We start from the raw sequence: 72,089 nt of genomic DNA on the forward strand, positions 1-72,089 counted from the left end.
GGGAACTTAAAGCTGAGCCTGAGTACATTCAACTTGGTTTTCTGTCTGTGATTTTGATTAATAGTGTTTGTTAAAATATGTGTTGTTTTACTTAGGCCATTACTCCTGATGGCACAGTATTGAAGTCTCTTAGGTCACTGCAATTTATTATACTGTTTCTTAAAGTCTAGTGGGTCCTCTAACTTCACGAGGAACTGGACTCCACAAACAAGAACACAAAGAAAAAAAGGTGAATTGTTTAGCAAGCCACTGCCACTTTACATCTGATTATGAGTCTATGTTAACCATTTAGCCAAATTCAAGGTGACATGATTTTTTTTAAATCAATTTCCACACCACTTGATGAAGTAAAATTTGCCTGATGCAAATCTATCTGTTATAAAATTTGAGTAGACATTCCCCAAAACCAAAGAATAGAATGCTGCTTTTCAAAGTTCTGAATCCTTGTTCCCATCATTGCTTTGGCATTTCATTATTCCCCAGGCTACATATGTTTCCTTGTTTTTTATCTCCTTGTACCTTTTCAGTCTCTTTTGTCCTGCTTTGGCTGAAACACAAATTTTTGTGAAACCATCATCAGGAAACTCATACACCGACAATTGTCTTGAAAGACCAGAGACACATGTGCTTATACTTGCTAAGGGTACTGCTGTAGTTTCAGCAATCTGATTCCAGAAAAAAAGATTAATAGTTCTGACAACTGTCATAGATGAAAGGCCATATTTTCTCTCAATCCATAATAGCACTTTTTTGTTGTTGTTTCAACCCCACATATTGTTTATGCTGATCCATCCCTTTATGCAGAAACCCAATGTCTATACTTCATCTTTGCTGAAATCACCTCATATCATTCTAAAGTTGAGGAAGACATTTTGACACTGCTATCCATCACTGACACTGGAAAATTATGAGATATTATGAGAATGTCTCAAGAAAGAAAAATGTTTATATTTGACTTGACCCTCTGAGGTTATTTGCTTCATATTTTCAACTTTTATCCACATCCCAGACAGCTAGCAAGTCATTCTATTTAATGGAAGTTTAGATTCTCATGATCTTCCCTTATTCCAGCAGCTAGGGCACAGGAAAAAAAAAACAAAACCAAAGAACAAATATCACAAGAATTCATGATAAAATTGAAAAACTTGGCAACACTTTCACCTCCTGATGATTAAGTCTTTGCTCCATGAGTAATCTGATACAGACCGATGGAGTAAGTCACCAGTAGATAGTATTTACTGTGAATAAAGCTGGCAGAAATATGTCCTGTTTGAACCAAAACATGCCTAAGCTCCTAACCTGATAGTCTGTATACATTGTATGAAATGTATGCAGATTTATACACACATATATATCTACACTGTTAAAAATACTGCACTTGGTTCCAAACTAAATAGAGCTACTTGGGTTATGGTTCCAATATGGACAAACCTTGTTAAATAAAATGCCAAGTAATTATTTCTCTGTTAATCTTCTATCAAGTGACCCGTATCTGTGTGGAAAGAAAGGAATTTGTTTATGGCTTGCCTCTGAAGTGCCAGGCTGCCACAGAACAAACATAAGTGTGCGATCATAAGATGAAACATGAATTGACACAGGTATACCAAGTTGGCTAGAGAAAGCATTGCTTGCATCTTACAATTAAAAAACCCTGTTTATTTGGACCATTTAGGTTTCTTGGTTGTATGTGACATATGCAAATACATGTGTTAGCCTCCCCTCTAGAGAGGACATTTGAAAAAAATCTTTCTCTCTCTTCTACTTGATCACTAATTTTGACACTACTGGTAAGAGCTTAATTGCCTTTTAAAGTTCATCTGCCTGTGTTGCATTTACTTTAAGTTAGCTAGTGTTGTAAAAAAAGATTATTGTGGGGACACACAGTGTGACTGCAAAATAATGAAAAAAAAGGCACTTATTCAGCTAATAGGAGTAATTCTGGCTTTTTTCTGTGTTCTATCACATATCCCCATGAGAAGCACTAGCTGGCATTTGTAAATGGCAGCTGCTGCCTATGAGTTACTGCAATCAATCTTCATGCTACTGCAGCTATCCACACAAGAATGATCGGTGACTGTGAGCCAATGCACTGAAGAATGTACCATTTATCCCTGTCCACTTGAAAGTACAAAAATAACAGCTCAACAAGGCAAGAAAGGCGGCAGTAGCTTCTTATTTTCACGTCATATCTAATACGAATACAGTAGTTTAATACAAGGCATTTACAAAGTCTTACCTTGCACCTTCACTTCACTGTGTTGGTTTGATATGTTGACAAATGAAACAAACCCAATAGACAATATTACATTAATATCTTAGTCTTTTCTGAAATTCTGAAATTCGATATCAACTGCACTCTGGAAAAGCTGTGACTTGTAAGCTGCTATTTGGTTCCAAATATATGTGGGATGGGGATCTTATTAACATTTACAAATATCTAAATGGTGGGTGTCAGGAGGTTGGGACATTCCTTTTTTCTATGGTATCTAGCAACTGGACAAAGTGTAATGGGATGAAGCTGGAATACAAAAAGTTCCATTTAAACATAAAAAAAACCTATTTTACTGTGAGGGTGAGGGAGCCCTGGCACAGGCTGCCCAGGGAAGGTGTGGAGTCTCCTCCTCTGGAGGTTTTCAAGATCCTCCTGGACATGTTCCTCTGCCACCTGATCTAGGTAGACCTGCTTCTGCAGGGGGGTTGGACTAGATGATCTCTAAAAGTCCCTTCCAACCCTACCATTCTATGATATGTCTTAATCGGTAAAGACCAGAATATGATTTCCCTAGAGCATTTCTACTACTGAGTACAGCACAAAGTTCTGCTAAAGGATAATATGGAATTGAGATCACTGGTAACGTATTAAGGATAGGATTTTTACACGTATATAGATTTAGGGAAGATACCTTACTGTTGGGACTTAAAAAAAAAATTAAAAAGGAAAATATATAGAAGGCAGAATCCTTACCAATCACAAGCTGGGTAGCTGAGGAACCCAGAACTGGACACAAGACTCCAGATGAGACCTCACCAGGGCAAAGGAGACAGTGAGGAGAACCTCCCTTGACCTGCTGGACACATTCTTCTTGATGCATCCCAGGGCCACAAGGACGCATTGCTGGCTCATGTTCAGTTTATAATCAACCAGGACTCCCAGGTCTCTCTCTGCAGAGCTGCTCTCCAGCAGGTCAATCCCCAGCCTGTACTGGTGCATGATGTTGTTCCTCTCCAAGTGCAGGACTCTGCACTTGTCCTTGTTGAACCTCATGAGGTTTCTCTCTGCCCAACTCTGAAGCCGGTCGAGATCCCGCTGAATGGCAGCACAGCCTTCTGGGGAACCAGCCAGTCCTCCCAGTTTGGTGTCATCAGCGAACTTGCTCAGGGTACCCTCTGTCCCCTCATCCAGGTCGTTAATGATGAAGATGTTGAACAAGACTGGCCCCAGAACTGATTCCTGTAGAACTCCACTGGCCACAGGCCTCCAACTCGATTCTGTGCCATTGATCAGCACCCTCTGGGCTCTGTCATTCAGCCAGCTCTCCATCCACCGCACTGTCTGTTCGTCCAATCCACAGTCTGAGCTTTTCAATGAAGATGTTATGAGAGATAGCGTCAACAGCCTTGTTGAAATGAAGGTAGATCGCATCCACTGCTCTCTCCCCATCTAGCCAGCCAGCTGTGCCATCATAGAAGGCTATCTCATTGACATTTATTATTTTGTGCTTGAAATCACTTTTTAGTCTGCCTTAAGCCAGTTGTTTTGAGCTCATGATCTGTGGATTGTAAAAAAGTCTGTAGAAAGTAACTGCAAAAACAATGTCTGTGGCTCACACAAAAATGGATTCCCATCTCTCATGCTGAAAAGGACTGACCATACATCTGGCAAGCATCTGCTTATTTTAAGCACATAAGAGACCCACAAATTTGAATGTGAGCACTCCAAAGCTTAAATTTATAAAAGCATTTTTTGCCTGATATTTTTTTAACCTTGTCTTTTAAATGTCAAATGCTCATAGTCAAAGTAATCTTTCATATGAATCTTTATAACTTTGGTTTTGTTACTCCTCTGCTGACACTTTCTGTGCACAGCATGGCAATTTATACTGAGGCATACAACAGTGAACTATGGTGCAACTGGAAATGTCTGTGTCATGGTTTTGTATTAAATCATTATTACAGTAAGATATTACTTCTGTAAAGTATTTCTCTAATCCTTCTCTTTGTTAGTTTATTTTGGAAAGGCATATTCATTAAGCTGTAATGCAATGATTCATATCTTTCCTCAGGGAAGCATGTTAGATCAAAGTCCATTACAATAATGAGGTTTATTATATTTTCTAACACATACTTTTCATTAGAGATGCCAGAATGCTGATAGATGGGTGGAAGAATGAATGCTTTGGATGAATACAGTTATTTCTAGGAGCGTCTAATGGTCCTCTTTAGTTGTTACTGATCCAGAGTCATTTGTTAACACACTACCCGCAAATCCTTTTTTCAAAATAACCCAGATACTCAGAAGCAGCCCAATGTGTTTTGTCATTGCTGTTTTAATTTAAAATTGGCTATTTACTGTGAATTCCAAGCATCCTACGTGTTGGCAATATGACTTGCCATTTATTTTACTTCAAAACCTCTCATAAAGGATCTTGTCAGAAGCCTTTTGAAATTCTGTGTAAATTATGTTCAAAAGGTGCATTTCATCTCTTACTTTCCACACTTTCTCAAGGAATTCTTGAAAGATAGAGCAGCACAATTTGCCCTTACAGAAGCTGTGTCCTTAACATGTTATGTTTATCTTAATGTGTAATCTCGTCTTGAAGCAGATTCCATTTGAGGTCTTATCTCTCCCAGCTAGAGCAGATTAAAGAGGAAAGTCTTTGTTCATTGAAGGGCTGTGACTTACTTGCTCTCAAATCCTTGGAATTCAGAGAGAGAGTCCTGAAAGAAGACTGTCTAGGAAAAGGTTTTATGCACTTGCTTAACCCTGAGCGCAATCTTGCTGTAGCCAGAGGCCCTCTCTCTTGCTCAAAATTACATATGAGATCAAATACTGTTGAAGTTGTCCTAAAGAAGTAAAAAACTTTGGGTAAAGTAAAACAGCAGAATACAACTATCTCAGGCAATTAGGACTTCTTTGCCTCTTTCAATATAGTTTTCATTAAATCATATACAAATCATTCAGAAGCTTTCTCTTTTAAATATCCTATTTCATTAGTTCCAACTTCCTCAAACACAGTTTCTATCATACCTAAGGAATTGTCAAATGTTTCCAAAAGAAGCATATGATGAGAACATTTCTTGGTGAGAAAAATGAAAAGAAAACATGTGCCTGACTTTTCCAAAGTCTATTTCTAGTTCTGTCTAAATTTCTGTTTTCCTCACACGTACAGCTTTGAAAGGAACCCCACGCCAAACACCAGATTGACAGAATCAGCCTTTTCCACATTTTTCCAGTGATTAGTGGAAAATATGTCCCTTCTACTTCACCTTCTCTGTCTTTTACTGTGAGTTTGTTTAGTTTCACCGTGTTAACATCCAATGCAAGTCATTTTTGTTGCGTGTAACTGGGTCTTTTAACTGTTGTAAACCTTTTGAAGTTTCCTCTTTCTGCAAAGAGGTCAACGCGGTCTTTCTTTTGCCCTTTCAAAAGGACCTTTCATTCATTCATTCATTCATTCATTCATCCATTCATTCATTCATTCATTTATTCCTGTGTTTGGTCAAGTTGCTGTGGGTTCTGCTCTGGCCTGGCACCATGAGTCCCCCCCCTACACAAGCAATTGCTGCTTTCGTTGCTACTGCTGTTTGTTCTCCTTATTGCTTCTTTCATTTGTCTTTGCTGACACACCAAAGGAAAGAGGGGGCTGAAAGGGGAGAATTTGGCTGTAAGCTAAATTGATTGCATGTTATATTTCATGGAAGTCTGGCAGGAAGAGTTGAGTGATCTCAAGAGTTTCAAGAATATTTTCATTCCTATTGTGCAAATCAATCAAAGTGCAGCTCAGCCCAGGCTGCCCACCCCCTGGCAGCCTATAGCAAAGCTTGCTTCATTGTCAACAAAGGCTTGAATAGAACAAAAGTCTCCCAAGTGGACACTGCATTCACTTGATGGGTTGACATATTACCCAACATTTAATAAAACTCACATGAATTTGAAAAGGGTTCCTAGATAGATCAATGTCTGGAAAAGCGGTAAATTTATCTGGCATATGGGATGCCCTAAAATCAAGGTGATGCTGGTACATGTGGCTGTTCCTCTTCTGTTTAAATATTAAATACCCTGAGTGTCTTTAGACTACAAAAATGAAGTCTTGCCAAATAAACATTTCTACCACTTTCCTGTGATATTTCCACCCACCTTGGATCTGTCATGGGGTAATTTGTTTAGAGTGAGCTGTTTTATTCCCAAGCCTTCAGCTTCAACACTGTCCGGCCAAGCTGGTTTGGATGGTCCACAGCTACATATTTCTCTGTGGCACAAGCATAAACCCAGGAGAGCTACCGGCTTCGGAAATGGTGAGGTTCAAGCAACACCTGAACAATTCCCCACACTGAGTGCGTGGACAGAGATGTCTCCAGCAGATCAAGCTCCCTCCCTTGGTGTCAGAGAACTGTCTTAACCTTTTCTCGAAAACAGAACAAACACTGCCCTGCTCCTCTCATCCTGCCTTTTCCTTTTAAGCCCAGCTGATCCCCAGGCTCCCCTGAAAGTTATAGCTGCTGCACTAAGATAGTCTTCCACTAGGCCCTCATAGAAACATGATTTTGGTAATTCTGTTACTGAAGTAACAAACTCTTAAATTCTGGACTTTAATCTGAGAGTTTAATTTCATTCCTGAAAACAGAATGAGAAATAATGACTCTGCATTCTTTCTTAGCAAATGCATGGCCTCAGGCTGTGTAAAGATGTGTCACTGTTCAAAAATTCAAAAGGCATCCAAAAGAGTACTTTGCGCCTGTTTCTCTCACCTTATCTGGTTCACCACTAGCTTTGGCAATTACTGTCACAAGTGAGAGCTGAGGGAACGCTGAGTCTGGAGTCATCACTCAGCCAACAAGTTAGTGCTTCTGCAAGATACACGGCAAGTTGCTGACTGCCAGCACCTTATTTTGGACACAAGTCAGACGAGAAAGAGAGAATGGATGCAAGAGCTGGCAAAACCCCATGGCTCTGGCCAGGCCTCCATTCTGCAAAAGCACCCAGTTTGGGTTTTAAAGGCCAAAACTTGCAATCCTGTTTGCATTTATTTGGGAGGTGTAGTAATCATTCCTCTTTGCAACATGCCACAAAAGATACTATTTGTTTGGAGGGTTTTCTTTTTAGTAGCTCATTTTCTCAGTACAAATATATGTCCAATTATCATATTTATGAACACAGGAAGATGCAGTTCTGAGTTTAAATCAATAGAAATATGGAATATGAGGAACATCAGAAGAAAATTCCTGAAAATATATTTATTTTGAATGTAAGAATTTAATTTATATATGGTCTAGAATGAGACATAATATTTTAAAATAATTAATATAAAATACTATAAAACACACTGGATATCATTCTTGTCTTTATTATATACAATATATATTTTATTTTCACAGTGTTTTTTTTTTTCTTTAAAGAGCAACGATTTCTTTTTAGTAAAATAGTCAGGATCAAGTTTTCCATCTGGCTGAACAAATTCTTTCCACCAATACCAATGTTTCTGCAGCCAGAAGAGCAACAGTGAACAAAATGAGCATAGGCTCACTCTTTACCCCTTGTAATGCAGTTACTCAGTAATTTCATCTGGGCAGTTCAGAAAGTCAAATTTCTACTTTATTGGAAAGGATGAGATTTTCAGAAGAGCTTAGGGATTGACTTCCACTAAATACAGGTGACAGTTACTGTCTGGCTGCAATAATCACTTCAGAAACCTCAGCCAGAAAAGCCCATGTGAGAGCCATCCGTTCAAAGATGTGGCAGAGAAACTGTTATCATTTGCCAGGACTTTGCAGAGGCACCCAGAAACCTACAGTTAAGAAACATTTAAGAACAGAACATAACTTCACCATGTTGGAAAGTGAGTCCTCTGTTCATAAACACTGAAAGGAAATGAGATCTTTGAGCAGCGTGCACTTTTCTGATATAAGCCCGTGCACTGCTGCAGGGCAGAGCCCTGTCTGAAGGCATCCGATCCATCCCAGCTGTCAACACGGTGGAACAAACACTGTTACCTGACACACTTCTGCATTCCAGCACAGATGCTAACTGTTGAGTCCATGGATGTTAAGTGAAATGGTCTTACTAACCAAAAGTAAATAACCTGCCCAGAGTGCACAGCTGTTTTCATGTTCTTGGATCTCTAGACAGAGGAACAGGTACATGGGATGTACTTTTACTACTAACCTCAGAGTTCATAGTTTGGTTCTCTGCCTGCACCATCAGTTACCAAACCAGCCTTGCTGACTAGTACTGAACGAGCTGTTATGTTTGTACAGAGTTCAAAACAGAGGTATGATAAGAAAAAATGTGTGTCTAAAACTCATCTGCTTTTGAAAGCTTTCATAGTATAAGGTCAATTCTTCTTTCACTGTGTCTTAAAAGCAACTTATGGAATAAACAAATTAAAACGAACAATTTATTTTTATTTTTTAAAAAAGAGATTGTCATCAATGCATTTTTAAAATATTTAAACCTGCTTCAGATTATCTTATGCACTCTCTGTTCATTTACTGCTTTTGATTATCTTTCATGCTTTCCATTTAGTATGTAACAAACTGGTTTGAGTCTGATTAAATGTAAGCTAAAATCAAATGCTTCCTATCTCCACCAAATATATTTCTCATTTGCAGTGTTTTATTCCTTGATTAGTTTGGTAAGGGAAGCTGATAGATGGTTTTAAATCTGTTCTCACCACGAGCTGGAACTTCACCAGGGCAGCAGCATGCCAAGAGAGCACGGGAAGTGGGAAACGGAGATGAGGGCAGCCACGGGATGCACACCACATCCTGGAGTGCAAACCCCACAGGAAAAATTACCTTCAGCCTCAAGTCAGGGCTGCAGCAGGCTCATAAGACTTGGACGAAATGTTCCTCCTTTCTCAATTTCTCCATCTCAACTCAGTCCACTTAATCAGATACATTTTAAATTTTTGTCTGAAGTCACTGATGAGCACATTTAGGTTGTGCTGCTTAGAGAAGATTGGCCAAAAGGCGTTGGATCAGTTTGGCTCTGTTTCTGCATTGAATTTGTGAATGAATACATCCGGAAGGAATCATTTAATATTTACATTGAAATGTGTTTCCTCAAGTTTTCCAGTAATCCACTTTCTGCAAATATTTGAGCTGGTCAAGGCTGATCACACAAACATTGTGGAAACCAAACACGGAACAGCTGTGAGCCAAATTAATTAATTTAAAATCCGGTGAGGATATTTACAGCATTCAATTGGTACCACTATCTATAGCTCCTGAGAGAAAGAGATCTCAGTTCCTCTTGATAAATGCATGCCATTTGGTATAGCTAATTAAGCAGTTGATGAATCAACTGCTTTGAGCCCCAAGTCTGAAAGGTACTGTAAGGGATGAGTAGTAAGCATCGTTTCTGTCTACGTCAGGTTAGGCTTAGCCTGCAGTGCAGCTGGAGTCTCACAAGCCTTTTGTGAGTAGGTGCTGTGCTGAACCTAGAGCTGTACAATCATGAAACGCCGTTATACAGTCATTTAAATATGGCTAGTTTAAACTAGTCCTCCTGCATTTGGTGGTTCCTACACTTTTCCCTTTTTTTTTTAAACCCTACCTATCAATTTCTTTTCTACTGAAATTCTGGAGAGTAATCTGCTGCAAAGCCAGACAGACAGAAAACATGATTGTGGGGCTTCCAGCCAGGTCCAGCACTGCCCCAGGAAACAGTGGGGCACCTTGACTTTCCCTGGTATCAGGAGGCACTCAGCACCTAGCATGACTGGCCAATGTAAATGAACGCTGGTGGGAGACTGATACACTGGGATTAAAGGTGATATATAATTAGTCCATGTGACTTTTGTTGATAATAACTTTAGGTAACTGGCTGCATTTTTGCTAATCCAAACGACTGTCACTGTGTGCCAAGGGCATATGTTATCTGCAAAGGTTTCATATTTCATTTACAACAAGGAGTTATCCATTAAGAAAACAGAAAGTGATTACATTAATGTGCTCTCTGCAAAGCTTGCCCAGCAAAACACGTGCAGAGCTTTTTTTTATCAGTACTTCCCCGCTGAGCAGCACTGCCCAGAGCCTTCCTTCTGCAGCACAGCCAGGCACCGGAGGGTTCCCAAGGAATGACAGAAACACCCAAGTAATTCACTGCAGGGAAATGCAACAAGTAAATACTTGAACTGTGCTGTCCAGTGAAAAGGAAACAAGACCATCTTGCGGTGAGAGAAGGGGCGTGAAAAGAGGTTAATCGCATGAGCAGTAATCTCTTTGGCTGTTCAGTGTGCCACACTTGGGCTTTGTTTGCCTTGACTTATCTGGCTTACTTATCCCAATCTATGTGATCGTGGAGGTGGTGGAGGGCCTCTAAGCGTGCACAAGATCAGCTACAGGAGAAGGACAATGAAACGTTAAGGAGGAAAGGTGGTATCATAAAAAAAAAAAAAGAAGAAAAAGAAGCAACCTTCAAGGCCACCTATCTAGACAAAAGGGCTCAGACAGGCAATAAAAGCAGAAAATCATTGAGACAGCAATGAATTATGAAGGCTATTAAAACCCACAACTGAATTTACAGAATCAACATCCCCTCATGTATTATAAAAAACCTTTTCCCCAGGAGCTGGGGATACCAAAATTTGTATTGCAGATTAATTACAGCTTGATTTAGCAGAACCAGGGAGAGAGAGTTCAGCTTGGTCAAAATACTGTGGATCCTAATAGTGTTAAACTTTCTGAATTTCAAATACTGCCAGGAAATCATTAACATTACATGTAACAATTTCAGGTACTTCTAGGTTTGAACTCCAGTTTTATTATTTATGGAATCCTGATTGCAGAAAAAACATATCCAGCACTTGTATTTAGATTCTGTTTATAAAGGAGCCCTGTGTTCTCCCTGGAACTTGCATAAGAACAGAAAAGTAGACGATGTGGGTTTTTTAATAGTTCTTCACAAAGAGTCTTCTGTTTCTGACAAATGGTTTATGCAAATGTATTCTCTATACTGCTTCAAGCAGTACTCATGGAAAAATGGTGTTTGCAATAGGGAACAATGAATATTCAATGTGTCATTTCTTAGGTGAGCTTGCATTCCATGGCCACTGTCATTCTCTGGTTTTGAAGTTTTGACAGAGGGCAGGCAAGTATCAACCAGCAGTAGGAACTGAAAAGCTCTGGCTTTCAACTCTTCAAACAGTATTCCAAGAATGGCAACTTGGACTTTAAATTGAAGACAAGAAGGAATTTTTCAGTTTCTGCAGTCTCAACTGAAGGGCTGTTTTACAAAGGGCAGTATGGATAAAAAAATAATCTAGCTGCTGGACTGTGGAAGGGCAAGAGGATGAAGGCTTCACAAAAGCCTCCCACAGATATTAATCCTTGGTGTGAATGGCACAAAAAAGAGGCAATTTGGAATGTACAGGCTGTATCTTACAGGGCTTATTCATACATGCAGTCAGGCTGAAGTCAATGGCTTTGTTTGTATTGGGCTGAAACTCGTCTGAGAGCGAAGGATGCATGAGGAGCTCTCATTTTGCAGTCCAGTTCAGAAAGGATGGGTTGGCAATGGGAATTTGACCTTTCCATGACAAAACCAATTTAAGCCATCTATTCACATAAAACTGCTATACAGAAATGATAGTGTTAATTTGATAGAGAGCGAAGAAACCAAAAGGAGTAGGAAAGGCAAGTCACAGTAGCTGTAATGTAAACGTTTTAAGCCTCTTATGCAACTCACATGACAGCAGTAAGCTTTCTGATTTGAGACCCCTCACTGAACATAACAGTTTAGGGAAAATAGGCAAGCTTCCCTCTCTCTTTCTTTATCTCTCTTCTGCACTCCTGCAGTTTTTTGCAAACATTTTTCTAGTTTGGAGATAGGACAGGAGTTATTCTCAAGAGTAAGAGAATCTTAGCTTGTCCAATTCCGTAGCCATTTGTATTTTGTTCATAGCAGTCTTCTATAGTTACCAGAAAGGTGGATACCTGTATCTTTGAAACTTAGACATTTGGAGATAAAGAATCATTCATAAAATCTTCAAGCAGACTGAAAAGAGAATCGGATTTCTTACGTTCATTTACAGCAAAGGTATTCAGTGTATGAAGTGGAGTAATTAATACCTTTGATTACTGAGCTTTTCAAGTCCATCATATTAAGTGCAACTGGAGACTGGAAAACAATTTCATGCATGTAAGTGTCTTCTAGTAAGTATATTTGATTAACAAGTGACCTCAAAAGAGAGATTTTTTACATACTTTAAAACTTGCAATCCAAACAGTGAGTTTTAACAGTAACGTTGTAAAAAAAATAGGCACATTAGATATTTCATTTCCACATAGCCATCTGAAGGTAATAGCCCAAATTCAGTTTTCAGTTACCTCACCATAATTCCTGAATTAGTTCAACCTATAATCCCTTAATTTATCAAGGTAATTGTGGGCCAGGTGTTGCCATCTGAGATAGATTGGAGGTTCTGCACTACAGGATCACATAGCACTGAATCTGCCTTGGTTGTTTTTACAATCAGAAACTTACTGCTTAGTCCACATCTATATAATAGTAATACATGTCAAAAAAGATTGCAGTGTTGCACTTTTTTTTAGTTTCATCAGCAGAGGTGCTTTAAGAAACTTTCCTAAATAACTGTTGATGAAGTCAGTAATCAAGAATTCCAATGTATACACAGCAATACCATCTACTGCTAGAGGTTTAAATTCATTTTCAAGGACAGTGAAAAGCTCTACCTTCTTTGGGGAGACTGAGGTTTTGCTAAATATATGTTTGTAATGGCCTTATGTGGACTGTATGTGCTAATATCAAGATTCAAAGCTGAGCATTGTTTCCAACTTCCCTTGGACCGTATTTCTGGCTGATGAACAAACAAATATTGAAAGTAATTCACAGAGGAAAAAAAATTACTGAAAACACCAAAGACATGTTCCATTTGTAGATTTAATTAAGATATCATGTCAATGGAAAAGCAGTCACAGAATAACCATTTCCCGCTGCTGTATACGCACCAAACCAAAGCTGAGGAGTTGATGGTCCTGCCACAGCTGCCAAGACAAGTGATATGAGGCTCTTCTAGATAATGCCTGGAGCTGGTTTAGTAATTTAACCTCATGGAAATCTTGAACTGCTGCTTGACAGAAAGGAGGAGAGCATCAGAAGAAAGGTCAGGTCTGTACTTACTCGTTCCCTTCGGGTCAGTTTCTAACCACTGTCAGACATCGCAGCTGGGATGACTGTTTTTTTTAATCAAACCCATCAGGGCCATTTTGGAGCAGATGAAAGTTGCCCGGGTGACAGACAAAAGTGTTGAAAGTGTCACCACAGCTTTCGATAGCCAACTTCACGTGACCCTTCAAAAGGATCCATCGGGACCTTTCAAAATCTAACTGCTGCTTAGTTTGGGGGAAGGTACTGGAGCTTGTGTCACCTGCCCAATTTGCTTACCTGGCACCACTCAGGAGAAGTCTAACACCTCTAAGTGTATTTCACGTGGTGAAGATGGGGTATTTCACAGTGTAAAACTGTGGCCAAGAATCTGCACTGCTTGCTATGGTCACCGCTGTGAAAGAGAAAGAAATTGGATAGGACGGAGTAGGTGGAGCACTCTGACAGTTCCCAGGGGGACTGTGATCCTCTGAGACCTGTGTAGAGACTAAACAGGTGAGGAAAACCTTTTGCAACATATATCTGAGGCCAGAGTTAAAGAGAGATTTGGGATGCTAAATCCAATCCCAATCACTCTTTCCCTCAGTCGTGCATTCAGCTCAGGCTATGCACAACAGCAGCTTTAGATCAGCTAATATTTTTAGCATCTAAAAGTTCACCCAGGTTGTTTTCAGCAAATAAAAATGAGTTGTTATTTTGATTTGTAATTTCCAGGGACTGTTCCATTCTGACGAATAAGTAAATAAGTATGTATGCATCTTAAACAGTAATGAAAGTCCTGACTTTGCCCAAATTATTGCATATCAAGTTGCAGCTAAAAAGACAGTATTCGCATCTCTCCGTCTTTATCTGTTACTGATGAAACCTTGATGAAGGCAAAGCCAAAAAAATACTATGTCTCAATAATTTTCCCCAGACAGACACAGATGAGTGTTGTTATGTTTGCAAACAACGTTTCTGACATCGAGACTAATGTGAAGAGAAAATGGCTTAAAATTTAACCAGAATCAATACCAAGACTGTAACACAAATTGGAGCGTAAACTCAGGCTCCTGTTATTGTAACCTCAAAGCTTCTCTCAAATTCCTTCTTGGAAGTCATGCTTGCCCTACTTAGAAAGATACTAAAATACTTCTTATATAACTGCTCGGGAAAAGCTGTACATGGGGAATAAACTACTGAGCTGGCATTAATTTCATTCTGCTCTAGTGTTCTGAATATGACATATTTTACATCAGCTCCACTGCATAAGGTTCTTCTATCTATCAATTTCAAGGGAAAAGTTTGACACTAAATTTATTTCTTGGATAATACACTGGATGTTTCTGAAGTCTACACTGAAGTATGAAGTGATAGTGTCTGTTGAAGCCATCAGTTCTTATTGACAAGTCTGGTTAAATTATCAGGTTGTATGTAATTTTATTTGAGTGTAGGAAAATGAAGGTTATAGCCAAGAGCTTGGTGGGGTTTTCTTTCCTGAGATGATGATTTATTCATTTTGGCTTCAATAGCTACGGTGTCAGGCGTATTTTATATTTTTCTAACTTTGACACTTCAAACATTTGATTTCCCTTTGCAACTTTCAACCTAAAACATGTTTCCCATTATAGATATTCGAGTGACTGCCTTGCACACAGTGACTCATGAGGCTGGTTTTTATTTTCACAAAATATATAACCCTATTTGAATAAAATACAGATGGTGTCCAATACATTAAACACAGCAAATTTGCCATTCCCTCCTTCATCCCCTCTGGGTTCCGTTCCCCAGATTTTCTGCAGCTGTATGAAATCTTATCAGCCTCAACAGCTCTGAGAGGACATGGCAGTAGAAATCTGATGCCATTCATATATGGTTTTCTACAATAAATAATGCGCCATTTCTTAATTATTAGTATTTTTCTGTAGGATTCTGCATTTGGAGCTCTGCTTTAAAGTGAGTTGCATGCCCCTTGGAAAGTACTGAACAGCCAGCTTCACATGGTCCTGTGGTAGAGTTTGAATTAAGGGTAATCAACATGGAACATGGCACCAAATAACTTGCCTTCCCAGGCTACAGCTGGAGCAGATTCACAATTAAGAAGGAAAAAAAGGCAATATACTAATTACATAGTAAATTGAGTATCTTAGTAACAACTGCTGAAATTAGTTGAAGAAAAATTGTTCTGGGTTTGCTATGAAAGCAAAAGTAAACAACATAGTATACATACACACATAAAAGTGTATTTGGAAGTGCAGGATTCTGAATAAGATTCTGTTAGCATCACTAGATGGCATTGGAGGTTGCTTTATCTCATCATAGGAAAACGTAGCTTTTGTCAGAAGTCCATACTAATTTTTGTTAGGAACACTAGCAGTTAAGGAATTTATTCCAAGCAAGCTGAAGGCATATTCTAAGCAGCATTGATGAGGGAATTGCAACATGAAGCAAGAAGCAAGGCCGGCTGAGCAGTCACTGCATTGCTGCAATTTCTGTCACACACAAGAAGTCCACCATCTCTGAGCCAGAACTGGAAGACTGAAATTTGGACAGAATTAAATTGCACAGGGTGATGAAGAAACTGAGAACTGGTATTACATGGGCTGATGGCTTCAGAGAGGTAAGAGTTAATCTGTTTCTGAGATTTAGGGTGGAATTTTTGGTATTGCAGACTTGGTTTTCCCCCACAGCAAATGATATAAATATTATAAAAAAAAAAAAAAAGAGAGCATCTCTGTTTTCCTGACACCTTTTTTACTAAATGGTTCTCATGTCTCTTAGAATGACAGATGTTTGCAATCTCATGATATTTCTGTTTAGCACCAGTATCCACTTTGGAATAACTGCGAATTTTAGTTGCCTACTCTTGTCCATAGACTGTTACTGCAAAGAAGCCATACATCATCAGTTGCACCGCAGCTACAGTGGTTTCTGAATTGCAAGATTATTATTACACTCACAGAGTTCTTTTTTATTCACAATCTTTGGTAGTTGGTAAAAAGAAGCAACGGGAAGTTTGTTACCATACAAACTCATGATTCTGGGAGCTCAGTCTTTAAGAAATGGACTATATATCATAATAATTACATGGAACATACTTTGCAATATAAGGCAGAAAAATAGTGATTTTTTTTTCCACATCTGCTGCCTTGACTCACAATCTAAGTCATTAAACTTCTCAGTCCTCCAAGTAGACTATGAAGAGTCTGTTTGCAAATTCATTGCCTATACGACAAAGTTGGCATTATTATTTCTTTCTGTAATACTCTCTCTGCTTAAGAGCTCTGTTTTATCAAAATCCTATAAGGAATCAAAAATCAGAGCTGTATACAGATGAAAATCTGACATTTAATTGAAGTGTTTCCAATCCGCAAACGAGCTTTGTCACTCTTAGGAACTAAAGGACAGAGTAGTAAAACATGCAGAAATAGCAGCGTTCCTGTTGGTCAATAGCTTGTGTCCCAGAATGAGGTAATATCTGCTAGTAAGTCGTATAAGGTTTTTAATAGGTCATGAACTCACACAAAGTCAAGGTCTTGTATAAAACATCAAGTACACCCACTTCTAAAAGTGCCACTGTGCCCCTGGTCATCTGTCTGACTAGCTGCTCCGCGTGCCTTCTAGTGTATTTATAGAAAGCTGCAGTTCATAAATACCAATTTGTACTATTACCTTTATAGGTACCAGGTACTCATAATATGGCAAGCTGGAAATTGTTCCTTAGGGCGTACGAGAAGTTGGCAGAAGGATGAGAAATAACAATGGCACTACACTTGTTAAATAGTGAGTGCAAATGCATAGAACTCTTATTCCATTCTTGACATTATTTACTAACTTATATGTCTTTAATTTGCTTTGTCTTGCTAAATCTTCCACCTTAAAGTAAGATAAATCTTCACGTTGTCATTGTTTGACTCTCACAGGAATCGACACTCACACATGTGAAAACCAGGCAGTATTTAAAGACTTTACAATCATACTCTGCTCACGTGTGTGTGCGTGTGTGTGTACACATGCAAAAATCACTGTATTTTTCCTCACTTACATGGTCCAAACTTTTAGAGGCAAGTTTTATTAAGTTCTTACTCTGCAGCTACTTTAAAATCTAACAGTCTGATTCTGTTTTGTGTGAACATAGATTGAGGATTAACTGAATTACACTGGTAAAATCAAACTAAGTCAGATCAGATTCTGGCTCTATCATTTCAAGTAGCCACCGGATAGTTTAGTCTTCCTTCTCAGCCTCACAGTCATTTGCTGAAAAACTGTGGTTAGCGGGGACTTCTTGTTTAAAAGCCACAATTTCTAATAAACGTGTTGTTTGCCCACTGGCTTGACATCAAAGACAGTTCCGTAATGAGGGTGGCTCCTACTGAATTATGTTTTCCCTCAGTTTGCATGGAGAAGTGGGGCACCTACAACACAAAGACAATTGTTGGTTCCATGCAACTACGAAGAGAAGAGACACAACATTTCATTTCCTTCACACTTTTAAAATGCAGCTCTTAAAAGCACTCACATCAACGTAAGAAAAAAATCACTTGTATTTGCCTGCAAAGAGTTAATATGCCAAGGTCCACATCTATGCTGAAGGAAGGACATGGACCCTACGTGCCCTGGAGCCTCTCAGAAGCAGTCAGCCTGAGTCAGTCCCATGTGTCTCACTCCCACTGAGTACTAGGAGAGAAAAAAACCCTCATTTTCTTTTCTTCTTTTTAAAAAAGGGATCAAATAATCACATCTCAAAAAATAGTGAGCAGAGTATGATTGTAAAGTCTTCAAATACTGCCTGGTTTTCACAAATCTTCTCTGAGTCCCCTTTTCTTCTTTTTGCAGTTGATTGATGAAAACTTCAGTTGAGCTTTTTCAACCTGAATCTGTTTGACTTCTTTCAACACTGCTTCACATCTTGACCAAAAGGTTAGGGATATGCTTTCATGGAAAAACTTGCAAACTGTCTTGCCACTCCATTTTTCCTTTTTATTTTTTTTTCCCCCCCGGTAGCAGGTTCTAGTGAGTCTTCAAAGAACTTAGTGCTAAAGAATACAAGATAAGGCTCTCTCTACTCAAGTTTGAACATCCCTTTATTCATATCTTTCTTCTTGACAGGCAACATACGATCTCTGTATGTTCACTGTCACCTTCCATATGCTTTGAATTACAAGTCATTTAAATAATTTCATTAATTATCATCAACAAAAGCATCAGTTTTGCTTTAAATAGCAACAGTGCACAAAGGCATGGGGCCTTACAAACATTAACAAGGTCAGCACCAGAAGAAGTGGAATAACAGTATATATTTTGCCCCCCTCCAATTCCTCCTGTATGTCCCCAGGTGTCTATTACAGCAGGCTGTGTGAGATTAGCTATGCAGGGCAGTCCCACAGGGAGCTGCTGGGGCTCTGCTCTCCATAGCCATTGCAAAGGGAGCCCACGTGGGTAGCTATGTTTTTCTGGGATGCTTGTCCATGATTGACTCAATATTCACTAAGTCTACTTCTTTGCTCACCCAGTATGAACACAAGGCTGCATTGATGTATCACAAGCGGTGGTACAAGTTGATAAGGTGACAAGGCCTTCACTGTGTACCTGCCATGGTCAGGTCCTGCTCCAGGACAGTGGTCAACACACCACATAGACTAACTGGCAATAAGAAGACCTGCCTTCGCTCTGGTCTGCTGTCCTCCCTCTGTCCCATCCCACTCTGCCATTCTCACAAATCATATGGTAAACTTGGCGGTCATGGCTGGCAGAAGTACTAAGCAAAACGTCTCAGTGAAGCACGTCAGGAATAGCTGTACTTACACTAACCTCCTTCATCTCATGTTGGAAGAAGCTCTCTGCGACACTTCACCTCAATCTTATTTCCCAACCAATTCCCTTCACTCTCCATACAAAATTACCTGAGCTCCTCAGTTGGAAACAGGGCCCACTTCTTTTCAGGCTTTCTTTCAGGGTGATGAATGCTCATGGTGGCATCACTAATTTTACCACAGATTTCACTTAGATGTGACGCGAGTTATAAAAACCTGTTTCTGGAGCTCAGCCTCCCACTTCAAAAGATGCATTGAAGTTGGGAAGAAAGCTTTGAAAAATTACCAGAGAGAAAACAGTAGGCTCGGACAAGATACAGAAAAATAGAACGCTTTTTTATTTTAGTCTAAGCAAAGACCACAGCTCTCAGTGTCTCTCCACTACAATCTCCAGAATGTCAGGCCAGAGGTGATGCTAAGCAGTGCCTGCTTCGTTGCCTGGACTGTTCCCAGTGGCGAGGCTTATGTTATCCCTTCCCAAACTGTCACAAAGCTGGTGGGCAACTCTCAGAGGTTCTCTGAGCTGCAGCCCAGCCAGGGCAACGCAGCTCCTGATGCTCAGAACAGCTTCTCGCAGAGGTGCAGCACCCACGGCTTCACACAGCTCTCACTTCTCCAGATGAATTCAGCATCCTGTTTAGCACTTCATTTTGTGCACAGCCAATTGGTTTTTCGCTGAGGAAGTGAGCTCTCCCTGTTCGGCGTGACACATACATAAATACATACACACGTGCACACACGTGCATGCGTGCACACAGACATCACTCATTTAAAGCCCTGTGGGTGTCTTCTTTCATATTTTCACCTTGTGGCTCGAGGAAGCCAGGAAATGTAAAAAGCAGTCAAATCCCTAGAGGGAAAACCAGATAGAACTGCCTTTTCACAGAAAGACTGGCCCAGACCTGCCAGCTCACTTTGTGCCGTGCTTCCTCCTCTTCCTCCTCTGTGGCTTCTCAGGGGTTTCCATGCCACGAGCGCCAGCCAGGCACTCTGCTGAATCAGGTCCACTGCTGCCAAAGACATTTTCTCCCCATAAATTCAGACTTTTACCAGTGCTTATTGCAGCTATTAAATTCACTCATTGTAGTATCACGCCTCTCTTATTAAGATTTTAATCAGCATTTCCACTGGAAAGCCTTACTCTCACAAAGAGTTATAAAACTGTCTGTATAAAGCTGATTACTGATGAAATTCAGAATTCTGCTTCTTGGGTCACAGCTACATTTCTTTCTTGCTTACTTGATCTCTGTTTGCAAAAGCTGATGTAAATTGGTTTAGCAAGTTTGTTTAATTCCAGGGATAAACAATTCCTGAATCAAGACACTTTTTTTTTTTCCAGTACACAAAAAGTGAGGGAATGAAATTATCCCAAGTTACTTGGCTACACCAATAAAGAATTATCCCAGATCTAGAGATTTTTTTTCCCTTTTAAATGTTACCTTTTTTTTACCTAGGAACACAACTAAAGAATTTAACCGCTCACGTCGTTTTTAAACGCTGAGTATTTTTGGAACAGTGTACAGTGCTTAATGGGAAGGCAATCACAAGAGGTTAAAGACTTTCAAAATACATACCAGCACCTCAGTGCCAACAACCCATATCACTTCAATGAACTGTGCAGTATGTGTTGGCATGATTTATGTAGCAATTTTAAAAGAATCTGTAGTGTTTGTTTATTACCACGGCATGATTGATGGGTTCCTAAGTGCACGGCGACACAATCAGCTGAGCTATTACGGCTGGGAGTTTGATAATTTGTGAGTTACAGCCATTACAGTGTGTCATTTCAGTCAATTGCCAGAAGTCATTAGGGTATCAGTGGCCCCAGAGAAACCGCTGCAAGGCGAGACGAGACCCACTGCCGACGGTGTCACTGTCGGACCATCTCTTCCACATGGCTGCCTGGCTTCCTCGCCTCTCCAGCTCTCCTTCCCCGACCCTTCTTGGCAAAGACCATATGCTGTTTAGCCCAATGAGCAATTCCTTCAAGTTGTGCTCTTATCCTTGTCCCGTTCAAGTGTTAAAAGACTGGCACCAGTACGACTCAAACCACAGAGTAGGAAAGGCTGCTCAAGCATTCTCTTGTAGCAGCCACTCACTTTGTGACAGGCAACTGCATTGATGAAGTCACCACATACACTGGAAACACACCCTTCACTGGAACAACCTCCATTCCTTCCCAGATGAAACATCCCAGCCTTAAGTTTACACACAGCACAGTATGTCTGTCTTCCCTGGAAGGCATCTATTTGTGACGCAAAAGAATCAAGTGTGAAAGAAATCGTAGTTATCTTTTATTTTATTTTCTTACAAAAATAAACAATTTGAGAAACAAAAGCACTTTTTTTTTTTCCTGACTGTACAAACTACAAAACAGTATGACGTTGGTCACTTTAGCATTTACTTTATTGCTTTCACTGAAAGCAAATTCTCTAGACACACCATGCCTGTAAAATGCATTTTATATAGAATTAAGGCTAGCATTCATTTGACATCTTTAAGGTCATTTACTTCTTTCAGTCTATGAATTAGCAAGCGGTGCCTTAGAAAACCAAGGGTTTGATGATAAAAAGTACAAATAACTGCAAGATAATCATTAAATTAGTCCTGTTCCACCAGCTGGATTGCTTTGCCAGTCTGTCAAAGATGTGGCTTCCTGAACAATTCAAACTTGATTCAACAAAAATCTTAAGCACAGGCTTAATTGTAAGCATATGCTCAGGCCTACCCCTATTCAGCAAAGTACGGTACTTGGGTAAGTCCCTACCCTTTCAGTGGGCCTATTTGGATGCTTATGTGATTTCCTAGACCTACAAAATGACTCTTTTAAATTAAAAATGAAACTTTATGATAACATTGGAAGCAAAAATGAAAATTGGCTACAGTCTTGCCGTTCTAAACATAACCAATTCCTTCCTTTTGACAAATAGGCCGGCATTGCATATTTGATGGCTTCAACACAAATACTGATTGTCTTCAGTAACGTTGGCTATTCAGCTTACAAACCGATATGCTTCAGTTACTCTGTTGTGATTGTACGTGCCCAAATAAATATCAGCACGGAGGACGCAGACTTCCCATAGAAACGATCAACTTTCATCCCCGTACACAAAAGTACACGTCAGAAACGTTATGCTAACCTTGGTCAGAAAAGCCAGAGCTGCCAGCTGATTTATAACCAAAATTATACCCTAACAGTGTATCATATCTTGTGTTTTGCTTTGTTTTGGTTTGTGGTTTTTTTTTAAAGTCACATTTTCAAAATGCTCTTTTATTGCACATTCATCCTGGTCATGCAGGTTACTTCTTTAAAGTTTTGTTTAGCACTCTATAGATTAGAATGAGTAATAGTGCAATTATCTCTCCGGCCACAGCCGCCTTCTACCTAACAGCTGCCTATATTTATACACAAACAGCTCGTGTCACTCACGTGTCAGACTGAGACACTTTAGGTGTCAGTCTGTCACCTTCACATACGTTATCTTGTCAGGATCAGGTACGATATGATTTGAGGCCATCTTGAAGAAGACAAGCTGCCGACCTGCACCGAATAGGAAAAGGGGAGGGGAGAGGGGGAAAAAAAATAATTAGAAGTGATCAAAGAATCAGTCTTAAGGGTTGGAAGGGATGCCGAAGGACCATCTAGTCCAATCCCCCTGTCAGAGCAGGACCACCTATGAGCAAAAGGTTGCCTGCCTTAAAATACTGATGTTTCATATTTGTCTTCAACCTATGCATTCTTCAGGCAACCCAAGACTGAACTCTCTTAACTTCAGCTGGTACATACCCAAAATGCTTTCACCTAAAACAACACCGAATCTCCCCCAGTTTCAGTATGTTTACTCTTATCTAATTATGGTCAAGATAGGGCTATGCACAGCCAACATGGTAAATGAAGGAAAGGTCTGAAGGTTTTTGTAAGCATTTCACATGATCTTAAAAAAAAAGTATTTGAAGACTCTCTAACTGATAAAAACAGGCTGGAGTTCAGGGCTTAAATGAAGGACATTCATTTGATTGTACAGGAGCAGAATTACCTTTGCATTGCTTGAATCGTTGCAAAACTGGTCAGTGCAATGTATGTTAAACACGACTTTATTCAAAATAGCTTTTGCTGATCTCTTTATAGCACTGAGTTTTAAACATGCTGGAGCAAGGTTTCTACTCATACAGAAACCACCAGCAAGTGATAATAGCATGGGTAGTATAAGGCACCTGCCATATATACACCTGAAGACAGTGAGGGCTGGATTTGGTGAGGTTTCACTCACTGATACTTGTGGGAGCTGTAGCACAATTATTGCTGTCTCTCCAGCTTACTGACCTGGCATCTTATTCACGTCTGCCTCTTGATGAGTGCTTGCCATCCCACAGAACCGCACTGTCATTACCTTTCCTTGCATCAAAGGCCACAGAGAGCCTTTCTATGTCTGTTCAACCTGTTTTCCCTCTCACTAAATTTCAGAAAATCAAATGCTACTTACTCCCAGCCTGTCTCTCTAGGGGGCCCCCATAACACTATTTTCTTAAAAAGTATTGCATGGCAAATGGGATGCCTCAACTTCTGAGCAAATTTCCACACTGTGGGGGTTCAGGGACTCGAGTGTTAATGCATCAGGAATGACACAGTAAAGAGAATGACAAATAAGACCTGAAATACTGTTACTATGTCTCATTTGCTTTTATTATTGTAATCTGAAACAGGAGCCGCTCTAACCTTCCTATGAGTTTCCCTGTGATGTAATAATTACTTTTTTAATATATTAATTAACTTCAGTAGACTGACTATAGAGAATCTGTCATGATGACTTAATAGTCACTGCTTAGCCACAGGCAAGGTTAATATAAATCAGTTTTTTCTAGGTTTTGTCAAAGTCTCCATTCACATCTCTGAGAAGCACAAAAAAGTCAGAAAGCCATAACAGTACACTGACTAAAACACTGAAACCTATGAACTGTATAAAGCTTCCACTTGTTTGTGATGCTTTCAGAGCTGGGGACCTACCTGCTAGGCACGTATGTCAGTGTGGCTGTGGTGTGTACTTCTGTTGCTCAGCTAAGCACAACTAAAGCAGCAAATGGCACACAGGGTAGATTTCAACTTTAAGGTTAAGACCATATTGTCATCACAGATGTACAGACAAAAAGCTGAGACTTTGAGCCTCAGTAACTTGGCACACTAAAACCTGTGCCAGAGCAAGGACTTTGATCAGCTTCCCTGAGGAAGGCTAGCATCAGCCACTCTTCCTCTCAAAGGGAAGAGCAGGGGAACTGACCTGACCCTAGCAGAAAATGTCAATATCAGACAAGCAAACAGCCCTGTACGTGTGCAGATGCCACAGAGCATGGATGGGAAAGGCCATAACCAGCCATCACAGAAACAAAACTCACCCTGACTTCAATGGGGGTTTTATCTTGGGGGAAGGTTACGAAAGACAGGGATTTGGTCCACTGTGCCCGATAGGCACAAATATGTCCTTTTCCTTTACCCTTGAATAGGTGGGGTGTGCTCAGGGGAATGCTGCAGGCTGTCCTGGCCAGGGCCAGCCAGGGGCCATGCAGCTCTCCTGTGCATACAGGGAAGGGGACCCTGCTGATGTATTCAGCTCTTCAAACCTCTCAGCCACGCCTGCAGCTATTGGAGATTTGCAGCAGAGACTCGTAATATTTTCGTTTCTCAGATCACTATGGAATTGTTTCACAGGCACAGGTGTGATGCAGCAGCAGCAAGCCAGGGCCAATTTCCTGCTTGATGCCAATCAGCACTGACTGCATACCTTCAGGGGAACAACACTGTGACTGCCAGGTCCACAGACCTCTTGGAAAATGTATTTCTCTTTTCAATTAATGTATTCTGTTAGACAAGAAAATGAGCTGTGGTAGCAAATTGGATTTTTCCTTGGAAGTTCTATTTCTACTTCAATTTCTACTTCTATTTATGCTTCTACATTGATATTTAAATCTTCCCTTCTCACTGTCCTTTAGCCAAAGCCCTGCTGCTAGAAGCAGTGTTCTCACCAGTGCCAGGGCATCTCTGGCATCACCTGAGAAGTCCCAGCTAGACGCACAGGAGAATCTGTTCAGTTTTGTGTCAAACTGCAACAACCACGTGGATTGGAAAGATTTCTTTAAATCCAGATGTTGGACCGTGTCCTGCACATTTAACTGTGGAAACAGGTCACAGGCTGCTGTGCTTTAAAATAAAATCTCAGACTCCATGGTTTGGAGACCTACAGTCCATGTACTGTAGCACACAATATCAGTTTCTCTGAGCCTGTCTGCAGGTTGCTGCTCACAGGATAGCTGGCAGAGAAGCCTCACCAAAAATGAAACTGTCTCCCCTGGAGCTTCAGAAACTATCCCACTTCTAGATGCTGCTGATGGCTCGCACAGCGCGGCCCAGTATGCTCTCCAAACTATATTAAAACACCTAAAGCAGGTAGAATACATGGCTCAGCTGCTGCTTCTGCTCCGAAGCATCCCTGACCTACCTGTCCAAGTAGTCTGGTTAGTTAGGACAAAAGCTTTGCACTGGGAGTAGCTGTCACAGATCTCAATGGCTTCGTTGACGTCAAACACGGAGAGGAGGCAGCCCTTATGATGATAGGATGGCCAGCATCTGTAGTTCTCATCGGGAATAAAAGCTTCAGGCACCCGTCTGTACTCTGCAAATAACCAGAGCAAAGCAATCATTTTGAAAGCTCCAACAAACTGCTTGTTTTTAACAGGCAAGGTTTATTGCAACAGCTTAGGAGCAGTATATATGATGGAAAAGGTGACGGGATAGACTGTACCAGCATCAGTTTACTCCTGAACGTGTTTATAGCTCTGCACCTTGCTTTCCTTTCCCTTTCCTCCTTTCTTCTTCTCACCTTTTTCTCCAGAAAACGTCTGTAAATAAACAGTCTGTGCACAAAACCCTTTCCCCTTCCCCACTGCGTAGGCGAGGCTTTGGTTTTATTAGGAGTTTTACAGGAAGAATGTCCCATTGAATAAACACCATCCACTTGAATGAACTGACTCACTGTCCTACTTCTTAACAGTGAGCAGGATTGTCGGCGTGAGACCCAACCAGGCGTTCCCAGCCCTCCCTCTCCCTCAGAAGAGCATGCTATTTTTCTCTGAATCCTTTAGAGAAGGAAGAAAAGACAGGCTTTTAATTAAGCAAACTTTTTTTGCTTGCTCAGATTAGCACAAAAGGCGAGTTTCTTGATGGGCCCCCAAAGAGAAGAAAAACAGTGAAAGTAATGGGCGCATGTCAGCGTGGTCCTCACCCTGCGCCTCCGCGCTGCCCTGACCATTACTCCTCTCCCTTGGCTGCCGTTCAGTCTCACTTGCCTTTATGAGCTGCCTCTTGTTCTCTGTTCGCAGCTCCTCTCACTTTCCCAGCCACTGACAGGGAGTTCTCTAATGAATGCATCAGCAAATTCAACTAATCATTTATAAACATTTCTATTGAGCATCCAGATGCACAAATTGACAGTTCCCTCCTGTCTCTCCCCCCTGCCCTCACAGCCTATTAAAAGGAAAAAAACATTCTGTATTTCTTCTAATCGTATCTGTTATGGAAACCAGAACTGCCTGCCCTGACTCACAGCCTATTCTTAAGTCCCTTTGGCTCAAGTATGTTCTGTCTGACATTGCAGTATTCAGCCTGCTAATATTTCATACAGCACATTGTATGAACACCACCAAGTCAAAGGCGAGTTGTCTACTGCTCTAAACTGACAGTATTTCAACTAGGAAAAGAAGTACACAGCCACAAGTTCTCCTTCACACTACACAATCTGAAACAGCAGAAAACAAATGCAGTCAATGCATTCTATTTTAAGCACAGCTCATTAAAAGTATCATAAGAAACACTCCCGAACAAGAAGCAAAATCAGAGCTGATCACATCCCACTTTAAATCAAAGGCAAATAAGTTTTTACTCATTTAGAAAATGCACACTCACGCATATGAAAGAAAAAAGAACAAATCAAAATGCAGTTCCACATTACAAATGGTCATTTCTGCATCTGCATATATATATTTCTTCTGAAGAAAAGTCAGAGCATAAATCAAACTGCTGCTGGCCTGAAAGATAAAGCCCAATTTCTCTATCACTTGTACAGTGTAACAATAATTGAATGCACCTGAGTAATATTATCTATCTCTGTATGGTAACTGCTGAGTATTGATTTGTACCTCACAGCCAAGGTCAGTAAAATGATGTGCACAAATGCCAAAAAAATCAATTCACTGTTGGTGGCACCGTATGTAACCGTCTGTATCAGAGTGTATATTGCCACGTGGGCTGGATATAAAACGTGACTATCCACAACTTTTTGTTGTACAGGTACAGAAGTGACACCTAACACTGCACTGCACCAAAACCCATTGCCCAGAGGACATTCACAGAAGATCTCCTTGCTGCAGCAGAAGATGAAGCATCTGCCTGATTCTCTCCATCAGCATGGAGTGTGACCCAGCCCTTCCCTCTGTGCAGAGCTGGGACAGACCTGCAGTATCTTGTAGCACTCAGCAGACCATAGTATTTTTCTCTATGCAAGGCAGGGGCCCATCTGGAAGACCCTTATTTCGAATTATTTTTGAATTTTTAAACTCTTCTGTGCAGAGATATGTCCCTTAATACGCCATAATGCTTCTTTCTTCTCAACAGTATTCCCGTTATAGCTGTTAAGGGTTAGGCTCTCAACTGACATAAATGGAATTCAGAAGAACAGCAGTGATTTACATGACCTGAGGCTCTGTCAGAGGTAGGAGATAAAGTTCTCCCTTTCAACTGACTTTTTCAAGGTGACCCCATCTGATAAATCATCTGTGCAGTTTGGACAATTTAATTGACGGAGTCGGACCACCAATAACTGCAACGGTGATGGTGAGGTCCCAGCTTGCCAGTGCAAGAGAGGATGGAAACCTACACATCAGTATTTAGGGTGGTCTCATCATAAATACTGGGTCTATCTCTTTTCTCCTCAACACTCCTTGTCAATTCCTATACGTGGGAAGACCCCACCATCTGCAAGGACTCAAGGGAAAAGGGCAGCATAACAGGTATAGAGTAGCACAAACCACGTGCAAAGAGCAATTTCCTTGGCTGGGAGATCATCAAGCAGCAGAGACAGGTGAGAATACAGTCACTGCAGTCTAAGTGAAAGCACAGAGTCGCATCAGCTTCACAAAGGCAGTTTCTGGCAGCACCCTCAAACTGGCACAGACCACTGAATGCCCGGAGTTTAGGGATCTGAGCCTCTTGCCTATGCTGCCTGCATGGAGGGGAGTGGGACACAGCAGGGGAGAAAGGCAGGAAGGCAACCTCTCTTCCCACCTGCATGTCAGGCATCAGCAGTGGCTGCCTGGGACCAGCTTTCCCCAGGAGCATCCCTGTGGGAAAGCAGCCATGAGAAGCAGAGAGTGGGACACGAGACAGTCCCACACCCTGGCTCACACTCCCAGACCAACCAGGTGCTTGCACCACACTAGGAGGCCAATACGGCATCTCCTCTTAAGCTCATTTTATCTCAAGCACAGCAAGGTAGCTGCCTTTGCCGTTTGCATGGCAAAGGCAAATATCCCTGGAATCTCTTGTTTACACTGTGACAAATTAGAGAGCTGACCCCTTAGCCCTTATTTGTACAAGTTGTAAAGAAATGCATCCCTCTCACACAAACTAGAAGGACACTCCTGAAGGATGCTCCTCCATTGAGATATGCCCCAGCCCAGCCTGCAGGACAGTTGGGCTTCTCCTACACCTTTAAATTATCATCTTGATTACCACAGAGCAGTTACTTGCTCAATTAAGCAATACTCCACTGCTTTAAAGACAGCTCCAGCTCAGGTTTTTGTCCTGCCAAGACCTGAAACTTGCTTAAATGGAGTCCGTGGAATTTGAAGGCTCACAGCAGTAAATCACATCATAAAAAGGTCAAAGTTCTGGTCGATTTCCAGACTAATGGTGTTTAAAACCAATAAATACTTGCCTAATACTATAAATGCAGCCATAAATTTACACTTTTGCGTACATATATGTAGCTTGACACAGAGTACGTAAAGTCTATCAAGGTAATGGCAAGGAACACATCAGAAGAATACAAAATGCTCCTACCAGTATCATAAGGAAAAAGAATCCTTTCCTCTTTTCTATTGGTTTAGTTGAAACAAATCAATGCAATGCAATAAGTCTGACCTTGATGTCACCTATGACAGATTTACTCCGGCTTAACATACAGGAGCTGATTCCCTGCTCACACGTATATACAAATAAATCCTCCTAGGAGACATTTTCCTACCCTGTAAATATTTTGAATCTTAAAAATATCTTGCTGTGATGAATCTGGGCAATCCTCAAAAGTTTTGTTTTGTGATACTTTCAATAGTTTTAAAATTTTTTGATAAGTTTGCTCTGGTCAATCCAAACACACTGTTTAAATGAGCCAAAACATTCTTACTCGAGGTTTCCTGCAGCATTAGCCGGTCCCCATAATGGCAATATTCAAACTGAGCACCTTCTCGTGACAGGTGAGAGAGGCATCTTTAAAAGCACCCGGCAGCACCACCGACTGGTGCAACAGCTATAAAAGAAAGCCAGTGTTTTAAAATCTTGTTCTATTTTTTTTCCACACACACACAAAAAAAAAAATCACCTGTGTTGTCCCAAAACTGACTACAATCTATAAACATACTCATTTTCACTGTACTAGACTGAATCATATAAATAACTCCACAAGTATATAATAAACTATGTGAAACCGCCTGTGGTTTCCCTCTTTTAGCTTGTTTGAATCACCCTAAATCTGACTTTAATCAGTCCTAATGACCGTTTATTTCAGCCACAGCAGCCAGATTGGATTTTTACTACTAACTACAGCTACTCGTTGGAAATTTGCCCAGTTCTCTTTCTAGTTATCACCTGCCAATACACCATGGGTCAATGACACAGATGAAGCAATGTTCATCCTTTAGAGAGAAACTACATTGCTCCTTTTCCTCCCCATTCTTTTCCTCCACTTTCGCGAGGAACACTGGCAGTTGAATCTGGATTTGCTTTTAATTGCTTTGCTTACAAGTTAAGAGCTTGATCTTGCCAATCTCAGCAAAAAGCAGTATTGAGCAGCATTTGCTCTACAAACAGTCCCCATCGATTCCCAGGGAGCTTATGGAGAACAGCGTCGGGCCCTAAATGGACAATAATGACGCACTTCTTGTTTAAGTACACTTCATTTTATGCTGCAATTTTCCTCATCCTTCTATACCTTACATTTAAACATGCTCCTGACAAGCTCCCTCACAAAGCTGTACGCACAGTTTTGGTAGGTCTGAGAAAATGACAACGTCAGGCGTGTCCTGCAGGGCTCTGCTTTCAATCATTTCTGACGAATCCCAACTGTTTGGAAGGACAGAAAGGCCCAGCAGGACATGGGCTTGCCGTCAGACCAGGAGATAGCCCTGCTTCTCTGGTGAGTATTTCTGTCCTTTGGCTCCTTCCCCCATGCAGGCTGGAAGCGAAGTAAGCCTCCTCTCTTTTTACATGCTTCTATTGTGCTTACAGTAGAGCCATATTTAAATCGGTATGCAGACTGTCACCGAAACACAAATAAATACGGAGAAGAACGACATGTTCCCTTACACTTTGTTCCCATTCACATGACACAGCTGGAGTGTTTTTCACGCCTCGTGTCCCACGTCCCAGGACCACTCATCCAGCTGCGGAGCTGCTCTGCACCCACGCGAACCTCCACAGTGTGAAGGCCACTAGCCCAAACTTGAGATACAGATGCTTGCAAGCTACAGTCGGCTCACTCGCTCATAAAAACAAGGATGCTGGCAACAGAGAAGCCAAAAGGTGTATAGAGTCATGTCTGTAGAGTGTTGAAGCTTAAAGATAGATGCCTATGGGATTTGTAAAAGACAGTCGGTGACTCCTTTAGCATTACACTGAGGACCTAACCTGTCAGCAAAAAGCATTTTGCTGTACATTGCCAAGCTGGACCCACAGAAGTTTAGCAATGGCAAAACACATTGCTCAGTGAATAAGGCATAGTTTGCACAACAGTGGATATATGTGTGAGCAACCACCAACCAGTCACTATAGAGTTATACACATCCCCACCATATTTTCAGTGCTGTATGGGTATAAAGCAACATGCTCCCATATCCCTCTGTGTGCTGGAATTGCTCAGCTGCTGATGTGACAGCCCTCTGTGCGAGGCAGGGTGTTGAGGAAGACTTTCTGCCTGTGCTCACAGCCCTGTGCACCTTCACTTTTCCTCCTCAGCTGGCCACAAAGCAGCCTTGACGTCCCTGGGAAAGAAACACCAGGCACACGAGTGCCAGATAAAGCAGGAATCTGGGCTGGGAGGACTGGGCTGCAGCATCAGCAGGCTCCCAGCTCAGCTTTCAAGAGCCTTCAGCAGCATACTTTTAGCTTTTGCGTTGTAGCCTGTTGCAGCATATACAAACTGCCTCAAACAATATTCCAGCAACCTTGCAAAATTTCTCTTGCACATACACATGTGCACAAAGACTCCCCATCCTGATTTCAGTAATTCTTGGGTGCATTTACAATTTCCTAAGAAGGTTGCTATAGTGACCCTGCAGAATATTTTTTTTCGAAACACTGTTGTACTGTAAATGTTTACATACAGCATAATCCTGCCAAATTGTCTGAAGACAAAGGAAAACACAAAGTGTCTTTGCTTTATGTCCAGCCTTTCAGCTTTTTTAGTATTCAGAATGTAATTTCAACTAACATCAGCAGCTAATTATGCCCTTGTGTGGGCTTGCACCCCCTCAAGCCTAATAATGGGTCACCTATTAGCTTTAATGAATAACAAAACTATCCAATTTACTAGTGTTAGCTTATTTCACACGTTTCTGAGTAAATTCTGAGTTAACTGAAGGGCTGGGGCTTAGCTCAGGGGCCAAACACCCAGTTAGTACAAATCAGTGCGACTTGATTGAAGTAATAAAAATGTTGATACTGGGGTAGGACTTTACTGACTAATATTAGTAGATTATTTTATAGTCTTCTTAATCTGGATAATTAATGGAACAATTTAATCATTTTTAGACAACATATGCCAGAAGAAATACATAGTTCCTGTTTTAATTCACATTCTTCTGGATTCCAGTAAGAGAGACCAACATTCAATGGAATATAAAAGTATTTGTTCATGGTGTTGTTTTAAACACTGCAGTGTTCCTATATCAACATTAACAGTAGTTTGATTTATGATTGCAGAACACATACATAGCTATCAAATGTCTCCCGCGCCTCTACTCTGTTTCTAAGACTCTAAAGCAAAGTCCAGAGCATAATATAATTTACAGCACTATAAAATCTTTTACAACTGAAGTACAGTGAAAGCTTAATATCCAAGACCCTCTGTAATATGACTATGTCATCTTGTTAAACTTTATTTATGAGAACACTGGGGTTGACAAGAATGTTCATGTCACTTCCCTACTGATTATCAATATCACCTTTTGCACTTCATGGTGTCCATAGGAGGAAGTCTTCCTTTCAAAAACATAGGTTCATATAGATAACAGACCGTTTCCTCAAAGTTTATGTTTTAGTTATGGCCTCAGATCACTTGCCCAAGATCATGACCTTTCCTAGGATGAATTACAACGCTCTATCCAAGATAATTCACAAGCATTTAGACCTAAGACAAATTCTGAAACACCATTACCAGAACCTTCTGTTGTTTCTTTTTGCAAAAAAAAAAAAAACCCAAATCAAACCAGAACATCATCTTGCAATTCTTGGAACTGAATTCTCCTCCAGTCTTGCTTTTAGGATTTAAAAATAGGTCATACATCAGAAAGGCCAGGAGACTAGCATCATTAATTCTTGAAATTTTCACTGTTTGAGAGATGGGTCACCTTGTGAGATTTCCATCATCTGGAGCAAAATGGATGTGAACTTGTGCCTGCCCACTCTTGGCACACTGGTGCATAAATGCAAAGCTCCAACTAACTTTGATTTGGTCTGAGAACCAAATAATCATCTCCAGTTTTTTCTTAATTTAGGCTCTGGGTTTGAAAACTCTCCTTAAACTTTCATTATGCTATAGAGCAAGGCAGAAAAGGTTTACAAAAACCCCAGAATCTTAAAAAAAATGTTTTCTTTGCCTTCACTGAGTAATACAGTGTCCTCCTAGATCCGAAGCACAGCCAAAGCAGGACCTCAGCTGACAGACTGGGAAAGAACACAGTTTAGTCTTTCACCTGTGTCACCCTCTCTACTACCCATCAAAAAAATATACTAAATATTTGCACTGCTCAGCAGTTCAGCCCTGGTTTTGGTGGTCAGGATGCCAGCTCAGCTGCGAACGTCCTGCCAGCAGAAGAGGCTCATCACTTGGACAACAGTCCCTTCCAGCATCACTGTCACTCTCTCCTGCAATTTCACTGTACCACAGGAGAATTTCTCATTCCATACTCTCTGGATACTTCTGAATTAATAATATCCAATTCCATAACCTTTGGACTGAGAATATTAAAAAAAATAATTCTAGTATGGTATTATCAGTCAAATACAGTTGGAAGGAATATGTTCAAAACAAAAGTGGTAAGAACGGGTAGGTAGTCATATTTTCACCCTCATGATATGATGCCTTCATACTTTCCTGGCAAGGAAGGAGAGCCTTAAAATAGAAATAAACAACAACTCCTTTTCTGTTTGGTTAAAGTAGCCTTAGAACAAACAAGAAACAGGCCTGCACATCTTAAGGCATGGCAGCTAAGTCTGAAAACACATCTCTTCTATGTGTAATTTCCACTAAGATGTCTGATTCCTCAGGCTTGCTATTGGTTGAGAACACTTTCCTATCACAGAATTCAATATTACACTCATGGTCATTAATTTAGAGTAGTCAAATATGTCACCCAAAGCATCTTTGGATTTTCAACATCTTCGTCACACTGTAGAGTGCCTATGACCATGAGCAGTGAGAGCGTCCTACAAATTAAAAGGGCTCCTTACACAGAAAACTGTTGCTGATCATGAACACAGGTAGCAGATTCTGTGTTATATTATCCAGGACTCTGCAGAATTAAACTAACACAAAAATGTGTAATTATTACAGTAGCCAAATGTCCATGGAGTTCTGCTCCATATTAGTAGAAACCTGCACCGTTACATTTATTGCTGCTCTCCTAAGCTTCTCTCCCTGAGATTCTTTATAATCATGATAGCCCTCTAAAGTTCAAAACTTCAGCTTGTCCTGATACAGCAGTTAAATCTGGAATCAACCAGCATCACAGAAAAACTTCAGCCCTCCTGGCACTTCTTCAACAAAGGACGTGTTTGTACTATTGATTGTACTGCTGAAAATAATTTTGCTGCGTTGACAGGCATCACTCAGCACAGATTGTGATGAAAAGCTGAAAATTAGAAAGTTAAATGAACACCTGCAACAATTTTCCTGCCAATTTTACAACAAAATAAATATTGAACTATTCTGATAAGTGGGTCAAATTCATCCCTGGTGTCATGGCCCTTTGAGGTTAACAGTGTTACGACAGGAATGAATTTGGCTCCTGTGTCTCTTCACTGAACTTTCAAACCCCCTGTGCCAACATTCATCTTCATTTAGAACCCATCTTTCCCTCTTTACTGAGCTTTTGCAGCAAAGCCATAATTTTCCTATCAACTTGGAGTCAATTACGTTGACAGTTTGACATTAATATTGTACGTACACAAAAATCATTTGCAAAACAGCTTTCTCAATTGTTAGACTTAACACTCATTTCCATCATACGGAAACTTCTTTGACAAGTACAACTCCACAAGCAGTCCTTCCAGGAAGAATATGTATCCCTCCATATCATGGCTGCTTGAATAGCATTTTACATATCTCTGGTGCTGAACAGACTTTATGAAAAAGACACTATTCTGCAGCTTCACTTCCACCCTGTCCTTTTTTCTTTCTTTCTTTCTTATTCTGTTGCTAGCAGGCAGCCAAGGGACTGGCTCATGTTTGGGGACGTTCTGGTACTCTAACAGTGGACAAGTATGTGGATATGTTGAACAACATTTTCCACAAAACTGCTATGGAGAGCAATGCTCCACTGGATTTCTTTATCGCTATGGTTGTGCAGCTACCTCATTTAGCGAGGAGAATTTCAGAAGACTCCCAGGGCGCAAAAAGCAGCCAATAGATTATTACATACATTATTTCAAGGGTCATCAAGCCTCATTTTCTGCATATTTGCCTTTTCAAATCCTCAAATAAAGACAAAGTCTCTCATTTTAAGTTTTGAGAAAAACCACTTTACCAGCTTTCGGCATCCGGGTCGTGTTTTTTAGGTACTCTCCACTCTTGTATAGATTCAAAACTCTTTCTAGCTGAGCAGCCGTCTCATCTATTCCCCAGTGAAGCTCTCCTTTAGAAGCATAGAGAAAGAATTATTTAGATGAGGAGCAATATGCATAGGATAAAATGAGATTGCCTCCAAATAAAGCCCTAAGCATCAGAGCCCAGTGGTGCCCTGCTCTACAGTAGCTTTGTGATGTCATCATGAAGTCCACGAGTTACTACAAATTGGGTTACACACTTGACATGAGCCAGGTTTGTCCAGCTGTGAATCCCAGGCCTGCAGGCAGAAAGCACTACAGTGAGCGCCCTACAAGGGACAAACTTAACTAATACAGAGGCTTTGCTTGTTAATTAGCTATAGCCCAGCCCTGTTGAATAAACACAGTACAAGCTATAAAACCCTTAGACCAATGCATCAAAAACGAGATTTACAGGCACATGCAACTTGTCTTGTCCCAAAGACATTACTTTGGTACTTCATAAAGATATATGGTGATGTCACTTGCCTCTAGCTTCTGAGGTATAAAAGCACCACTGCTACCTTTGGCAATGGGCAAGTGGCCTGTTTTTGTCATTAAAGTTCCCCTTGCCAGAGGCAGAGGTTCCTCCAGGTCCTACAAGGCAATCCTTCTGATGCAGTTCATCCCAGTGAACTATTCCAGTAAACATAAAAGCAGCATCCCCCACATCCCAAATGTGTCAGCCCACTAAAAATGAAAACACTCGGCATTACCATGTTTATTGTGATTACCTGTTGCATTGACTATCTTATCCAGTAATGGTCTCAGGGAGGATGGAGCACTGTGTGGAAGAAGATATGTAAAAAAAAACCTGCAATGGAAAAGTAACCCATATTGAAAAACTTCTCAAAAACAGTTTACAAACATCTGATAACTACTGAACAACATAAGGAATAAAATTCCTATTGCTTATAAGCTCCTGACCTAACCAGGAAATATAATCATATTCTATAGGCAAATAAATATATAGCTGAGACTATTCACAGAGCTGTCTGGCATACCTAGACCACACTGTTACACACAAGGCTGCCTTGTAACTACACGTAAATGTTCCATTAATACAGAAATTTGCTACAAAGTCCCATGGATCACAACTACTTGCAAAGCTGTCCGTACTTCAACAAACTACAAGAATGCCATCAACCCGGAAATCTTAGGGTCTTTTTTTAAACCTTTAAAGTCTGTAAATCAAATTTCTGTACAATTAAATAATTGAATATTACCTTCTTTTCTATAGTTTTCTTAGAAGAAATATGCCTTCTATTGTTTTAATGCCACTGCAACTCAAAATGTCTTCTCTGTTCTCATAATTTATCTAAATTCAAGATGCAGTCACAAAGATATTCCTCACTGAGTGTATATCCTCCATTTCAACTTTTTTAATTACAAAAGGAAAAACAATATGCCTTTACCATCACTTTAAGTACACTTAATTTTCACATTGTTCCTTTACATTTCTATTACTCTGCCAATATTACTACCCACTGAGAACTCAGTGCAACAGCAACCTAAAACAGAGATGGACAGTTCAGTACCTGACCATGTAAACAGAAATATCAGACAAAAATACTAGGTAACAAGCAGAACAGGAACACAATTTGGAAATTGCCCTGCTTTACATCTAACCTGCAAAGCAAAGTAAATGCTTTTGCATAGACAGAGACCACAGTGTCAAACAGAAAGCTCCGGGGACTCACGCTCTGAAGGGAGACTCGCAGGCGTCTCACGTAAGCACAAATTAAAAAATTGTTACTGATAGCAAAAATTGATCACAGACCTAGGTGTTACTGATTCAACATAGTCTACTCACACAACGAGTATTTCCTTGAGATTATAATTTACTTTTTCACCCCTTACAAAAAGAGTATTTATGATTTTCCCAGGTAGGTTTTCCTAGCCATGAGTATGAAACGGCAAATACAAATACAGAAATATAAAGAGTAGCATAACATTTGTAATGCATAACCTGTGTGGTAAATTTTACCTCACTTTTTTTTGACCTAGAGATTATCTATACAGTAGAGACTGACTGATTGTGAAAGATTCTTTGCAAAAATTCAGTAGCCATCATTTACTTTGCTAAACACTGGACAGAGACAAGTTATGGAGGTTATTGTTATTCTATGGCTATAGAAATATATTATTTGCTCTAATGCAAACATCTATATATGAAATTCTGACATATAGAGACACTGACACCTGCACAACTTAACTGCAGGAACATTTGTTAGACATCGATTCGAGGGTCAGTGGCATCTCTTGTGATCTGTGCAGCACAGATTGTCAGATCCTTTTACGTTTGTTCCTACAGCCTTTTTTTTTTACACTTTCTTTTTTTCTTTTTGAGAACTATCTGATCTTAATTTAAGAATCGTCAGTGATGGAGAATTCATCTTAGTCATTGGTTCATAATTCAAATTGGTAATTATCCCTACTTTTAAAACTCCAGTGTTTCAAAAATTGTTCCTGCAAACATTTGGAGGAAAACCCATAGAGACACATTTGTGACAGAAGGTAACCATCTGAAAGTTGAGATGGACCAGTCCTTGCATAGTAGAGGGTTTTTTTGCAAAATGTTTTCTCTCCTTTAATTATTTACCTCATAAAGAAACCAGTTTGATAGGCTAATTACACTTTCAAGGCTAGGGACTATGTTTTAAAATTACAAGGGGTTTACATGTTGTTTGACATATTGCTGCTTTTGACTTCTGCCTAACAGCACCAGCAATTCTTTACTGAGGGCAAACTCTAACCCTACTGCAACCAAGTGCATCCACAAAAATATGCAATTTAGTAGCTTGCCCTTAAGGAAGTGAGGATTTAGCCTTCCAAGACTAAGTGCACAGAGTTTGTTGCTAAAGCCCTAGCATGGGTGGTTGCAGCCTACAATATAGCATGAAGTCACCTTTGAACAAAAACCTCACTGTCTCTCTCAAGCAAAAGCAGGAGCTGAAGGGACTGGGGCACTATGCATGTGCTACACACTAGTGTGTGGTTAAGAACTGCAATAGAGAAAGACCGCTTCCTTCAGTGAGACCAGCAACCTGCTGCAAGCCCACCACATACGCATCCCCACTTACGACTGAGACAATGCCTGTTAAAGCTTTCTTAGCCAGACCAGTAAAAAGGTCTTAACCAAAAGCTAGCAATCTAAGCAAGATCTTGAAGCCAAGCAAATGGAAATGGAAAAATTTGCAGGACATACGTCAAACTGTGCTGCACAACTGCAGATGGCTGTCATGTGGTGCAGCCCATTTCAGTGTGGTCAGCTAATGCAACACACATGCTAGTGAGCACCCTGGGACCAAAACAGAAGACTCTCTGTGGAGCAGCCTCTCCTCGCTGTGGTCTGGCAGGCAGTGAATGGCACGAGACTTCAAAGGGAAGTCTAAGAAATGAGCACACCATTATGCCATTGCTTCGAGATCCTGCAACCTCCTATCTGGATCACATAAGGCAGCTGCCTACCCCAGCAGCTCCTAGCACTGGCAGTGGCAGGAGGTGCGTGACACAGAGCATTGGCTACCAGCTCACTGGAAAGCAGTGACACAGCTTAACCAGCATCCCACACAGCCTTCTGAAGAAAGCGATGGAGAGAGCAAAGATAACAAAGTCATCACCCAAAAGGACTCCTGCACATTCAAAAAAAACCCTTAAAATCAAATTTGAAAGACAGACACATCAGCTGAACAGCTTCTTCAGCATGGTTAACTGGTGTGGTGTGACCCATCTACCCCATCACAGACACAGCAGATCCCGGATCGTCAGCAACTGAGGGTCTCTGTGGCACCATGGCCCATTATAACCTTCCTATATGGCAGGCCCTGGTGAGGCGAGGAGCATCGAGCTGGAGTGCACACTGAGATCTAAGCTCTAACTCTGCATCTGAAGGCCACCTTTTGCTCAGCTGGTGGTGAAAAATGTGTGATGACCCCTCTTAACTTGTCAAAGAAGAGTCTTCCGAATTATCTCACCACAGAGCTAATGGGCCCTCACCTCCATGGGCACCTCTGTTGCACTCCTGTGAAAACCTCTACTTGTGCAAAGAAACCGGTGCAATTAAAGTCAATATAAAATTAGACAGAGTGGTGAATTATACTCAAAATACACAGAGCGTTTCCAAAGTTATACATGCTGTGTGTTCTCATAAATGAAACAATTACTCGTGGCTTCACTTACTCTCGGGTAATGCTTCTGAGACAACACATACTCGTTGACATAAAAGAGTATAAAGGATGCTGGAAACTTTTTGCCCACTCTCAATTCTCTTTTGCCTTATCCCTTACACGTACCTATAGGCATTATAGAGATTCCTTTTTTCATTCATATTCTGACACCGTCCCTCAACCGAACAGGGCAGGGTGAAGTTCCTCGCAGGGAATTCCATGAAGCAGTCACTGTTACTGGTGCAAGAGCTCTCCTCAATGCTTGCATCGTCCAGATCTGTTACCTTCAGTTCCCCATCCACAATCACAAACTGACGAGGGCGAAAATCCAGTAATGTCACGGAGCCAAGTGGAGAGTGAGCCAAATAATGCAGAAGCCGAACTAGGCTGAGGCATATCTGAAACCCCAAAAACATAGGTATCTTGCATTACTTTCTCAGTGTAAAGTATATAAACGAAACCACTTTAGCTGAAGATACATTTATAAATGTATGACAATATAAGAGTTAGAACTTGTTCTCAAAACTGAATCTTGCAACTAAGGTATTTTTCACAGGATTAACATAGTTGATTATAAAACCCTTAGAGACTTGAAACAAAAAATAAGCTTCTTTACCAGTGCTTTCCCACATTTCTCTTGAAGCAGGCCTTGTTGCTATTCTTACTTTTAACAGAAATAAAAGCATTAACTTTTAATAACACATTACGCACCAGCCTTGACCACGCAGCCTGAATCTGCTCTTTTACAGACTCCAGGTCTGGAAGTTTTGGCTGGATTGCTCTACAGCCTGGCCTGGAGCTCCAACTGCAGACGGTGTCTGTGTTGCCTCCATCCTGCCTCTTGACTGCTTTTAAATGTCCTTTTTTCCAATGGTTCCTCTTATGTTTGTCTTTTTTCAGGGCAGAAGCAAATGTCCAGAAAGACGAGCTCCACAGCCCCTCCGTAACTCTTTGTTGTGCCTCAAAATAAGTGTATGTGTCCATCTACCTCAGTGGGCCTACCTCTGTGGACTCTCATGTGCCACTTTGAGGATTGGGTAGGAGACTCTGCTGATGCTGCACTCCTCAACTGCAGGTTAGAAATTTGAGTAACTACTACCAGACAGCAAACTCAATTAATGTTGAACTCAGACCCCTTAACAAAGTACTGTTTTCAATTCATACATTCCTTCAGAGTCCACTATGTAATGTTTTCATGTAAATGTAGTATTAATATGAATGCAGTTAAATACTGGAATTTATAGTCTATGTATTAAATTAATAACAGGTCTTATTCAGTCTAGCAAGCTTTTTATTGTTTACATATAGTCTTTGATTTCTGTTAAAATACACTGTTATGGCCATGTGCATTGAAGTAGTCAAATCCATATTCAGTCTCGGGGCATGAATGGTATTCTCTGGGGAGCACCTAAAAGTATCTTTCGAAAGAAAGCTGTGCATGTCTGAAGTTACCCCTCACAGACCCTCCACCTGTGGGATATCAGGACTACCTCACACTTCTACCATCATTTCCCTGCTTGACCAGACTGGAACATTTTTATCCCACTTACAGAATACCACAGTTCACATGGAGATGCCTGTAGGTGTAGATGAACATGGGATTGGTTATGGGATGCCAGATTTGACCACCCTTTCCTTCCTCTGGAAGGACACAGGATCCGTGTATGTGCCATCCCACAATTTGCAATGTATAAAAGGTACATTCAGCCCATAAAACCACATTTCTTCAACAGCCAATGAACCCAGAACTGAGCTTGAACACCACAAGTTGTCATCTGGAATTATTGGCATTTCTCAAACATCAAAAAGCCTCTGCTCCTGCACTGGGAACCTCTGTGACCAACCTTGACGGTCTACTGTCCCATATTCCTGTTGTCAGGCTAGGACTGCAAATGCCCTCGTACGACAAGATGAAGGCTTTGCTCAGTATCACACACCTTATCTGAGCATAGAGGTGCTGAGCAAGCTTACTGCTTGCTGAGTAAGCTTACTGCTGAGTCCTTCAGCACAAGGAAATTATTATTTGTAGGAGTAAAGTCAAATATTTAGACAGTCATTTTCAGGATGGACCACAAACAAGTATCATGTATCAAGAAGACATGACTTTACTTCCACCTTCTGCTCTGCATTAATTGCATCCTAGACAAGCTAATGAACATGACATTATCTAAGACTTAATTACAGCAGTCACGGAAATGTTTCATCTGTAATTCCACCCCTATGAATCATCTCAGCACCTTAATCTAACTCTCTTTCATCTCCCTTTGCAATTGTTCACTCAGAAACATCCATGTTGGAAGAAAACTTCCCTGTTTGTTACCCACAATCTAACACATCTCTTGGCCATTCACTTTGCACACAGCTGTGATACAAGTTGAAGATGGGTCCCACATTTTCAGAGCCATGACTAGTACTTCTCTGAGGAAAAGGGAGCTGAAGCTTAGCACAGGGAACACACTTACTTATATTAGTAAAATAAACTCTGCCAGGGAACATTCCTGGGCACAGAAACTTAATCCCACATGCACACTTGCTAGCACAGTCTCTGGCCTGGGTCTGACCAGGACCAAGGCTGTTCTGCACAGTTCTCAGACGTGACCCTGAAGGCAGCACAGCCCAAGGACTATTTCTGACAGGCATCCCACATGCAGCCACCCAGCCTTCAGAGAGTGCAAGAATTCCACAGTACAGACATGGGCTGCACCACACTAGTTTGTCTCCCAGATTAGTCAGGCACACTTTTATTTTTCTGGTACGGATGTAGCAAGCCAAAGTGTTTTAGCTGAAGACTGCTGCTGCCTTGCAACATCTTAGGGAGTTAACCTCAGCTGACGACACATCCCGATATACACTGAGTGAGACAGCACTGTCTTGATCAAAGCATTGCTGCAGTCTGGCTTCATTTTGGACAAATTAAGTGTGACCTTCATGGTCCTGGTAAATTGCCAATGTAGTGGACAACTTGGGTTTGAGATTTGTATACATTAATTTTACTCTTCCCCCAGTAAAAGATGAATAGAGCAGGAAGCAGTAGAAAGTAATTCTAAAACCAACCTATGATAAAGATCAGGAGAGAAATGTAACATCCTTCTGTTGAGTAAATCCCAGCTGCAGAACACCACCCTCAATGCCAAAAATCTCAGGCCTCGAGCTTTAGCAAGTAAATGTTTGAAGATATTATGTAAAAAGCATTTAACTGGCTACAATTAGATATCATCAACAGACAAAACAGAAGGTATCTTAAATACTGCTGAAAGGGAGTACTAAATGTTATTTCCAAATCAAGATGTAATCATATGCAAAGCAAATGTTTAATACAAATTGTGAGCTGCACTGCATGGTACATAAGCCCTGCTTCAGATTATTTTTTATTCATTGATCTCTTAAAAGTTCTTTTAAAACAGTTGTTACTCACTCGAAATCTGTCTTCCCAGGAAGTCTGTAAAAGCTGAATCATCTCTAAAGGCGAGCCTAGTTCAGTGATGGTCGTCAGTGTGTCTGGGATGTCATTGCTATCTTGGTAGCAATAGCCATAGAGCTGAAAAAAATCACAACCAGGAAATATCAGTGTAATGTATCTTGGCATCCTTTTATGTTTCTCCATGGATGAGGTGCAAAGTAAGCATTGCTTATAAGGCTCTGAGCCTTACAATCTTGAAGTTGGCCCCCAATAGCTTTTGTGTCCTCTCATTGGAGGAACACTCTCTTGAAACTCTCAAATTAGTTAGCAGAGTCTCCTGTGGGCATAATATAGCAGAAGGTTGGTGAAGTGTTCCCTGCATACCCTCCTGTACAAGATCTCACCTCGATGAATGCTGCAAGGTTTTGGTAGCTGAGGGGCTATGAGGGTGGCTCCTGTGAGAAGCTGCTGGAAGCTTCCCCAATGTCCAATAGAGACAATGTCAAGCTGCCTACAAGATGGACTCATTGCCGGCTAAACCTGAGCCTATCAGTGACAGTGGTAGCGCCTCTGGAATAGCAAGGGTGGGGGGAGGGAGGGAAGCAGCAGAGAGGATTGATATGTGAGTGTAACAACTCTGCAGACACCAAGGCCACTGAAGAAAGAGGGGGAGGAGGTGCTCCAGAGGCCTGAGTAAATTCCCTTGCAGCCTGTGGTGCAGCCCATGGTGAGGCCCAGCCATGGAGGAGCAGATATCCACCAGCAGCCCAGGGAGGATCCCACACCAGAGCCACACACCAGATGCCCGAAGGAGACTCTGACCCCATGGGTAGCCTAACACTGGAGCAAGTCCCCAGCAGGACCTGTGTACCCATGGAGAGAGGAGCCCACAATGGAGTAATTTGTGACTCCACAGAGGACCCATGCTTGAGCAGTACTGTACCCTGTGGAAGGGACCCACACTGGGGCAGGTTATAAAGAACTGTAGACCATGGGAAGAACTCACATTGGAGCAATTTGTGAAGGACCATCTCACATGGGAGGGCCTCCACAAAGGAGCTGGGAAGGCATGTGAGGAGTCCATCCTCTGAGGAGGACGGAGAGGCAAAAATATGTGATAAACTGACTGCAACCCTATTCCCTGTTCTTCTGCACTGCTGGGGCAGGGAGGGGAAGGTAGAGAAATCAAGAGTAAAGTTAAGCCAGGGAAGAAGGAGGGCTAGAGGAAAAGTGTGGTTTAGGATTTGGTTCTATTTCTAATTATCCTACGCTGATTTGATTGGTAACAAATTAATTTTTCCCCAAGTCTAGTCTGGTTTTCCCCTGACGGTAATTACTGAGTGACCTCTTTGTCCTTATCTCAACCCACAAACATTTTGATATATTTTCTCTCCCCTGTCCAGCTGAGGAGATGAGTGATAGAGTGGCTTTGGTGGGCACCTGGCATCCAAACAGGGTCAACCCACTCCTAACATTTACAGGAAAAAAATACTCCAAAACCATTAAAAAAATCCATGAACGTAGAAACACAATTCTACGTAAGGAAAGATAGCTTAGCCTACACAGTATCTGGATAAATAAGACTGATTTTTCTGCTTAAAAGACACCACAGAATAGCTTTTAACAACATTTCCCAGAGGGCAATTATTTGGCAATGCATACTTCAATGACACGGTATCTTGAAATGCATTTGAAATGGCAACACTTATCTTTTTCCGAGACAGAAATTGCCTCTCACTATACTTGATGATTTGATAGACATGTGTGTGCAGTATCACTAAAGGAGGGCAAATGCTCCAAAATATTATCTGCCTGTGGCTTCTTCAGTTTAAAGACATTTAAATGGCAAATTCAACTATGTTCCAGCTCCTTCTTGTACTTGCATTCCAAGGACATTTGAGTGATTAATTTTCATTTGCACAAATAATTGTACAAGAAGAAAATTCAGAGATTAGGAAGAAGAGATGTCTTGCTTTATATGGAGTAGGACAATGTCTGACAGGGCTGGGGGATGGGCTTTCACAAGCTCCTTGCCAAGCCCTGGCAGAGAGGCAGTTAAATGAGCCTGATAAGGATCCGATTGCAACTTTCCAGCCAGAACAGCAAGCACATGAAATAAAATTAAATGTAATCTCTGCCCCCAGTCAAATAAACCATACAGTAAAAGAGTCTGTGTGAAAATGCAGCATTAATAAATGCCCTCCTGCTATTCCTCTACTGCCTTGCCCTGAGTAACTTGATTTTTCAAACCTCTTAGTTTTAAAAAGCTCAGGGAAGGTGATAGGGGAAGGTGAGCCGAGAGGACTCACATATAGCCCTGCAGTAGAAGCTAGGTTTGTGCAGATCAGAATGGGGACCGACCCTAATTCAGCAAGACGGCAAAGAGACAGACAAGTGGGTGCCATTGCTGGAGGGAACAGGGTAATGCCGAACACAAACTGCACAAGCAGATTGAAGTATCAAGCACATTCTTACGGCTTGTGACCCTCACAAACCAAAGAGACCAGGCTAAAGTCAGCAAATACAGGATTTGTTATGAACTGTTCTGCTAGCTCTGACTGTAGTTGTCTACACTGAAAGGCAAAAAGGGTGCCAAAAATGTAGAAGGAATAAACAATTTTTCTTTTTGGTGTAAAAATGACACTGGACACTGTTGTTCAAAACAGCTCCTTAAACATGGACATTAATCTAAACAAAAAAAAAAAAAACCAAAACAAAACAAAAAAAGAGCTGGAGGATTTCATTTTAAAACATGCTGAAAAGATTTTGGCATCGATGCACAATAGAGGATTTGTGATAGATGCCAATATGAACATTTGAAATAGGAAAAGGGACCTGTTTTACTGCCACAAAACCTGTAACAGCTATAATTTCTTAATCTTGAGCCATTCAGACCAAACTTGGGTTTCTTATTTATCATCTGTGACACGATTTTTGTGCAGCTTTTTGACAGGAGTTAAATCATTGTGTGCTGAAGACTATTGTAGAAGACTCGATGGCGGACTTGGTTGGACTCAATGATCTTAAAAGTCTTTTCCAACTGCAATGATTCTATGTTTCTTTGATCAGCACAATTCAGTTTAAGTCTTCTGAACTAACAAAAAGTGACATAAAATGCAAATATTTAATACAACATGTATCTCCTCTCAGAGACAAGCCAGATTCTGCAGTTATACTAAGAATTTCGTGTCTGTCTCGTGTGGGGTCAAACTAAGAAGGCAGGATGGAGCTCAGTAGGTTTGGAAACCCTCACTTCTGCATGTCAAAATCGAACATCTGTTTCTGTATCATCTGCAGAGTTCAGCTCTTGTCTTTAGCATAGTAATACTATCTATCCACTAGGGAAAAAGTCATAAGGGAAATTAGCAAGCAATCCAGACTAGGAAATGATAGCATCCCACTAACTTTCGGTTCACGGTAACACCAACTACAAAAAAGGCATCAGTCTTCATTAGACATTCTCAAAGTTTGTGAAAACCATTTCAGGAACAGAAATACAGAAGACAAACAACAATTATACACTCATTTGATTAAGAAAACATAACACATATGTATCTGCACATAGAAAGTATTGCAAAATTAGATTTATAATCCATTTATGTGCATATGGACACATAAGTAGAAATGAATTACAGTATCTGTCTCTTTTATCTCAATCCATGAATGCCAATAGTAATCATAATGATTTAGATTTGTTCTCAGAGAGCTGGAACTTTGCTCGTAATTCTTTCATTTTAGTATCCAATTTATACCTTAGCAAACGTCTTCACTACCCAAATATCTGAGTATTCGATGTATACTACATTAACACACATCTAATCACCTCAGTCAGTGTGGAAGCTTATATGACCCAATTCAGTTTTGGTTTCATATTAAATTGCTCTTTATGCTCACAAAATTTTCTTGCGCAAGTATTGCTGAACTTAATCAATCTTACAAGCTGAAAAACACAGTACTGAGCAAGTTAGTATACATCTAACTCAAAAAATACATAATCTAACCTGAGCTCTTTACTGCTTTACTTAAGTGAATGCTCTCCAGATGCAGTGTTATTACATAATTATATAGAGTTATAAAAGCACAGAAGTCTGAGATATAAAGGATTTATTGGCCACATTTATACTTTTCTAAACAAACTCCTGAAACTAAATGCAAAAAATGCACATGTAATTACATGGCCATATTTGTATGTGCAATTACTGTGATTACAAACTGGGCAAGTCCCAGCAGTCAGTTATGCATCTAAAATGGTTACATTCATCCCCTCTGATGAACCACCATCCAACATACAGATGCTAGAAAATACAGAATCTATATAGATGTAAAATATTCCAAGACAGTAATTCTTAGGCCTCTTGTTTAAGAAGCTGAGTTATTAAGACACGGGAAAAAGTACAGAGGTACTACTCAAAATGCTTTTTCCCCCCCCCCCTTCCTTTTGTTTTTGTCCAATCCATTTTAAGGTCTGAAATGAGACAAAATGGCTTGTATTCCCAGACAGTGAAGTAAGAAATGGATAGCTGTATGCATACAATAACAAGAAAAATAACCACACGGGGAAACTGAATATAGCTGGAAGCAAAAGATGAGCCAAAATATCTTCTCTATCTGAAATTCTATTAGGTTGGACATCATTCTCAGCATTGCAAAGCTACGCTTTAGATATATTCAAGAGTGATGGTTTTCATACGCTTTTTCAGCATGGTTCCAATTAAATGAATGGAAAGAAATACAATCTCACATCTTTTTGCTATCTTGAGTTAGTGCATTTAAGTGCCACCCCAATATATTTTTGTGTAGAATCTAATAGCAAACAGTCACAATATTAGGATGCCTTTCTGTCTGTTTAGAAAAACGTATGCCAGATATGAAATGTTGACTTGTTCTCACGTCGTGTGCCATAATTCATTTTGAGTAGCCCTGTAGACCGAATCCTTCCCTGTTTGGATTTTCTCAGTCATGAAAGCTCAGTCCTACATTAGTCTTTACACATCCAAAACTCCTACCAACTGCAAGAGTTTTTAGGCATGCTGGGCATACAGAGTCAGGCCCTGTGAAAGTTATATTGCTTTGTAGGAGCCCATGTCCCTGCAGCCGACAGTTCACCTCCTTTTACAACTCTCTTTTACTACAAATTATGGGGACAGAGGTGCCCCTTTCAGTAGAGCTGGGGCAGGGGGGAGGGCAAAAGCAGAGGTCAGCCCCTACACAAAAGCCGACAAGCTTACTGAATAAAAACACAAAATAAAGGAGCTTATTAAGCTGTCATCAGCAGGGTAAGTCTGTGCAAACAACGATCCCTCCTGCATTAATGTAGGCACCCTAGCTGGATTTTCAGAAAAATAAACGTCAAGCCAGAAACTCCACCAAAGCGTTACACTTCATTTATAGAGGTTGCTCAGTCAGCAACAGTAGGATCAGCTGCTCTCCTCAGACCGGGCTCTAGCCGCCTTCCCTAGCCAGGGCTGTGCCAGCTCAGCTCTGAGCCGCTGCGGCACCACCCCGGCTACTGGAGGGCAAAACTCCCCTCTACAGACCATGCCTTTACCCCTAAAACTACAATACAATCGTGAACCTCTTTCTTTGCCTTGCTAGTTTTTAGTCCATTATGTTTACAAACTTTAGATTTTCCCTACAACCACAAAAGCTGAAAACTTTCCCCTTTTTTCTTTAATGAACATGAGATTTCTATGACTCCAGGAATGGGAACTTCAGGAACACGTTTTACCAGCTGTAAAAAGAAGACAGGCTCAGCTGCATTACAATAGAAGTAACTTCTAGAAACTTAATTATCTTTGGTTTAATTATCTTAATTTGGACATACACAAACTTTCTACAGTAAGGCCTGACTGATGCCCAAAATGGAAAAGTGCAATTAAAAAATGCCTCGCTTTCACAAAGAGCAACAGCCTTTCTTTTAAAAAAGTACATGAACACAATGTTACCTAATCAAAACTGTTTGTGTCAAGAGATTGTATTCTGTAGTGACTTGGTGCCCAGGGGAAAGAAAAATCCCCCACTGACATTGGTAGCCATCCAATGACCCATTTGTTTGAGCTGTTATGTGTCAAAACTAGAACAGTGTATTTTAGAAGCTCTTTCAACTTTATTGCTATCAAAGTGAATGTAATATCTTTTATACAACCAATCCTTGGATTCATTTTTCATTCCTGGGGCAACAGGACAGTCCCTGGAAGAGCAGGAATTCCCAGCACTGCCTGGTATAGTTGTGATTTACCAATACTGATTTGAGGCATTTATGTCTAAGACCTATTCATCCCTCAGGTTTTAAACATTTCCCTTAATTACTGATAGCATAAACATATACAAATACACACACACATAAGCACATATCTACGTATATATTTCTGTATTTATTACATATGTATATGCACATTTCTATATGTAATACCTACACATTATTTTTGCATCTATATTTTAATGTTTTTAAATATACTTTTAAAAATATATTTGTGAGGTTTTTTTATTGTCACACCTACTCAGCCCAAAAGCATTTGCAAACCTGTAACATAAACCTCCCTGGAAAAAGGATGAGTTTCCTGAAAGATCTAAACTTTTAATACGGATTTATCCAACATCAACCTTCCTGCTACAGGATATAGAGAGATAGTGCACGAGAAGTTAATTGAATTTCTTGACAAGTGCTTAGCTTCATTGGAAAAAGACTTTTGTCCAGGGCATCTCCAGCAACACAGAGAACCTTTTGAGAGTGTGACCAAAACTGGATGCTGACAACTCTGGGGTGGGATTTCCTCTGCTGCAGGATACTGGAACCGACATCAAGCAGTAGATAATTCAAATATTAAGCCCTGAATTCACACTTCTACCCAGGCTTTTATTTATAAATGAATTATTACAATTAGCACTAAAATCCAGAGGTGTAAGGATCTCATACTGGTGCTAAACATGAAAGCTCACTAACAGAAAAATTGAAATGTGTTATTCAGAAACACACATAAATATGTATCTAACTGTGTCTCTTGGTATATGCACAGAGGTCCACAGATATCTCCATGTATTTTATATATATATGTGTGAGTGTATACATATCCATACATACATGTTGTTCTGATACTTACTATGTTGGCTATAATCTTTTGATTTAGAAACATTATGTCCCTTTTACTCTCCCTGCTTTCCTTACATTCTGAAGTGGAAAATTCTACTAAAAACATTTACAGCTGGTTGAATTTGCATTGCACTGCACAAGCTCAAGGCCCAACCCTGCAAATATTTAGTCACACAAGTAGCCCACTCTTGTAAAGCCTTCCAGTGAAGACAAATAGATCACTCATACAACCATGATTTCAGTGGAAAGGGCTGACATCACTGGAGCTGCAGTTCATTATCTTGTAAATAGCCAGACCAGAAGCTCCCCTGACCTCTATCCACAGCCACTGCATTCAGTTGCACTACACCAGCCATTTAACCCTTTGTTATGATGTGCTTTTGCATTACAAAACTATCAAATAACAACTGTTTGGAAAAGCTTGACCTAGATTCATCAGACTCATTTGTAGAATTCTTTCTTAGGTATCTGAGTCAAATCACCATATAGTTTATCAAAATGAGCTTTAAAATAAGCTTAGAGTCTATTTGCAGTTACATAGTCCAAGAAAAAAAGAAACTCTTTCCAAACTATATTGTTCCAAATTTGGCATAAAGCAATATAAACTATCCATGTTTGGTGTCTATTACCTAAGCTGAGAGGTTCAGCTGAGCATGACATAAAATAACAACTCCTTTAAAATTAGTCTAGAGTCAATATTAGTATTAGCACAGTGCCTGTGAGAACTCGTTGTTAGGAAGCTTTTCACAGCCATCACAGAAATGAAAAATTGCAACGGGAGATGCCACAAGGCATCTACCTGAACCATCAAGTTGGTGCAAAAATCCACAAACGAGACCTTCATAAAATCCAGCTTGCATATCTAATGCAGACATTTCACAAACCAGGGCTGCAACAGTTCCAAGCACGGCTCCAGCTCATGCTTGAGTCCACCAACACTCTGCATTTATGTGGCTAGCGGAGGGCCAAAGGAGTAGAGCTCTGCCAGCCCTGGCACGCCCTTCCTACCTGCCTCCTCCATAGACCTACCAGTCCTTCTCAAAACACAGCTGAAATGAGAAGACAGAGTATGTACAAAAGGGGCTTAACCATCCATTCCAAGGATAGGATAATTTCAGTTGGAAAAGATCTACAACTATTATCTAGTCCAACTGCCAGACCACTTTGGAGATGACCAAGAATTAAAGTACGGGCATTATTAAAGGCATTGTCCAAATGCCTCTTAAACACTGACAAGCTTATGGCATTGACTCTCTTTAGGAAGCCTGTTCCAGTTTTTGATCACTCTCTCAGTAAAGAAAAGCTTCCTAATGTCAAATCTGAATCTTTCCTGGCACAGGTTTGAACGATTGCCACATGTCTTATCACTGGATACTAGGGAGAAGACGTTTGTTTAACCACTCTACATTTCTGGAGGCGGCTGGGGAGTGACAAACCACATGCTTTCCCTTAGACTTTTGCCCCGTTCAGAATTAATTTCCAGGCCAGGATATTCACAGGGTGGAGCGGCCTTCTTCACTCACTGTCACGCCTCTGAAAAAGGCAAGCAGCAAGGGAGGGCTTGATCATACCCACAGCATCCCATGGTGACCACTGATCTCCCTGAGCTACTGTGCGGGAAGAGCAGTGCTGGGCTCCTCAAAGGAAAGTGGATGAGGTTGCAAGTCATCAGCTACCATAAAGGAGGCAGAAATTCAAACCAGAGTCTTCTGGAATGATTTACATGGCACATAAAACAGAGAAGCAATCATAGAAATCATTCAACAAAAGATTGGGATTAGTTTTATGAATGCTGTTTTCAAAGGGATGGATGACTTAGCCCTTTTAACTTATGTGATGGCACGTGCCTTATGGAAATCTGCTCCTGACAACAGCTTTGCAAGCTGAACACCCTCTGCCATCACATGCAATTCAATGGGAAAAAGTGTTACTTGTTGACTGCAGTGTCAGGATGTACAGTTTGCCTTCCAGTGACATGAATGGTTAGAGCTGGTTTGCAATTGTATCAGCTCTGCACTTCCAGCAGCTCTGAAGCTCTTGTTAACAGATCCTTTCTTCACTCTTAAAAGTACAGGATAACATCTGGGCCTTTTGGGAAGCAGTCTTGCAATAAAGCAGCAGTTTGTGTAATTCTTCTTTCCTCGCCAAACCGCATCTGTCTGCTCTCTCTGCCCTTCTCTACTCCACCCAGAGCTCCTTGGGACTGTGGGGACATCTGTTAGCAGCAGTGAACTGTCTCCACTGAGCCATCAGTAGGTGGCACTGCCTGCTTTTTTCTCTCTACCCACACAAGTGTCCAGTCCCGACACTGCATAAACTAAACTACCACTAATGCCCATGTGACTTGGATGTCTCATCTCCTGCAAGGTGCATCTACAGGAACATCAAGCAGTAGAGTGACAGGAACAAAGATCTATCTCCATTTCTGCTCATCAGGCAGGGGTGGTGGCAGCTTTTCCAAAGGAAGAAGTTGACCAGCAAGTGGTATGAAGCTACCCTGCTACCTAAACAGGATTTGGCAAGCTCATCTGCTTGGGAGCCTGAAGCTCCTTTGAGCCTAACGCCAGTTAAACAGATGGCATCAGGCCCATCTTGCACTGTGGGTGGTGGCCTCACTCATCAGCCAACCTATCCTAAAAGCAACTCAACTGACCTACTTTCGGCAATCCCCAACCCATGACTGCAGGTGGAACACACGGGTCAGACCCCAGCCAGCCCCAGTGTGTATGTGTGTAACAGGTAATTCTCATTAGATAATTGGGTTTTGAAAGCTTTGCATCTGCTGGTATCAGCAATCACAGCACTCTTCTAAAGAGTACAGTTCTCAAAGTTGTCATGGTCGAAAGGCTGCTAACTGCAGATCAAGGCCTGTTGCTTGAGAATCTTGCACCATTGCCATCACAAAGGGGATTCAATGCCCACCCGCTGGCAACAGGGAAGAGGTCCTTGAGTGGCTGTTTCCACTAGGGCTTCATCTCCCCCCCTGCTTTCTGAGAAAACAACACTGGATTCATGCAAGAAGCAGAAGAAGGAGGACCAGACCTTCAAGAGTCCACATATTCCCTATGCAAATGTAATTCACTGAAAATAATTGTGTATTGACTTTCTTCAGGCTTGGAAAGACTTGTCTACTTCCACCTGGAATAAGCAAACTGTATACAAAGCTTTATTATTTTAATTCTCACAATTAAAATGAAAACTGCCCTATCCTGCTGGCTATGCATTTGTATAGGGAAATCACAGTAAAAAGTCTGTTAATTATCACATGTAAACAAAAGAAAACCTTACCAAAAAAATAGATACTTAAATATATGGATTGGCTAGCACATCTTAAGTCTACTGAACTTGTCAACAGCAAGTGATCTATTATTTTAGTCAATGAATTTTCACAGTGATAAATATTCTCACTGTAATCATTACTAAAACAAATCAGTGACAAATACACTGGAGCTAACTGAACCAATTCATACAGAAATTGCTTTGACATCATAACTTGGATGGTGACTTTTTTTAGTGTGGATTACATTTCAGTGTTTCATCTGCATGTTTTCACTTCACACTAACGTTAAATAAGTCAAATGAAGCGGCCTTGTCTGGGAAAGTCAGCAAACCACCAGTTCTGTGAGCAGCTGGTGTCTTCCACTGGCTTCAGACAAAGCCAAGCCTTAAGCTTTTGTGTTTGTTTTTAAAAAAGCCGTAGTTCCTTCTTAAATGAATCATTGTTAACTCACACCAGAAGTGCTGATAAATAGCTGTCACAGAACTAAGCTTGCATTTTCCCAAATGTCTGCAGTTTCAAACCTTCCCTCCCTTCTCTTCAGCTTCAGTAATGCAAAAGAAAGAATTCCTCCAAAGAACCGCTTATGCCCATGAATGGCAACACCCTTAATTCTGATACTCCAGGGCTATAATTACATTATTACAGCAAATCAAACATTGCCTTTGTGTCTTTACAATCGTGCTCATTGTTTGAAATTAACTGCAAATGGCTTGATTTTCTTTTCTTCCTCAAATACAGGCAGGGAGGAATTAAAGCACACTAAATCATCTTCTCCACTAAAATGCAGGGAAAGCCAGGAATCAGACAGCAGCACCGAGGAAAAAAACACAGCACCGAGGAAAAGGAAAGGATCAGGCACTTCATTTGACACACAGTGACTGCAAAGCAATTAGTAGGCCACTAAACCCTCTCTTGCAATAAATTAGTGACCCAGTTCCCCCTCTTCCCCAGTGTCCTTCATCATAATATGAACTTTAATGAACCACTCCTCTCTTCCCCACTCCAAAGCAAATATATTTCCACTGCAGCCTGCACCTGCCCTTCCCAGAAGCTGCCAAGCCTTCAAGCTGCAGTGGGCTGGGGCTGTCCTAGATTGTGGGGGCAAAGCATGGGGCCACACCACATCACTGACTCTTCACCTGGTTTACAAGTGATGGGCAAAGCACAGGAACAAAAATAGGGCAGCAAGCTGTCTTGGCCTTGGCGTTGGCTAACGCGAAGCCACTCTCGCCATTTTTTCACGTTTCTTTTGGTAGACTTGATTCGCCACATCTGCTGGAGCTGACACATCTGGCTCCTTCCCCAAGCAGAGGGCATGGTGGATATGTCAACAATGTCATCATGTTGTCTGAAGGCAGTGGTTCTTTCTGGAAAGAGCTCTTTCCCTCTGTATCATATATTGTACAATAATCAAGTCTTTTAAAAGGATGGTTAAAAAAAAAAAAAGCTGATTTTGACAAGAGACAGGCCAGAATGGGAACTGCTGAGACAGTAAAGAACAAGCCTGTTATCTTACAAACTACACTTCAGGCTGTCAGCTGCCAGAGATTTACAGGAAAATCGCTTTTCCTAGGACCGAACCTACATGAAACCTCATTTCCAGCAAAGGAAACTCATGAACGCGTTCACCCTGAATGGCCCCTGCCAGGGCCAGGGATGCTGCGGAGTGGCCGGGCGCAGAGGATCAGGCAGCCTGTGGCAGGGCCGCTGCCCCACAGCAGACAGCAGGGATGGGTCCCCACAGGCCAGGGCCGTTTTCCCCCGCCACACGGGGAGGCGGAGGAAGACATCAGACTTGTCTCCTTCCCTAGGCGAGAGGCAGTGGGAATCCCACTGGTGTGGCAAGGGGATGGCAGGGAGGGCAGAGCACAGGTTGGTTCCTGCCCAAACCTCCCAGCTTCCCCCCTCCCATCCCAGGCTGCCCATCTGCCCTCGGTGGGGTGGCAGGAGGATGGCATGGCCTGATGGCTATTTATAGCAGCCATGGGTCATATTTGGGTATGCCGGGAGCTGGCAGAGGGATGGTAAGGGGCCAAGAAAAGAGGTAAAGAGCAAAGGCAGAAAAGTTCCCGGCCTTATGCTGGCCCAGTAGATGTTGTGTCATGCCTCTGGCATCTGTAAGCAGTGTGAATCCTACTGCTCCAATGGAAGCTGAAGCCCCGTCTAAAGCCAGAAGAGGAGAGGAGATGGCTTTTGAACAGATTTCCTCTGCCTCAACAGCAAACCCTAGACAGTGATTTCTAAGCCCTGGGCTGGCTTCTGCTGAAAGCAAGTTAAAAAACAGTCTTGAGGGTGGTAGTGACTGTCCCCTTTGAGATGTTAACAGAGACATAATCAATATATTTCCCATTGCTCGCTGGTGTCCATTTTCTGCACCGGTCTTACAAGCCCAGCATGACACCAAGAGTCTCACTTCCAGCCCGTACAGCTGCTGCCTCAACTGTGCCTAGGATAAAGCCAGACAGGTCGATTTTTACGCTCTCCTTTCAAGTTAAGGTCTTATGAAACATTTATCCCTCACACTGCAGCAACCTCATCCCGGTGACATCCAGGACCTCGGGGCCCTCCCAGCCTCAGTCAGGCAGCTCTGCATGGGCTGAGGGAGCCGGAGGGCTGACAAAAGAAAACGCAATGACAAACTCAGAACGAAACTGAAAACATGTTTCTGATTTAAGTGTAATCTATTTTTAAATAGAGTGGCATGTAAATATGAAGCCCTAATTAACACGCGGGATTTTTGCCCATTAGAGCATTTTCCCAGCACGGAGGCTGGGCGTGTTTCTCCTCCCAGCACTTGTGGAAGCGCCTGCTCATCCTCCAGCTGCTCCTGCCCCAGCCTTTCTTGCAAAGGGACACCGCACATCTCACCTTCACTTCCCCATCCAGAGCCCACCTGATGGCATGAAACGGAGAAATGAACGACTGTGGCTCCCTGGAGGTTTGCTGCAGAGGCAGTGGGGCTGCCAGTGGCTCCAGCCAGCTTCTGGGGTCATCCTTCCCCCCGCCCCCCCCCCAACTCAGCCGCACAGAAACACCGCAGCAGCTGCTCAGGACCCTTCACAGCCAACACAGCCCTTCCGTTTTCTGAGGGAAATTAATCCAAACGAATGCCAAATTCATCTTTCCAGCACAGAAAATCCCACACGAGTAACACAAGAAACAAACACTAGCACGTACCCCAAATGACACACAACTGTAAAAAAATACATGCTTCAAGCTCTACCTGGCAAACTCACTTCCACTGAGCATGAAAAATAACATTGAGGGAAAAAGAAAACCCAAAAAAACCAAAAACCCACCATCAGCGTTTACAACTGTAGGGTGTATATTTCCTGCTGTCAACTCAATCAGTCCCGATGGCTGAAGCCAGACACTGGTTTCCCCAAAAGAAGCAACAGAGGAGCAGCAAACACCCTTACCAGCAGCATAGCTCTTTGTAATTTGGTAGATGATGGTCTCCTAGTTAGACATAGTCCCACCAAGGAAAGAACACAGAAATTAGAAGAAAGGACGGTTAATGTATATTTTCTTGTCGTGGATAAATCATGACTACCTTTTCTTTGAACAGTATATGAAACTCGAGAGCTTTGATCGTTGGGATCTGAAGTTCTTGTGGGGGAGCTGGTACTCCTGCTGCTGAAGAAGAAACACAAAACTCCTTTACTCGATTCAGTTCAAAAAGCACCTACTGTGAGACCGTCTGGTCTAACGTTCATTTTTTTATTCTACTGCAACGCTCATGCTATGCGAAACGCAATAGGAATTTCCATACCCGCATTTCCATCCAAATGGACCCGTTGAGATTCATGCTGATGTGTAACAGTCCTACTAAGCAGCCCTTCTGGCAAGTGCCGGGCTGCCGACACACTAACAAGACGAACCCTCCTCGGCCAGTCGCCGTCGGTCTCTCCGTGGGTCGAGGCTACGTGTACCCAGCACGGCGCCCGCCGAGAGCCACCGCGGCCGCTGCCGGGGGTGCCCCGCCGCCGCCTCCACCTTTCCAGGGGTCCCCGGAGCAAGCGGCGCTTGCATCCAAGCCGGCTTTTATTTCCCACATTTGGGAAGCGCTTCTGAACCTCCGAGTTCTTCCCCTGCCCTCTCCCTTGCCCCCTTCCTCACCTCGCTATTAATTTTCTTTACGAAGATGAGCATCATCCGCCAGACCGGCCGTGGCAGAGGGATGCCAGTACGGTTCCGCCCGGCCCTCCGGGGAGTGCCCCTTCTCGGCGGCGTGGGAGCCTCGCCTCAGTGAGGTGGGGGGCTGCCAGCGGAAAGCGTCCAGCGACTCGCCTCCCGCCTTGCCCGCCGACCCGCCACGGGGACGTGGAGCGAGGCGAGGCGAGGAGCCGCCGTGTCCGCCCGCACCGCCGCCCCCCACAGCGCCTCTCGACGGCACTGCGGCTCCCCACTGAGGAGAGGCAGGAGGCGGGGGTAAGGTCTCGGGGGCTCCGCGGCACGGCCGCGGTCCGCTCCACGCTCCCGCTGGCGACGGTAGCACCGACAGGTTGCCCGCGGCGCGAACAAGAAAGCGGCGGAAAACCAGCGTAACGCCTCCGCCTCGACGGGGCTCCGCGGCAGCCCGCGCAGTACCCGCGTACCTGCAGGACGTTGGCGTGGCGCAGCCGCTGCAGCAGGATCATTTCTTTGACGATCTTGTAGGCGGCCAGGCGGTAGCAGTCCCCCAAGGCGGAGAACTGCCGCACGCAGTGGGCGATGTCGTGCCCGCCGAAATCCACCGCCTTCAGCGCCACGGCCAGCGTCCGGTTGAGAACCGCCTTGTAGACCGCCTTGGTGTACCCCGAGCCCAAGTATTGCACGCCGCTGACATTGCGGATGTCGCGGCAGCCCAGCAGAAGCGGCTCCAGCGAGAGCTCGGCCGAGACTCCTCTGGTCCGCGGCCCCGCCGCCGCTCGGCCCCGCGGCCCTGGCTGCTCCGCCGAGGTGCGCGGCGGCGCCAGGTCCATCAGGCGCCGCTCCCGCGGCCGCAGCGGCCGCCGCCCCGCCGCCGCCCGGTGCTGCCGATAGCGCAGCACCTCCTCGTAGCGCTCCCGGATCTGCCGAGCCAGGGCCGCCCGGCCGCCGCCGCCCTCCTCCTCCGGTGGGTCGAGGGGGACGCCGGGCGGGGAAGGGGGAGCCCCGTCGCGGGGTGGTGGCGGGTGCTCGGAGCCGGGGATGAAGAGGACGTTGAGCAGGGTGCCCAGGAGGAAGGCGAGGCAGCAGCCAGCCGCCACCGCCGTCTTCCTGCGCCTCATCTCCACTTCGCTGCCGGCTTGTCCAGCCTTTCGGGCGTCTCTCGTCTCGCCCCTTCCCCGGGAACCAGCTCCGAGGCTTTTTTTTTTTCCCCTCCTTCTTTCACCCCTTGTTGCTTGGGCTTTTTTTTTTTTTTTCTTTTTTCCTCTGGGCTGTGCCGGCGGCAGAACGGACCCCGGGCGCTCAGCCGGAGCTCAGCCCCTTACGGCGCGCCCGCATGACACTTGCCTCCCTGCTTTTAAGCCTCTGAAGCACTTATTATTAGCGGGACGCGGAGGAGGGCGGGGGAGCGGAGGGGATCCCCGGCCCGCTACCCCCCACCCCCGGCGACGCGCATTGATTGACAGCCCGGCCCTTCCCGCGGCCCGGCCGAGCAGCAGGGGGGCCTGGGAAACGTAGTCCCCTGCGGAAGCCCCGCCGGCCGCCGGCGAGCCCGGGAGCCGGGACTACATCTCCCAGGCTCGGCCGAGCCCCTAGGCGGGGAAGGCGCGGGGTGGGGCGGAGCTGAGCCGAGCCGGCGGGCGGACTCCCCTGAGGGGTGCCGCGGCCCCGGGAGCGCCGCTGCCGCTGATTGTCCGGCCGGGACGGGTCGGGTCGGACGGGCCGGGCGTCGGGCGCTTCCACCGTGCGGGGCGGGAGCTGCGCGGCTGTAGTCCTTCCCACGTATGTTCGCGGCGCGGGGCAAGTCACGCCGGCGGTGGTTTGTGCGCGGTGCCCGTGTCCCCGACAGCCGTGGGGTGGGGGCCACAAGCACCTACGGATCCATAGAACCAAACAAAGGAGAAGGAGAGGAGATTCTGATGCCTTTCGCCATCTCGTTTCTCGCCTCCAAAATGCAGCGAAAGGGGGCGGCTGCAGCCAGGAGCGGCGAGTCTTTAGGATCCTGGGTGAAAGCCTCATCGCCAGGCACTCGGTCGAGCACCCTCCGGGCGCGGCCCAAGGCGGGCGCGGAGGAGGGGAGGGCCGGCGGAGGAGAGGGGGGGCTCGGGGTGCATGTCACCCACACGAGGCTGCAGCCACAAATCACGGCCTCGGCATGGGGTAGCCCCTGCCCAGTGGGAAATGTGAATTGCAGGGGTGAGTGCTAATGACACGGTTATCCATCAAGCCCACATTACGATGCTGTTAGCAACTAATTAACAAATACAATCAGCCCGCGAAACTTCCACAAAGGAAAGCCCATCAACAAGAGAAAAGCCGTAAAGAGCCAGGCGAGGCAAAGTTCACCACAGTGGAAGCGGGAAATCATTTCCAATAAGGGAAAGGGACGAGCCATTTAGGTAATACACATCAGACATAAAAAAAAGAGGGAAAAGAGAAAAAAAAAAAAAGTAAAAATAAATCGGCGACGGCTTCTAGGAGCCAGCGCGTTGTGATCGCCCGTGTTCTCTCCACCGCCAGCAGAAAGTGGAGTTTGGGGGATCTCCACCCCCAGTCCCCGATACTGGCTCGCTGCCGGCGCCTGGACCAGCGCGGAGCGCCCGGGGACCGAAGGCAGCAGCGGGCCGGGCAGGAGGCTGGCGGAGGCCGGTTGTGTAGGGGATGGGGATGATCGACTCTCTCCCGGCAGTCTCGCCTTTCCGTCGCTGCCTCCTGAGAGCCCTCCGCAGGCATCGGCGGCACGGCCCACCCGCGGCCCCGCACATGGCACACCGGACCATCCGCCCCTTCCCAGCGGGACTCCTGGAGCTCGGCACTAACCACCACATAAAAATAACTGGAGGGCGCATAATCACCAATTAAAATAAAAGCAACACGGGGAGCTGGGGAAGCAGTGTGTGTCTCCAGCGAGACAGGCAGCTCCCGGCTCCCGCCGTACTCGCCCCGCGGGATTCTCTCCGCCCGCCGGGGCGGTGCCATCTGCCCTCCCGCGGCCGAGGGGACCACGAGGTGGGGGGAACACGCTGTGGGTGATGAAGAGCCGGGGTTTTATGCTTGCTGTATCCCACCGGTGTGTGTTTGGTGAAGGTTTTTTTTTTTTTTTCCCCTCTAATCCTTTCTATTCTTACCTAGCTGGAGCAGCTGCTTTTTTTTTTTCTTTCCCTTTCAGCCATGCTAGAGTAGCTTCGGTGTAGATTTCCCAAGCCAGCCCCTGCAATTGCTGTGGTCAGTGGGATTTCAAGGGTGTCGAGGAGGACGTGTTGCAGGCCCGGATAACAGTTTTTTGCGAAGTAAGTGGGTTCATGACGATAGCTGTTGGGACACCTGCAGCCCTCCCTGTTCTGAGTGAGATCCCCCTCCGCCCCCGCAGCACCCCCGCAGGCGGCGGGAGGTTCGAATTGCCTTCCTGCAGTAGGGTTGTGAGATCTGAATGTACCGGACCAGCGCCGGTGCGAAGCCCTTCGTCACCCCTTTCGCACACCCGCCCCCCGGCAGGGCAGAGGGTTCCTGCGTAGACACAGTGCAATAACATCCAGACGGTCATCTTAAATCGTATTTTGCAGGTCAGTTCAGGGTGGAAAGGCTCACCGGTGCGCACTTCCCGAGCCGCCGCGCAGCAGGCGCGCAACCGCTGCGCCGCCCGCCAGGCGTCCTGCGGGCCCTCTCGGGAAATCACGGCGGTTTGTCCGTGAGCCCTGGATTTATCGTTGGGCGATGCTAGCCAGCACTCCCAGTTACTGTACGCATAGAGTCAGAATAAAGTCGGAACGGTTGTGCAAGCCGGGAAAGGAGGAGGCGTTGGAAGGGTTACCAGCAAGAGGTGTGATATCAGCGGAATGTTTCTTACTGGCCTAAGTGGGGGCGACCCTAAGCCAACAACCTCTTGGAGGGCAGGGTCGGCTGCTCCGAGGGGCCCTGCCCGCGGCGAAAGCCCGGGGCGGTGCGGAAGGGCCTGGGGCGGCGGCTGAGAGGCCAACGGAGAGACGGGGAAGCTCGCTTGCCAGGTGCCTGGAATGACATCTGCGGCCCTGGGTGCTTTGGGGGATGTGTGGGTCTCCCTGAGGTGGAAGCAATGCCCAGTCTTCTCACGGCGGGGGGGAAGAGGGGGGGAAGGGAAGGAAAGGGTTTGCATCCTCATGACGGGGAGGTCGTCTTTGCTTGTCACCGTGAGGCGCTAGTGACTTAAGGAGAGCAGATCCCACTTCTGCCTTCTCCTTTGCCTCTTCCCCGGAATGCGCCGTTTCGTCCCAAGCAGCGCCTGGTGCCGCGGAGGCTGCGCGCTCGCGGAGGTTGCGCGCTCACGGAGGTTGCGCGCCTGCCGCCGGCCCGCCGTGTTTGTGCACTTTACGGGAACGCAACCGGACTGCAAAGCAGATGCTCCACGACCCATTAAAGTGAGCCACCTGTTTTTCACATCATGCCCCATCTCAAAGCCGGTTTTCTTCATTATATCCGTCCCGACAGATACCATGAAATACATCACTCATTTAGATATGGGAGCCGACCTCTGGAGGACGACTTGCGCGGAGCACTTTGATGTTGAGACACAGATTTCAAAAACCAGAAAAGCCTCTTCCATGTTTCTAATTACCCCGCGCCCGGGGTCTGCCACTGATTAGGGCGGGCCAACTCTGCCCTGCCCGGCTGGGCGAGGAGGGACTGCCAGCCCTGTAAAACCACCCTGCCAGGAAAACTCAACACGAGTGCATCAACAAAGCTACCGACTAAAGTCAACAGCCAGCTGCGGCGAACAGCCAAGAGCTCGCCGGCGTGAAAACTGGGGATAAAAAAGCCCTTTCTGCATCCCCACCCACATCCCCGGCCTCCCCGCTGCTGAAGGAGATTTAGGAGTATCTGCTCCCGCAGCCAAGGCTCTTCTGCAAGACGGTGCGCTGAAAGCATCCCAGAGCTTGCTAACACTTCTACTCACATGCGAGCCTTTTATCTCGGCAGTGCAGTTGGAAAAGCTGAATCACCACAGATAGAGTGAGGACTGAAGGGTATTTTTTCATATGCAACAGGGCTGCTCTTTATTTGATCTTCACAGTCCCTATTTCTATCAATATTCCCGAAGCTGAGGGATCAAACACAGACAAATTAAAACCATGCTACCACGCTAAATAAGATTAAGATTGTGGCAATATATTGACTGCTCCTTGGGGAAATCATTTTGTTCCAGCAGGAGCCATGGCCAAACTGGAGGCAAAGCTTTTATTTGGAAATGGGTGAGAGGAAAGAGAGGTTTGGGAGTCTGCATCCAAACCCTGCCAAGAGCAATTTCAAGCACCCATGTCCCTGTCCCCCTCTGTGCTCCCAGCCCAGCTGCATGAGCATCATTGGTCTATGGAGACAATGAAATTTGCCCAGGTAAGCTCAGCTGTCCCTCTTTTTACACTCACAAGCAGACATTTTCAAGTCAGTCCCATTGTTGGTCTCATGGGATTTTTTACTCCAGGCCCCAAAAATGGAGTCAGTCATTTTAGAGAATGGGTAGCTGCAAGATGTCAGTTTAAAACCACAAGTGCAAATATGTTTGTGGGAGCTGGCATCCTTCAGACCTTCTGCTGGGAGAGTTGGTTCTTCCAGAAGTGTTCTCTGCTCACACCACTCCCCTTTGACATGTAGGAGTTAATTTTTTTTTCTATTTTTTAAAGCTTTTTTATTTTGAAAAGACTTCATACCCTTTGAATTCCCAGCCACCTGTTCTGGCTGCTTATGTGGAGGGAGAGCTTTTTTTGGAAAGCCCAGCCTCAGACATGGGGCCAGAAGTCTCTTGAAAATGCAAGTCCACGTCCTGCATGCCTTTTCGCTGAGGGTTTCTTCATGTCCAGCCTCTCCATCATTCCCTGCTTTGCCAAGGTCTTGTCAGCTTACAAGGCAGAGTGGAAAGCCTCAGGGATGTGCTGCCAGTGATGGCCCTTGCACATGTCTAGCCTTTTGTAAGTTTTCATACATGGCAAAATCTTTGTAGTGGTTTTTATTTTAAACAAGATTTTCTTTTTTTGTTGTTCCTTCGTTTTCTCTCAGGAAACCTGCTCCCTTGTATATTTGAAGTAAGCTGAGATGCAGCCAATTATATTAGTTCTGGCTGGAAGAAAAAATGCATAATGAAATGCTGGATGTGTGGTGTGAGTCCAAAATAAATGGTCACTAGCAGAGCCAGCAAAAACCTGCAAGCATAGACGTCTCCAAAAAAAAAAAGAAAAAAAGAAAAGAAAAATAAAAGCTTGGACTTAACCTGCAGTGCTCTGCATTTTTCCAAAGGGAAAAATGAGCTTTGGGGTTTAGAAAGCCTGGGAAGAGATGCTGGGGCTTTTTTTATTATATAAGTGGGAGAAGGTGTTTTATCTCCTAACCTGTATTTTCAAAGCAGAACAGTTCGGTTTTTATGTGCCAGATGTCAGTGTGCCCTGATTCTTCAGGCAGTCAGGATTAAAGCTTCCCTGTATCAGAGAGCTGTTACAAGGATAACTCCATTAATGCATGTGGAAATCTGGTACTGCAGCGATAAAGACCCTGTAAATATTTACAGAGACAGGAGAGCTCATGGAAATTTTACATTATTAGCTTAACTTCATTACAAGCAAGTAGTTATGAAAGTCTGCAATACATTACATTCACTTTATTTTTAATTAAACATTGACAACGTATCTGGTGCTGCTTCAAGCCACAAGATTCAGAGGGTCACTGCTCTAAATATTTTACAGTCTGCAGGGAAATACCAAGTCTCAAGCAAAGGAAAAAAGTAACACAACCGCTGTAAGAATAAATCTTGCCAGTCAGACCTTTTACACTTTTAAGAGTTAATAAAATAGTGGGTAGAGAACAACCAGAGGATATAATTTATTTGAACATTCAAAAGCTTTTTGATAAACACCCATACAAGAAACTGTTAAGGAAACTTGGTAACCACAAAGTGAGAGGTAAAGTCCTGTCATGGATTAAAATCTGGTTATAAATGGGTATGGAACAAATGGCCAGTTCTAGTAGGGAAGGGGATTAATAATGAGGTGCCCTAGAGAGCAGGACTCAGACCAATATTGTTTAATGCTTTATTAATAACCTGGGGGTGAATAGTGAAGCAGAGAAAGTGGTTGTCAATAGAAAAATACTTACCTTAGGTCAGGAGTGGCTTCAGAAGAATTTAATAAAATGTCAGGACCATGTGCAGAAGAATGATGTCAGTTTGAAAAGTGCATTTCAAAACCTACGGCAGCACTCCCACTCCTTCTGGCACATGGGTCTGTCCCATGTCTTGGCAAAGGTGAGGGTAGGTAAGCTGAGGACAGGCAGATGTTTCCAAGCTTCTCAAGTACTTTTTCATTCCTCCCAGTTGCTGCCCAGCTCCCCTACTTCATTATGCCAGGAGAAACGACTGAGCTCCCACATAGAAGGCCCCTCTACCAATCTGTGAATAATATCCCTGTGAACTCCTCCAGTAATTGTTTAGAAAAGCCAGTGTGAGTTCCCATGGCTGATCCTTCCCGGAGGACATGCCAAGGACTCTAGGTCACTTCTCACAGGCATTTCAAAATTACCTGTTTGGTCTGAGGAGCATGAGTCGGCAGCAAGCCTCAAGTCTGCTTAGTCCAAGAATGTAAGCTCCTGGGTGCTGCCTGGCACCTGGAAAAACAAAACTTGCCAGCACAGCTGGGATGCAAAACCTCTCTGAAATTAGTAGTCACATTATCTAGTGTGCAAGGGGGTAAAGACACAGGCAGCTGTCTGAACTTCCTGCCACTGAGCTTCTGGGTGAGTTGCTTAGGTGAGATGTTTACTCTGTGGCTTTTTCTTCCCATTGATTCCACTCTGGCTGTATGGCTGTGTCTTGCTGGACCACTTTGACATGAACTGTAGCATCGTGGTCTGGGACAGGTCTGACTGCACACTGCAAGCTCTTTATTTGAGCCTGGTACGCAGAAAAAAATGTAGTTACCAGCAGCAGTCTGGATGACATTCGATGGTAACTTTGTGTATTCTTATGGCTGCCAGTTCTCTGTTGCAACAGTTGTCTTCTCCACGGTGCCACCCAAACACAGTACAGGCTGCAATGGGTTTTGAAGACTGTGACATTCATGGAAATTCAAGCAGCCGTTTTTCACAGGGATTTATTATTGTTTTGTTTTTACCCAGTGGGTCATTTCCAAGGATACTATTCTGGAAAAGAAAGCAACTCATAAAGAAAGATTTTTAAAAATCCTCTTGATATGCCTTGTAAAGTATTTTGAAGTACCAGCCACAAAAGAAATTGTTCTTAAATCCAGTCTTTCATCTGATGATTTACATTACATTAGAAATACGCTGTGTCCCCAGCATCAGCACTCCTGGAGTAGTAGGTGGGGTGTCAGTGCTGCTCACAGAGGACTGTGTTCTCAAAGGGGACTGCAAGAAGTCACGTCAGTGTGGTAAGTCCACAGGCACATGGGAACTGTCTTATCTCAAATCCTGCAGCATCCAGAAGACAACGCAGACTCTGAGCTCTCAGTGAGCCTTGTCCCCTCCACTCAGTATTTGTAGTTCAACCCGAACTCTTCATGGCTTGAGGGCACAATCTTGGGATTCCTACTTCTTTTTGGTTTTTTATCATAATTTGAAAAGTCATATACACATGCACATAGTATCCATTTGGCCTTATAGATAATAACCTAATACTTTAATGCAGAGTGATGGGCTCCAGGTGTAAATAGACTTCATTTGTCATGAACTGACATCAAATGAGGACCTGCTCTGAAGTAAAGGAATAGCTTCAGCAGCAGTGGCAGCCTAACTTCTCAGCATGTATAACCAGAGGTTACCTCAAGCATCAAGTTGGAAAGGAACAATTTTGCAGGCCAGGGGTGTGTGCTGTATTTGCTGCTGAACCTGAGGTGCAATTATCTCTGGCCATGCTTCACAGAGTTATTGTGGGAAGCAAAATGTTCGGACAACGTTACAGTAACATTTGCAGTAAGTATGACACTACATTAACATAGTGCACTGTCATGCCAATGTGAAGGTCATGGAATGGCTTGGGATTGATGGTTTTAAATTGGTATGTTTTACCATTAGCACTGTGACTTTTTGCCTTAAGTACCAACCAAAGAAAAGCATTGCGAGGTTGTTCTGAGGAATCAGGACAGACTGGAGTCTGGGGCAACCTGTGGCTCTGGGCTGCTGCAGCATTAAAGTAAGAAAGACTAAAACTCATGTATTTGACTTCAAATTGCTGGGACAGAGCATTTCCCTGGAAGTGGCTGCCCTCTGCCTCTATGTCGGGAGGTACAGCTGCCCCACTAGGTCTTTAGTGCTCATCTCGCCAGGATCCACTTATGGTCTTCTTGTCTTCACCACTGTGCGCACCAGCACAGCCCTTTTTACCTCCACACAGCAAGCACCCCTGGCGAGCACCCCTGGTCATGTGTTCTGCTTTTTCCTCCTGTGACACAGAAAATGGCAGTTTTTAACCCTGACCTCCTCCTCCAGGCTTTTGAGGGCAGCAGCGACTAGCTGCAGCAACCCAGCCATTTCCAACAGGGCAATGCTGATTCCTTTCCTCCCAACTCCCAGAACAATTAGCAAAGGCTGGCATTTTGTTAACCCAGGCATAATTAATCATCACCAATGTTGTGAGCTTTGGTTTTGGGTTGTTTTGTTTGTTTGTTTTTATTTCCTCTGTTTCCATAGTCTTTAAGAGCTTTAGGAGCTGTGAACTTTTATACATGGTTATAGAAGATACTGATGCAGAGGTTTTGCCAGGCCATAAAATCCTTTGGAGCAGTAGCTGTTTTTTTAGAGGGCTTAAACAATTTTGGATTAAAATCAGGACAGACATACATGGGCAGCACAGAGCAATGGAAAAGACCAGGAGACGAGAGTATGTGTACTCAGAAGATTATTTCTTGCTATCTGTTATAGGTTCACAAAGACATGGCAAAGAGGAACAGTTGGATCTGTGATTCCTGTGCCTTTGGTATCTACCTCTAAGCATGCAGGCAAGATAATTTCAGTAGTGGTTCCTAGAGTGGGGAATGCAGTACTTTCTATGAAAGAACCCAAGATTGTATTCAAGAAAGATGTCAGGTCACTTTATAGTCTCTCATTTGAATCGACAAGATGTTTGAATTGTTTCTCAGAGTCACTTTAAAAAAAAAGGCATGTGAAAATGTCAGAGAATTTCCTCTTTTCCTTTCCCACCCAAATACAAAATCAAATAAAAGCAAACACATGGAACACAATTATAAGAGCAGCCCCCTCTGCACGTATTCTCTGTGATACACAGGCTGCTTCCAGATGTATGGATTAGACCTCATCCAACTACTGCTTAAAGCTCAGCCTTAGCGTATTGATTGAATACTCACTGAGTTGGAAACTCCTGGGAAAACTAATACACCCAGTGGTCAAGCTCCCACCTTCAGCTATGATTCTGTTCTCTGCATTTATTTTGTGACCCTGTTGCCATCTCTTCTTTCCAGTTAGAGCCTTTTCAAGCCTGCTAAAGTATAGATTTAAAGTTCTATGAGTGTAACTAAAAACTAAAAGTAAATTGTGTGATTTTCATGGTCTTTTGCCTGAATATTTTAAAATCATCTGTTGCTGTAGTTTAAGAAATATATAGCTCTAACAGCATGCAGAGTGAAGTACACTCGTGGTGAAAAAGTGCAGCATCAACACTGTGTCATGTATAAAAGTACAACTGCGTCACATGAAAATAGACCAACCCAGAAGTGTTTAAAAGTACTTCAGGATCTGCACTCAGAAGCAGCTCAGGATTTTCATACATTGTGTGGATTAACTTCTCACATAACCACATTTGCTAACTGAATATTTGTCTGTACAGTTGGACCAAGGATGAGAATTTTTCAGACTTGAATATGCCTATTACATACAGGAGCAAAAGGGCATTGCTGTGCTTGTTGCAGGGTTCATGTCTTAGGCTGAAGTTATTACCACTTAACATGGCACTTAGTATTTTTGATCCTGATTCCAATCCTAACCTGTTTCAGCACTGATCTGTTATTTTTTGGTGATATTGGTATGAATAAGACTAGATCAATGTTCTTGGTCTTACAATTGTACAAGAGGCACATAAACTGTATAATAGCCAACTTCCAGGTGCCACGTCACTGAAGGGATTTTTGTCTCCATGTTATGCACCAGAAGAGCCTGGTCATTCCAAGAGGGAGAACTAACTGTAAGTGGGAGTCCTGACTTTTCTCAACCATCAGGCTGAGAAAAGAGTGCAATGTAGAGTTAGGTGCCCAGCTCAAAGCTGAAAGGTGAAGTTACTCTGGTGGTTTATATCAACTGCCACATAAAAGAATTGAGAGTCAGTCCCTGGTTAAATGATGAACAGAATAAACAGAGACACACAGCACACAAATTTCCAGCAGCTGGGGCATGTTTAACAACACAAAAGGTGGATTTAAAGGCCAGTCTGCTGACATCAGCTTTAGGAGAGTAAATGCACTCACTCATAGACCTGGGGGAGATGCCCAGTTGAGCCCAGAAGATGGCTGCAGGGTCAGGCCCTCCCTAGGTGCTCACACCTGCCCAGCTCAATACATGCCCCATGGGAATGGGGGCAACATGCATCCTTGGCTGATGGGGACTGACCTGCCAGCAGCGTTTGGATTTTTCAGGTTCTGAAGCTTTCAGGTGCTTAGAGAGGCAGTTAATGACTATACATCTCCGTGGAAGTGTTTTTCTTACAGAATTTTGCACATGGCTGTATCCTACCTCAAATGTGGTTACACTTTGCAGGAGGCTTTTTATTCCTATTTTTCTCTAAAGCATTACATGTACCATCCAAGAAAGTCAGCAGCATTGTTTTACAAGTAGAAAAACTATATACTTGTGTAAAGAAGCCTTTTATTCTTCATAAAATATTCTTTGATAACTTGGCTCTATTTATCCTCAGAGTAAAAAAAAAAAAAAACACATTAAAAAGCTTTTAATCAGAAAAAAAATCCTCAGAACTTAAAAATTGGTTTAGTCCTCAAATCTAGGTCAAAGACTGGAGCCACCTTTGATTCAAGTGAAATCACATTGGTCTCAATTACTTCTCCAGAAATGCTGAGAATTTTATATTCTTTGAGCACCCCAATGGGCTGAAAATATTCCTGAGAGATTAGAAGGCTCTCAGCTACTGCTCCAATTCATAGCAATTAAACCTTCCATCATCTGGTTTTTATATTTGGGAAATGTCAGCTATACTTCCTATCACGTATATTGTTGCTTCAATGCACTGAGCCTTCTGTGAATTTCAAAACACATAACTCAGCTCTCAAGCATTTCTTTTGTAAATATTGATAATGGTTTCAAGTTCTTTATTAAATAACTTTTTAATGAGTTTGAGGACAAAGAACTATTTTTTCACAGTCTCACAAAGATAAGAATCATAACATATCTTTCTGTACCATGGAACACATGGTTCTCAATACTGCATTGTGCAGCATAGGTTTTCCTCACCTCTAAAAAGTTTACTTAGATGAAAAAACTCCCACAATTATAAGAAATTAAATCTAAGCAGGCTGTAGTAAAATGTCCAAAATGCAAATGCTATGTGACAGCTTTGCAGGTCCGTGTGTGCTGGTGTTTGGAGCAGCATCAGAAAGCTCCCTTTAATCCAACAGCAAGAACTACAAAATGCCACCATCATTCCTTAATAAGATTCAATGTATAGATCTCTCCTTGCTCAGCATAATTTATTACCTGCGTTTTCACCAGAGAGGATCGCTATGTATACACTTAGGATTGAAGGCAATAAAATATTATGGTGAGGTTCACCAGGGGAAGTTTCCAGGGAGAGGTTTTTTATCAGTTTACAGGCATGGTCAAAGTCCTGTAGGGGAACTCCTCTTTGGAGTAGGCTGTAAACAATTTACATGGGGAGGTAAGAGGAAGTCTTTAGGGTGCCTTGAAAAATATTAAGTTATAGAAGTTCTGACCTCTGTCTTCTAGAACTGGCCCAGAGGACTGATGTTTACTAGCAAGCATGGGGCTCTCTAGGAAACTGCACACTGTCAGTGGAAGTAGAGTTATTTTTTTTAATGCATTTCAATTACAAGTTGGACTGGGTAGCAGCGTACTAAATCAAATATGCTGTACAGCTAATTTTCTCTATAAAAACCCAAATGTTTACCTTTGAACTTAAAAATGTTGCCTTCAGGCATATAGTGTTCCAGCCAGCTGTAGTTTAAACATATGGCGCGGATTCTGCAGCTTACTTCTTCATTCAACACTCAAAATCATTCATGTTTGCAAAGTGGAATTAAAAGCTGGCTAGGAACAGATTACTGGTCCCCTGATATTAGCCTTTCTTCTTGCACATTCCCATGAAGACTTTCAGGTCTAATAATAACATTTTCCTCTTCTGATCCTATTGACAACTTGAAACCTTAATGAGGATCCATCTGAAATGTAAATACTTGGTCTTATTTGCGTGTTTATTCAAGGGAATGTGTATTGAATCATTTAGCTGTCACCACAAACAGAGGTTGAGAGACAAACAAGGAAGTTTAGGTGACTTTTAGATGGTGTTTTAGACCTTGCCCACAGCTGGACATGTTGCCAAAATTGTGCTTTCCCAGAAGACTGAGAGCGTCTCCAGCTCCACCCGCACCATTTTTCTTGTTAAAATTAAATACAAAGGCAGGCATTGGCACTGCTGGTTGTGGTTTTGTTTTTGAGGTTTTTTTTCCCTGTAATCAGGATGGCAACAAAGCCACAGAACATCTCTATTAAACATGTAACCAAAAGATAAGGGTTGGGAAAAGAGCTGTTGTTGATTACTGGCTAGCAGGTTCTTATTTGCATCTATTATTTTAATGATGCTGAGACTTGGCCGCAGTGTTTAGGACGTGTTAGGGCACTGAGAGCATTCCAAAGGTATCTTTTCAGCCGTTTCCAGTTAAGCATTATATATTACTGAGTTGTGAATTAGAAGAACCACTCAATCTTCCATCTTTGTCATTCTGCCAACACACGGGAAATGACCTCGGCCTAAGAGCTGAGCACCTGCAACTCTCATTAAGATCCATCTAATGTCACCCATTGCTTTTTAGACTCCTAAAAGGGCCTCTTATAATCTACCTGCTTCAAATTCCCTGGGGATTTATTGGCTCAGAACACAGATTACTTGTCTTGGTATCAGGGATTTCCTTTCTTTTGAATAGGAACATAAAAACACAAAGAAAGTCTAAACTCAAGTAATGTGAAAATATTGTGTTTTATTCCAACCTATACATTCAAAGTTACAGCTGAATGTCTGACTTGAACTTGAAATGCGATGCCTTGACTCTGTATATGATCTTACAGCGTTTAAAATGTTTGGAAGCCTTTGAAGAAGTGGAAATATTCTTGGCTTTGGTTGCACTCTTATTATTATGCTTTCTTTCACAGAATGATAGGGTTGGAAGGGACCTCTAGAAATTATCTAGTCCAACCCTCTGCTAAAGCAGGTCCACCTAGATCAGGTTGCACCAGAATGTGTCCAGGCTTTAATATATTTAGAGTTGAAATAATAGATTTAACAAGCTTGGCTAGCAAGTTTCAGG

The 72,089-nt window shown here is 42.9% G+C and overlaps 1 protein-coding gene across 1 annotated transcript; it reads right to left on the bottom strand.

Moving 5' to 3' along the window:
- Positions 1–20,805: 20,805 nt before the first annotated feature.
- PKDCC (protein kinase domain containing, cytoplasmic) lies at positions 20,806–58,980 on the bottom strand. Its single transcript, XM_061991347.1, has 7 exons — positions 58,023–58,980; positions 43,070–43,192; positions 39,781–40,052; positions 36,220–36,299; positions 35,428–35,535; positions 25,632–25,805; positions 20,806–22,681 (listed from the first exon to the last, which is right to left on the bottom strand). Exons 1-7 carry the CDS (start codon positions 58,674–58,676, stop codon positions 22,596–22,598), a joined length of 1,497 nt encoding a protein of 498 aa, XP_061847331.1. The 5' UTR covers positions 58,677–58,980; the 3' UTR covers positions 20,806–22,595.
- Between the last annotated feature and the right edge of the window lie 13,109 nt (positions 58,981–72,089).

The sequence above is a fragment of the Colius striatus genome, chromosome 2 (assembly GCF_028858725.1).
Source record: "Colius striatus isolate bColStr4 chromosome 2, bColStr4.1.hap1, whole genome shotgun sequence".
Classification (NCBI taxonomy): domain Eukaryota; kingdom Metazoa; phylum Chordata; class Aves; order Coliiformes; family Coliidae; genus Colius; species Colius striatus.

What these genes read in the sequence shown, in the direction of transcription:
- PKDCC (XM_061991347.1), bottom strand. Translation starts at nt 58,676, where the DNA reads ATGAGGCGCAGGAAGACGGCGGTGGCGGCTGGCTGCTGCCTCGCCTTC. An exon ending in GCCACGCCAACGTCCTGCAG is followed by an intron (nt 43,193 to 58,022) that starts GTACGCGGGTAC and finishes GATTTTTTTCAG; the next exon opens with CTCTATGGCTATTGCTACCA. An exon ending in GACCCGGATGCCGAAAGCTG is followed by an intron (nt 25,806 to 35,427) that starts GTAAAGTGGTTT and finishes GGTTATTTGCAG; the next exon opens with AGTACAGACGGGTGCCTGAA.